Genomic DNA, 72,089 nt, shown 5'->3' with positions numbered 1-72,089 from the left:
ATTATGATATTATATTTAGTTATAATAATAATTATATTTATAAATATATTATTTTTAATAATAATTATAATCATATATAATAATAATGCACACACTTCCCAAATTTTCATTTCCCTTTAAAATTTCCCTGTAAAATTTCCCTCCAAAATTTTCAATATTGGTGGTTTCCCTCCCAATTGGAAAATTGGCACTTTTCAAATACCGAATTTCATATTGGGTATCCGATTTTTAATCAAATACCCAATTTGAAATTGGGCATCTGATTAGGCTTTTTATTTACAAAACCTATTTGGTCAACTCAAAAAACATGTTTGAGAATGGATTCACTGACACTCTAACTTCAAGTAGCCATTTGAAAATATTATTTTCATCAAAATTGAATGAAATGAAAAGGGTTCTTTCATAGCACTCTTAGGATTCCATCGATATAATTGCTGTCAAATTCTAAGTTTGATAAGTATTTATTAGTTAATTTTCAATGAAGATTATTATAAAGTGTTTATTGTCATACTTATTGAAAAATAGCTATAACTTTCAAATAGTATAACATTTTTGAAATCCAAAAGTTGCATCACATTCTATGCTTCACCTAATATAATGAAAAAAAATAAAAATAAAAATTTGGTAAAGTTCCAATTAGTTAAGCTGGTCAGAGATGGGAGTTATTTTATTGTGAAAATTTTTTAGTAGAAAATTAATATTTAATTATTTAATTGGAATAAAAATACCCAAAAATATGTGTCACATCCAGGCATGAGTCTACTTTTTATATCGATAATTATATCAAAAAATATTATCATTTGATTTTCATTAAGGTGGTCAGACATACACCTAATTTTTATTTTTTCCCTATAATTTTTGTAGTACTGCATTAAAATCCAAACTTTTGATGAATCAATTTTTTTTTTCTAGATAAGGCCTAGTAGTTTAGAAACTACATTCAATTTTCTAAAAATTATTTTCTTGCAAATTTTTGATATAAAGTCCAAATCCACTTGAAAATTATGTGTCAAGTTGACATAACCTTGATTTACTTGTTTTTCACTGCCATTTAAGGCCATAGTTTAGTTGACCATGATCCTGCACATACCCTTATATAACCTATTAAAATGTATAGGCTAAGCTTATAATTTAAAGGTTAAGGCTTAAATGCTGAGAATAATTATTTTTCATAAAGATTAATATTCATGTTGACAAACTAATTTTTGTTGCAAAATTTTTTCACCTTTTCTTTGGTACTAATTTTTATCTAGGTCATTTATGGATCTTGCTAATGATCCAAGGATACATGTTCTCATTACAAGGAGGACTAGAATCATGGTTTCTCTCGTAGCTACTATTTTCACCCTTGTAATATTCATTGCATTATCTACACAAGAAGCTATAAGGGAGATATGTAAGCATAGAAGAGATGAAATCTCATTTTATAAGAGTATTATTCATTTAAATGAGACTAATTTCCATGACACACTTTAGATGACTAGAATAACCTTCTTTTGTCTATCCACTATTCTTAGTGAAAAATAAATCATTGGACATTCTTGAAAAAACACTTTAGAAGAACAACTAGTGATATTCCTCCATACACTTGGGCATAATTTGAGGTAAGATTTCTCAAAAACTTTGTCACTTGGGAGAGATAGTTAGAGGATACTTCCACAAGGTCTTGAGGGCTATCTTAGAACTCCATGCTAACTATATGTTGCCCACTAACACAAACACTACTCCTCAAATTCTTGGGAAGGATCATTTTGATCCCTACTTCAAGGTACCTCTACTATTGGCACATATTTGTTATGTTGATTTTTATTCATAATAATAAATTTTTAAATGCAAATTTTTAATTTGTAGGATTCTATTGGAGCAATAGATGGGGCCCATATACCAATTACTATTGATGTCAATAACCAAGCTAAATATCGTGATAGAAAAGTCAATGTATCACTAAATTTTATGGGTTTGTGTTCCTTTGATTATATGTTCCAATACATTTTCACTAGTTGGGAAGGGTCTATAGTGGTTAGTCATGTTCTTACTTTTGTTTTGTTCAAATTAGATCCACTAGTAGTTCCCACTGATATGTGGAATCAACTTGTTAATGTCTGGTTCCTTTGATTTTGCAAGAGATGTGTGAAGATGATATCAATATAGTTTTGGTACATTTTTGTAGGTAAAATTTATTTAGTTTATGTGGTATATCCAAATGTACCTAGATTTATGGCCCCTTATCGGTGTACACACTACCAGATAAAGGAGTTTTGTAGACAACATATGATTAACTCTCCATGAGAGCTATTTAATCACTGACAATCCTCAATTTGGAATACAATAGAGTGTACATTTGGCATTTTGAAGCAATGCTTTCCTATCTTGAGGCATGCAACATTGCATCAAATAATGACACAGACTAAGATTGTCTGAGCATGTTGCATGTTGGATCTTAGACAACTTCATTATGATAGAAGACAACACTCCTTGTGAAGTTTAAATTAAAGAGGATGAGCATGATGGGATAAATGAACCCATACTTGAGACATATGGGATGACTTAGTGAGATAGAGATTATTGGGTAAACTTTCAAGATAAAATAGCTCAGAGGATGTGGGAAGACTATAGAGCATGGGCTTAGTTGTAGTTAGAACATTAAATTTTGTTGTAGAATATATATTGGAACATATTTTTTTAATATATATTGACACTTGTGTGGCATTGAATAAATAAATGATGTGTGAATTTTCATCATTTTTATGGTTGTTAAAGATGAATGAATGAATGAGCTTCTTTTCTCAACATGTTTGGTGATTGTTATGGGCACCATTCTCATGTTTCTTTATTGTGAAGGTCTAGTGTTTAATTAACTCTTCTTTTCTTATAATTTTATTCATATATATTTCATAGGTATAATTATACTTTCTTCACATCTACTATGAATGTGGTCTCAAAACTTAATATGTAGACTTTTCTGTGAAACTCTTTCTATCCTCTTAATTGAATCTAAAATGATCTCTCTTGTATAGTATTTTAAATATGACGCATATATCTGATTTCTATTTATAATTTCACATGTCTGATTATACTTCCTTATAATTTCATTTTTCATACACATTACTTAAGGTCAAATATTATATGTATACATTCACCACACATTTTTCTTGTCTCTTCTAATACCACTTGCTCTCCTTATAAATTAATTTGTATCTCTTCTTCATTCTTATATTTTTTTCTAAATCATATGTACCTCTTCAAAGGAAAGCTTACGCTAACCTATATTTTGAATAAGACAAAAATCTTTTCTACTGACTTGGCTTTTTATGCATTTTCATATTTGATGTAGTCTCTGTTTAATTTATGGATACATAATTTGGTTGTATGTAAATTGACTAGTCTTAGTGTGTATGATATTTTTTATATAACCATCTTCAATGGATACGTTGTTGTCTTGTGAGTAGTATCTTCAATGATATTTAGCTTTCATATTTGATGCAGTCTCTATTTAAATTTTGGATACATAATGTGGCTATATGTATATTGACTAGTGTGATTTTGTATGATGTTTATGCATTTGACCATCTTCAATGCATATTGTGGTCCCAAAAATTCTTATGTAGTCTTTTAAATCTGATGCATATATTTGATTTCTAATTAGAATTTCACAAGTCTAAAATTATACTTACTTATAATTTCTTTTTTCCATACACATTACTTATATTTTGTCATCCTGTCTTATCAAATTACTCTTCTTATACATTCATTCATATTTCTTGTACATTCTCATCGCTTTTTATAATTCATACACACCTGTTTAAGGGAAAGTTATAATTTGATATTGACCAGCAAGCTATAAAAAAAAATTTCTTTAGTCTGTAGGACTACATTCATGCTTGCTACTAAAGAAGTTATCTATATATGCCTCCTTTTATTATGTTCATTAGTATGGCTCAAGAAATGAAAGTCACCAATGCAACTTCTTCTACGAATAGGGTAGTATGGACTAGGGATATGGAGCACAAATTCCTTGATTTTCTTCAAGAGGAAGTCCATCTTGGTCAAAAAGGGGAAGGTGGTTTCAAAAAGGAAGCTTGGACTGGAATGGAGGTTCAATAATGAACTGAAGAAAATTTTGACCAATGATAATTTGAAGAATAAATTAATAGCATGGAAAGAGGGATTTAGAGTAATGAAAGATTTAATAAATACAAGTGCTTTTACTTGGAATGAACGTACACAGTGCATGGATTCCAAAGATAGTGTTTGGAATGAGTTGTTGAAGGTAAATTGGTATTTAATATTTATTTTGTTTAAGTATAACTTCATATTGTAAAGTCAATATTGAATGAAAAATAACCATTTCAATTATTTGCCAAATTGTAGAGGAAAGAATTAAAAAATGTAAAAGTGTATAAAAGATAGTCAAATGACATGGCAAAAGGTACTACAACTACCACAGCTCAAGAGATTGAAGAAGTACATATTATGGATGAGGCCCTCGATCTTGATGTTGGTGGGGATTTTAGTATACTAGTTGATGTTGATAGTCATTTGGATAAAGACTTTGTTCAATCTGACCAATCAAATGCAAGTGCTAGTCAAAGAATATCACCATCCTCATCAAGGAAGGGAAAGAGAAAGAAGGTGAGCATGGCCTGTTTGATGGATACCATTTTTGAAGCCATGAATAGGATCCAGAAGAACATGTTAAAGCTTTATATTGTCAAAGTGGATGAAGAGGATTATGAATTTGATGGAGAGAAAATATATGATGTCCTCAAAACCATTCCTAGGATTAGTGAAGATTCAATAATAAAGGTCTTTGATACTTTTTTGATTGAAACCAAAAGAGAAAAAGGATTCTTAAGAATGACTGAGGGAGAGAGAGTCAAATACATACAACTAAGTATGGAGGACTCTAGAGTTTTTGTTAAAATTATTTTGAACCATTTTGACCTTTATATTTGACTACTTCATAGCATGTCTTATGACAACCTCCATGATTTTCATCGGCTGCAAACTTATTTTTCTTTCATAATTTGTGATTGTATACATTTTTAATCAACTTTAAATATGACTATTTTTAAATATGGATGTATATTTTTTCTTTCTTTTAAGTGTGGTTGTCAATGCTTTAAATTTCTATGAATGAATCTTCCCAATACTGATTATGGTGTAATTTGAAACAATATGAAAATTTGGTAGTTGTCTCTTTAAATTCATCTCTACATTTAATCGCATGTAACATTTATTTAATGGATTCTATAGTAGACATGATATGAAAGAGTTCAATTTTTGAACCAAACAATTTATATCTCATTACATAAGAGGTTGTTGGCTTCGAGTATGAATGCATTTTTTCAATCAAAGCATTTAAAAGTTGATTATCTATAGTATTGAGTAATAGAAGACAATAGTAATGATGATTTTCTTTTTAATAAAATTTGTCAATGGAAATGAATCGATCTAACTAATGTGGAGTATGCTCTTGCATATCAATTTTGTTGTGCTAAAAAGGCACACATGGTTGTTATCAAATTTTTATTGTATTAAAAAATATTGAAAACTGGTGTACATTTTTAAAATAGTTACTTTTAAAGCATAAAAAAGTGAAGAAATCGGTTTTAAGGACCATTATTTTTCTTATAAATTATTTTTTAATGATTTAATACATTAATTTGATAACTATGTACATTTAATTACACAAAAAAAAATTAAATAAGGCTTTTAACAATGATTAATGAAGATTTTGTATAGCGATTTGTAAGGCTTTTAATTATGAATGTGTATTTTTGTATATCTAATGTACTTTTGATGTTGTGGAGTAGATCACTTTAATGAATGTACTAACATGTCGATGTGGTGTAGGCCCATGTTTATTAAAGACCCCAAACACACACAAAATTCCTAGGCGTAAATTTTGGTGTTGCCTCAACAAAAAAAGGGTTGTTGATAGAACTAATTTTCTTAAAACTTAGTGCTTTATTATTCATACTAGGAACTAATCAAGATTCTCTATTGTACGGATATGATGGGTGTCGATTCTTTGGTTAGGTGAGTAATGCATAATCAACAATTATAGTCTATGATGAAGGAAGAGATTACAAGTGTTGTAAGGCTCAGAAGGCTAAAATTTACTTTTTAAGATGTCTTCTTTGCCTTATTTGTTGGAAGCACATATGAAAATCTACAAAGATAGAAGTTCTATAAGGATTTATTTCTTTGTTTGTCCATAATTGGACTAGAACTAGATCATAATTGTTTAATATTCATACGTTTGAATGATTATTTTAAAAAATAACTTCGTTTGTTTTTACATAAATTGAGAGTGACTTATGGGAGATGTAATTTAAGATGATTTAATATGGAACCCTTTATCCTACCATCTGTTATGAAAATATGATACTTCAAAATATCATTTAAATATCATATTAACGACCTTCACTTATTTTTATTTTATATTCTTTTTTAATACATTAAAAAAAAATGTTTTTTTTTGTGTATTATATAGTAGCTAGAAAGACAGACCCTTTATCCTAACATCTCTTACAAAAATATGATACTTCAAAATATCATTTAAATATCATATTAATGACCTTCACTTATTTGTATTTTATATTTTTTTAATACATTAAAAAAATTATATGATTTTTTTTTTGCGTATTATATAGTAGCCAGAAAGATGGGGGGCTAACCCCAAAGTAAGAAAAGGCTAAAAAGTAAAGAGGAGGTTATCTCTCCATCATCTAATTGATACCAACTTTAAAATTTGAAAAAAATATAATATCCATAGCCAAATTAATAATACCATCAGTCCTAAAAACTTGCAAAAAGAAACAACTATAAAACAAAACAATAATGATCAAACAACTTCTTGTTATCAATCCCACCTATTGACATAAGAGTATAATGTAAACACCATAGGGTAACTAGTTCGTAATAACCACTATGATAAAAAGAAAAAGAAAAAACTAGACCCATGGCTACCTACACTTCTTTTCAAGATCCTCATTCTTCTTCTCCTCAAGTGTGTTCCTATTCACATCCTCCCCCTCCACCTTGATAGGTTTGTCTAGGGTCATCATCAACCAATCTTCCACCAAAAACCCATAAATGGATCATGTTGTCTTGCTCTCCTTGCCTAGGTCCTTCTCATCTTTATTCACCTACAAAATGTAAAGGGTGGTGGTTATGGAATTCAGGACTTTGGTGGAGAATTCCACCAAAGTGTCAAATTTTTGGTAGATACTAGTGTGATTGTCTGCTAGATCCGTCATCAACTACTCAAGCCTATCTGGTCTAGCCTTGCTATAGCTATGTCAGTGGCTATGCTTGCCTTTCCCCCCACCTTTAGGATTATCTTTCTTAGGGGAGGTGATGTCTTCCCCTCACTTCTAGTCGGGGTAGCTTTGACGGTGTAAGAAATGTGAGAGTGGATATTGGAGCTCTGAACAAGCTTTGTGTCTTGAGGTAGGACTTCTCTTCATTTTTTCAAGTTTAACATCACTATCTATAGATACACAACTAGAATCATGATTGGGGGGGGGGGGGGACTTGAATTTTCCCAACTGGAGGCATTTTTTAGTTCTTCTCACACTTTTCTTACTAGATTCTTAACATACATATTCAAATCAATGAGGCTAATTTTAACCTTGGGGTCAGGGTTTTTCTTGGTTTCTCTATGGTTGGGACCAGGGCTAGGGTCCAAACGGACTTTGGGGGTTGATCGAAAGTGACAAGTTTTGTGAAAGATAGTGTATATATAGTTTGTTAATGAACTCCTAATGCATGAGATAAAAGATTTTACCCTCTTTTTTCCTCCTAGCCTTATAGATACAATCTTCCATAGATTGCAACAAAAGAAATAGGAAGGAGATGTAATCTAGTTTTTTGAAGTGAGTAAGAATGGGGAAATGGCAACAATGGAGTACGTAGAACTGATCCTCAAGGGAAATGTATCTCATAATAGCATAGTAGATGACATCCTAGGGTTTAGGAAGGGATTTCCTTGAAAATCAACCTTGCATATGCATTGGTTCCTCCTTAAATTTGAACACTTTATGCATAGTCATTTTCTCATTTACCTGGCCTATATGTGCTAACTTTATTTCCTTCCATGATAAACTCTCCAACCTTCACAATGATTTCCTCAAAGATTTTGAAACCCATCCCATTAATAGTCACTTTCTTGTATTTCCACAAGTTAAAGAATTGCATTGAGACATTCTCATCATGTTTCATCATCCCTTCCATAAATGGTAATAGGCCACCCTCCTATAGATAAACCATTGCTTCTTTTCTATTATATATGCAAGCCTCCACTCCCAAAGGTTCAATATGATCACTAGTGCTCATGTCATCACTCGGTTCAACTAGCACCTCTTCAAAAAAAATTGACATAGCCTTGTTCTAGGTTTGGTAGTTACTAAATATTAAATAAAAAGCGTCCAAGATTAAAAGGAAAAGGTAATGAATAACCATCATAGGTCCACAAGGTTTCCCAAAAACTAAAAAACCACCCTCAGTGGCATGTGTTAGTAGTCTCTTTCTATTTGTAAATAGTTGTCATCAACTATAGTTGGAGTGGGAATTTAACTTGTCCTTTTTATCATCAATTCACATTTTTTTACATATTGATAGATCCACCCTTTGCATCCTTTTTCAGCAATACTCAAAGCACTTGAAAATCAAATCATTAATTTGAATAGTCATACAATCATGCCAAACAATCCCTTTATAAAGATACTTGTCCTCCTATCAATCCAAATAATTCAAGGCCTAACAACTATTGCGATGATTCATGTGGCTTTATTGTAATTACACTCCCTTTCCATCATAACTTGAGTTGATGATGGAAATTGTTTGATGTCTTCCCATTCAATTAACCATGTGACACTATATATATGATCCACATAGATCTCATGGAATTATTCCATCAACCTTCAAATTTCATCAATTATTACTTTAATCGACCAACTGCTTTGGCCTCTCACTTAGTAGCATCAATAATTAACATTGAGTCCCCCTCAATGGAAAGCTTGTTAAATCCATATGCTCTCATAATTCTAAAACCAAACAAAATCACCAAGGCTTATGCTTTATTGTTTGAGCCCCCTCCATAGTTTCCTGTATAGGAAACCACTAGATTTCCCATACTATTGTGAAAGGCACCTCCCGTCGCAGTGCTACACATCATGTCTAAACCATCAAAATTGAGTTTGATCTAGGACTCAGGGGGAGGGTACCACACTATCTTCTTTCTATCCATGGCCTTGTAATTGTCAAATTGGCCCACTATTGGGTCTAAATCCCAAGCAGAAGCCCATTTCATATCAAGTCTTCCCGTGGGGTTTACGAAGGGCTTCCACTACTAGATCCCACTACATTCGTTTAGAAGTACGATAATTTTTTGGGCCACCCCTAAACTAGTAGTAGCTTGTTGCCTAAAAATTCTATTGTTGTACTCCTTCCATATTTTCCATGAAACATATGGGCAAAGTATAGACCATAAGTTTTTGAGGTAAGTGTACACAGATAGATCATCCCAGTGAAAAAATTGCTACAACTCTCCATCAATACACCACTGGACTTCCCATAAGGCAAGGACTTCCATCCACACCTTTGTGGTAAAAGGGTAGTGGATAAGAATGTGTAGAATAGATTTAGCATCTTGGAGACATAAAATGTAGTAGTTAGCAAGTTGGCACCCTCTTATTTGCAAGTTATCCATAGTGAGGATAGACTCAGTCAAAGCCATCCACTAGAAGAAGTTTATATTTGGTAGGATCCAAGGGTGTTAGACCTTTCTCCAATCTACTTAGGCCACCTCTACCTAGAGACAACTAAGGTAAGCTAACTTCACAATGAAATCACCCGAGTGGGTAAGTTTCCAAACAAACAAGTCCTCCACTTAGGTGAGGGTAATCTTATATAATTTTGAAGGAGGTCTCACCAATCCAAGGTAAGGCCCAACTCTATAGGCTCTTAGTTCTATAATTTAATCCATTATCAATCTAGGGTGATAAAACTTTGAGTTAGAGAGTGATACAATATCGAACACATGTCACGTATAGGTAGGAACATAGTGTGCATGAGGGGGTTGTCTCGGAGTCATTGATAATCTCAAAATTCAATTGAGTTTCCATTCTTCATGATCTAGTGATAACCCATCTTCAATATTTTTCATGTGTTAACCACATTGGTCTAGATCTTGGAACCCTAGGGGTCAGTATGTGCCCAAGGAAATTGATGGAAAGAAGACCCTCCAATGTACTTAGCCATCACAATGTTACGCCAACTACTCTATAAATTCACTAATTTCCAACTAATTTTGGTTAGGAGGGCCTTATTCAAGTGTCCTCTTCTTCTTATATTCATTCATCCAAGTGCTTTAGGATGAAAAAATTTCACCTAGCATACCAAGCTCATTCTAGACTTCTCTTCAATGCTAGACCATAAAAAATTTATGTTAGATTTTCTCAAGAATATTGCTAAATCTACATGGGATTTTGAAGATAGAGAGGAAATACACTGGCATGTCGTAAAAGGAGGTTGAGAGAAGCTATAGTTTCCTCATGTTACTAAAAATTTCACCTTTCCATCCCACCAACTTTCTCAAGAAGCATTCAACCAAGCTATTCTAATACTAATCAGGGATTTATTTTATTGTGAGTGGAAGACACAGAGAAGTGTTTAGGAGAGATGCCTCCTTGCAACCAAGATTTTTCTCAAATTTGGAACAATGTTCAAGAAATAATTTTTTGTTTTCTGGTAATTTATGCATTGACCAAAGACAAACACATACTAATTCAAGGTGTCTTTCCATTCTCTAGCTTCATGGATAGAGGAGATGCCAAATAATAATTTATCATCCTTGTTGGTAAACAGATTTGTCACTATAGAATTATACGATTTGGCCCAATGGAGTATGTGGAAAATTGATGTCTCCAACAGTTGGATAGGCCGCTGATATCTAGCCTTCCTCTGTGTTCAGAGGGCCAGCTCCCTCATAAAATAAAAATATGTGATTTTTCAATAGAGATCAATAGAACTTAGGAAATAAAAAGGAAAACCATTGATAGCGAATGCACCACACGCCTTCAATGTTTTCATAAAAATGATGTAAACTATAAATGAGAGAAATCAAGGACTATGCTTGAGAACTTTCACCAACACAATGCTAATTCGATCATTCACGAATACTCACACCATACCATGAAAATAATCATAAATGAATCAACACCTCAACAATTCAAACCCTTTAGAAATTGAATGCCAAATGTACTTCCTTTATTTTTTTGCACCAAGAAAGTAAGAAATGACTAATTACAAGAACAACAATTGTACACACTTTCCAAAAATTGCTTTGTTATAAAAAAAATAAGTGTTCCTGGTTCCCCAAGTCCAAAAGTCCCTTATTACATTGATTTTCAATAATTTATAGCCAATCTAGATTAACCAATTTTTTGAGTTTGTAACTACTCAAAAAGTTAGAGTTTGGACTACTTGAAGATGTTTCATAACCAACTCTAACCTTTAAAGCTTAACTATAGTTAGAAATACCAAAACCCAGAGTTAACTCTAAAGTTGACCTTTTTACAAAATACATAAATAAAATTCTAAGACAACTTTAGACAAATATACTTCTAACTTTTAACTGTGACCACTGATATTCCCTAAACTCGTCCTTTGATCTGTAGGTGCTCTCAACAACTGAGTTAAGTTTGCCTTGTATGCTCTAAATGATTTGATGACTTGAGAAAAAGTTTTGTTTTTAATGATGATTAAACTTTGCATCTTCAGCTTACATAACTCATGTCTCTTTCTAATTTTATCCAATTCTGTGACACTACCTAGCAAGTTTTGAGTATAGGAGTTCAATGCTATTGAGAGACTGCTCAATTTCATCATAACACTAGCATTTGAACTTTGTTTACTACCAAGTTCAGTGCTGATTTTTATCTCTATGCATTCAAAAATGGAAGAAATGTCTAGATTTTGAGTGTGTTCACTAATAGGAATACCTTCTATGATCATCGGTATATCCCCCAAGGCCTTCTTTTTCAGTAACTTGCATGAGCTTAAGAATTGTTCTCCTTCACTCAATTGTTCATTCATACTATCATTCTTCCATCTGATGTTTTTCAACCATATATCAATTTTCTCTTCTTCTCCAGTGCTAATTAACTTTAGTGATTTATCTATATTGTTGTCCATGCCTTTAATCTCTACAAAATTGGCATCTATTTCTCTCTAGAATGTTTATTGTTCCTTCACAGTTGTCAGTTCTTTTTGAATGCTTTTTTGTATATGATCTGCTTTGGTAAATGCAACTTGAACATCTTGTAATAAGCTTGATGCCTATTCCTTCATGCTTTTTACCCACACTTTCACCATCTTACCATAAGTTTGGCATTATCCTATGTTTTGAATGGTTTCTTCATCAAACATCTTCTTCGGATCTTTTTTACTTTCTATGGATGAGCTAGGATCTGGAAAGGAGTCACCAGCCATCAATCAGATGCATGAAGAAAGGGCTCAGACTTGACACTTGAGTTGATTCTTAACTTGCTTATCTCTCCTTGATTGTTCTATTAGGACAATAGCTGACACTTGAAAATTTTGTTCTTTCCCTTCATGGGTAGTCTGGCCTTGATGAACTTTAGTGATGCTAAAATTAGTTTCATTTGCCTCATTTATGTCCTTCTCTGTGATTAGTTGTGCAATTTCAACAAATAAATTACCTAAAGTAGGGTTCACTACTAGTCTAGAATCTAGTTTAGTCTTCTTTATCTTTTTGCCTCTATGCATTAAGTAAGCTACAACATCTAGATTGGGTGCTTCCAATTGAATCATCATTTTCTTCTTTCTCTCTTAACTTTTTTGTAACCAAGATATTGAAATACTAGCACATGGGCTGATTACTGAAGGAACCTGTAAGACTGTAGATGATAAGTTCAAGTTATGCACATTTTCTAGAACTGGCTCCTCTTGGATTGCTTCTGTGCTTTCAGGAGACAATGAGCATGCAGGAGATGCTATGGATTGCATCATCTCATCTACAAATGATGGTAAAGTATTCATCTTAGGAGATTTATCTATCATTTGTTGATTTGGCTTTAAAGTCTTCTCCTTGGGTTTTGATCTCTTCTTCCTGGTGACCGCATTGAGTTCACATGTTGAAACTAGATCAACTAATTTATCTAGATCTTCACCATCGTATCCCCCTTGCGTGCTATGTAAAGAGCCCAAGGATGTAGGGATAGAAGATGGAATGGCTGAAATTGACATTCCTTCTTGAGAAATATTATTATTTACACTACTTCTTCCTATTGATTTAGTAGTTTTGACTTCTTTGACTTTATTCTTTAACCAAGTTTCAGTTCGTTGAATCACAAAGAAAGTCCTTTCCTTGAGGTCTTTCAATTCTGGTAGAGACCAATTAATATATGGCAATTCTAATAATTGTATCTACTCAAACAAGTAAGGATCAATCAAGTTTGACCCGTCTTCTATTATGCTTGTCACATCCCATCCCATTTTTTAATCAATCATTTGTTGTACTATAAATCTCATCAAATCCCTTTTTCTTACTTCAAAATAATTCTCATAGTTTGCCCAATAATCTTCCATTGTAGGGAAATGAAAATAGTTGGGTCCAAGTGCAAAGTTATTTTGAACATACCCACTGTCATCAAATGGAAAGTGACTGTATAAAGAGTATAAAGTTATGTTCACCATGGATCTCTCAATATTTTGAGCATTCAAAGAAGATAGACAATTGTAATGCCCAATGCCAATTGGGAAAGGGATTGATCTTTTGTTCCTGCACTTTTTGTTTACTTGACCAATTTGTCTGCAAACTTCTGAAAGTACCAACCTGTCATCTATGAAGCGAGGCAACATGAGAGGACAATCTTGAAAACCTCTGATGCAGATGTAAGTGAATTGAGGGTACTGTATGAAGAAGCTACCATAAATACTAATGAGATTGGTTGGTTTAGGAGAAATTTGATGCCCTATATCTCCTTGTAGCTCCTTGGAAGTGAGCATAGAAAAAGCATCATTCACCCTACAGAAGTGTGCATTGCTCTGTTTTAATTGCAACTGGGGGTAATAATTATAAATTTGTGTGTTTAATCTATACTCTCCATAAAGATTTAGACCGGGCCATGATTTCATACTAGCAATTGCGTACATTAGGTACGAAGACATGTTAAACCCTTGAGTTGCATTGAAGCCTATTAACTAATGATGGAGGGCATCGCCAATCATTTCTGCCCAATCTATAAATTGTTTTCCAGTAATGGTGGTATTAATATACAAAAATATCTGTCTGCTTTCCCACCACTCTATTGAGAAGAACTATCATATCAGAAATGTCTTCATTAAAGATATTCCTATGTAACATTATTGGCAACTATGACTATCCTCGTTTGGGTTGATCAAGCAAACTTCTAGCAATGACATTGAGACATATTTTCTTATTTTGATAGAAATAACCTTGGGCACCTTCTTGAGAAATTTCTATGAATTCCTCGCTTACTTGCAATCTGAACGTGATGGATATAGATACTGGATCTAGCCTCACCACAACATTACCTCTTGCAGTCTTGATATCTCTAGTATTTTGATCATATGCCTTGATACATTCTAAAACCAATTCCGCACATTGAACTGCGAGCGGATGTCCTTCTGCATGGGCTAGGCCACTCTCTAGCATTCGATGTGCCAGGGGTGATTTATCTTCTCTGCTCATCATTTTCCAAAAGTTTGCAACTTCTATATGACCCATATTTGTGTCAAATATTTTAGGAATCATGCTTTTTAGTATCGCAGGATTCTCTTTACCTTGAAATTTATACTTGGTAGTATCACCTATCAAGTACTATCCTGGTTGGAATGCATAGTCAATAATCACTTTGCTTTGTATCAAACTCAATGTTGTATTTTTGTCAAGCAATCATAAAACTTCATTAAAATCTTTTCTTCACTTGAAGAATCCAACTTTTACATGCAACAAAGGCATTTCATGAAAAAATTCTCCTGCTATGTGTATGATTTTGCTCCCTTTGTTTCAATGTTATTAATTGAAATAAAGTTAAAATTGATATAATGACAACCAGGCTTTATTGTAGCATAGATTAGTTTCTAAATTTCTTGAGGTGTACAACATTTCATCAAATGATTCATAAACCACATTAGAAGCTCTATTATTACTATTTCTATGACCTCCAATGAAACCTGAAATTAGAGATCAAATTGTCAAATAGTTCACATGCTTTGTTCTCTTCACATATTACTCCTTTTTATAGATGTTGTGAGTTATACAAAAATAGGCTATCAATAGTTTGGTAGTTCAAACACTTCATGTTGATTGTGCTAATCACTTTAAATCATGTCACTCAGCTAATGTCTTGCATATTTCAAAATCTATCCTTCAATATGCGGTAGCTTAGGAGTGTGCATTCGGGTTGCTCATTTTGTTGAACAGATTGTAGGCACCTTTTTAAGATATATGTTCCTTCCTGATGGCGGAGTTGCATGCTTTTTCTTGGTTTTTGAATTGTCTTTAAACATTTTGCTTACATGCTGGTCCAAGGTCTATTTTAACAGCTTAGGAATAGCTACTTCAAGGGGGAGTTTGATCAAGCCATCGAATGCCAATGTCTATATTATTCCACATTTCCTTGTGTACATTGTGGTAGGGAGGACAAACTATATCCACCATGTAGATGTTCTTTATTCACCATCCTTTGAAATAAATTGTTCTATTTTCCATAGCTTCATTGGTGGAGGGAAAGCTCAGGTTAATGTGAAGGTGGAGCTAAAGGTTGCAGACAGTGAAGGTAGAGCAGTCAGCCAGGGCTTGGCATGATGGCTGGTAAAAGAATGAAGGAATCTATATTTCCATTTGCTCATGTAACTTTAGTAATCTCCTTCCCTAATCTATCAAGCTCCTCTAGTGAAGAATTGGTTGTACTTTTGCAGAGGAAAATAATACCTTGTCGTAGAAACCATGTTACTAATATCAATGTTGAATGAAGTTGCACCCCTGTATGGTGCATGAATAAAGATGACCCTGCTAATTATATGACATGGCCTTCAAAAAATTTGCATGCTTGGTCTATGATTTTCAAAGCCATAGATCTTGATCTAAGTTGGATAGTTAATCAAAATGTATTTCTGAAGCAGCGTATCAGAATAGTTTAGCACTTTTGAAACCACAGATCATGTTGTATTTCTAGCTGATAGTTGCCTTCAAGTTGAAGTTTGGGTTAAGATTAGGTTAAAAAGTTGGAGTATGGGGAGAGAGAGTGTTTTAGTACATGGAGAGAGAAAACTTGAATGAGAAAACCCAAACCCAAACTTGTACTTCTCTCTAAAAGTTTTGGTACATGGAGAGAGAAAATGTTGAAGAGAGAGAGTGAAACTCAAACCCAAACCCAAACCTGTACTTCTCTCTAAAAGTTTGAGTATGTAGAGAGAGAAAAGAATATGGAGAGAGAAAATGTGAATGAGGGGAATAAAACTCAAACTCAAACCCTGAACTTCTCTCTACAAGTTTGAGTATGTGAAGAGAGAAAAGTACAGGGAGATAGAGAAAGTTTGGTTTTACTTGAGGACTAGTCCCTCTCTTTCTAATTAATTAATATAATTAAACCTCCCTGTTAAATGTTTGGGTAACAGCTGGCTCTATCTAGGGACAAGGACTATACAAGATGCTGAATGAACCCAGAGTTAAGAAATGACAATGCATTATCACAAGGGATATAGAGTCATCCCAAAAGGAGATAAATTCAAGAAAAGGGACTAAGCACAACAAAAATGGGAACACAAATAAATTGAAAAGAAAGGAGGGCACAACAAAAACTCCTAGCTAAGATATGTACAAGGTGGCATACTAGACACATTACTAATGATAATGCTTCAAATGTTGCCCATTGTAAGGCAAGGGAAATTGAGTACCACTGAGATATGATAAGATGAAAGAATTGTGTCCACATACCTCTTTAATCTGGAATGGGCCTCTCCATAAGGAGTCAAACTTTCCATGCAAACCTTTTGGCTCTCTACGCTTGTCCCAAACTAAGACTAGACCACCCTCTTGGAAGACCCTTTGTTTAGCTTTCTTATCAAATAACTTTTAAACTCAAGACTGATGTTCCTAAATTCTATCTACAACCACATCCTTCTCTTCTTCCAACTTGGTCAAATACAATATTCATTTTTCAAGAGCATCTTTGAATTAGTGATTCTCAATAGCATCTTGTAACATCAAGATAGATAATTATAGAGGAAGAGGAAGAGCTGGCTCAGTTCCATATAGGATCTCAAAGGGAGATAATCTTGTTGCTCTCTTTTTAGTAGTACGATCTGCCCAAAGTGCATCATACAAGTTCTTATTCCAAGACCTCTGATCAACATCTATCAATTTGCGCACAATAGTCATAATATTTTTATTGCTCGATTCTACTTGACCATTTCCTTGTGTGAAATAATTTGAGGAGTGAGAGAGAATGATTCCATATTGATAGCAAAAGGCTAATATTTCCTGAGAGGAGAAGTTTGTAGCATTATCGGTAACAATCTTGTTAGGAACTCCATACCTAGCCAAAATATTGTGTTTGATAAAACTACACACCCCTTATGAAGTTGTTTGTTTGACTGGGATGGCTTCTACCCACTTAGTAAAATAATTAGTTGCCATTAAAATGTGAGTATGTTCGGTAGTGGATGAAGGATGGATAGGACCGATGAAATCTAAACCCCAATGTTGAAAGGGTTCTTTAATCACTACAAGCTTTAAGGGCAATGCTGCTAATTGAACTCTTCCTTTGAAATAATGACAAGAATCACACTTTTTAACCCATTCTTCTGCATCCTTGAACATCCCAAGCCAATAAAAATAATTCCTTAAAATTTTCTAAGCCGTTACTGATGCTAAGTAATGACCTCCACATGCTTCATTATGAAACAATTGGAGAAACTCCTTTTTCTGTTCAGAATCTACACACCTCAAGAAGGTACCATCTATTCCTTTCTTGTACAAAGCGTCACCCTAGATAATGTACTTTTTGGATTTCAATTTTAAGGTCCTCTTCTCTTTGAGTGATAGATGGGTTGGGAATTCTCCATAAGTTAGAAAATAGGTGATATTGGAAAACCAATCATCGATATTACTAATGAATAAGACTAATGGAACTTCTTTCTTTGTCTCTTCTTTAGTTGAGGAAGATCCTTCCACAATAGCTTTACACAAAATTTTTCCCTTGACAAGCTTTGTAGGTTTTATATCGAGATCATATTCTTGTACTTTAGCTATCTAGGAGGCCCTTTTATTCACACTGATCTCCTGTTGTATCAGAATAGCCTTCACTGTTGAATCAAGAACAAACACCTTGGAGTGAGAGTTCAGGATGTAAAAATTGAATTGTTTCACTACTCTGACTAGATCATAGGCATTCTTCTCGATCAAAGAGTATTTAAATTCATGTTTCTTAAGAGGGATACTCATGAATTCTATTGGGGCCTTGGTATTGTCTTTTTCAGGTTGGGTAAGTATGGCAGATAAAGCGTTCTTAGATGCATAACAATACAAATGAAAATCTTTAGTAAAATCTAGATAAGAAAGGGTAGGAGCATTAGCAATCACAGATTTGATTTGTTTGAAAGAAGCCTTATCTTCCTTCGTCCACTTAAAATTTGTATTCCCTTTCATCATATCCACAATTGACTTTTTAATCTCTAAGAAGTCTGGTACGAACCTCCTTATGAAGTTTATTTGCCCAAAGAAAGTTCTGACTCTTGGTTTACTCATGGGAAGTGACAACTGTTGGATAGCTTTCAACCATTCAAGATCTATTCGAATACCCTCTTTAGAGACAATATGCCCCAATAGTTTTCCTTCTATCACTCCAAATATAGACTTCTTAGGATTCAGTGAGATGCCATGAGTTCGACATCAATGCAAGATAGCTTCTAGATGGTGCACATGATCTCTTCTATGTTTTGAAAACACTGTAAGATGGTCAAGGTACATCACAATAATTTTATTCTTGAGATCCAAAATTGAATGATCCATCGCCTATTGAAAGGTAGCCCCAGAATTTATCAAACCAAAAGGCATACAATTGTAGGCAAACATACCCCATGGAGTGGTAAAAGTTGTTTTATGTTGGTCTTCCGATGCAACACTGATATGGTTATAAAAAGAGAAGCCATCTAGCATTAACATGAGTTTTGAGCTAGATACTAACTATAGAATATGATCGATGACAGGGAGTCCATAATTATCCTTAAGTGACACCTGATTCAAATTGTGAAAATCTACACATATTCTTATCTTACCATTCTTCTTTCTAATAGGAACAATATTGGCTACCCATGTTGAATGATGAATGGGATAAATAATCTTTTCTTTAAGCATCTTATCAACTTCATTGAAAATAGCGTTAGCTACCATGGGATTGAATTGCCTTTTCTTTTGCTGAAAGGGAGTTGAACTAGATTTCAAAGGAATTTGATGTTTAAATTTCCCATTCATGAATTCCTTTAGATCTTCATAACCCCAAGCAAAAACATCTTGGTATGCTTTCAACAACTTTGTGAATTCTTCTTTCTCTTGTGATGTCAAATCTTTCCCTATTAGGACCATCTTTGGAATTTCTTCAGAACCAATATTTACTTTCTCATAACTCAAACAATTAGAAGATTTAGTGTATTAGACTTTTTCTTTCCTTTTATCTTCTTTATCAAAAAGACTTTCTAGGGTGACTAATCCTCTCGGGATAACATTACCTTCTAGTTGAATAACCTTAGGGTCATCTCCTAGTGTTCCATTATGATTACACGATCCTTCAAATTTTAGGTCTGAAAATGGAGGCCTTCCCTATAGAAATGCAATGATTTGCCCATCATCATCAAAAACTTGCCATTGTCAATCATTATCAGGCACACTAAGTCTATGAATCATCTCTACTATGTAAACATCTCTATTGAACTCAGGATGAGGAATAAGTAGAGATGCAGAGACTGCAAGACAATCTGCTTTAGAATTTTGTTCACGAGGGATAGCAGATAAAGAAAAAGCATCGAAATGCTCAATCTCATCCCACACTCTATTTCTATATGCTTTCAGTTTGGCATTCTTTGTTTGATATTGCCTCCACACCTGATTGACAACTAATTTTGCATCTCTTGATACCTTGAGTTGTTTGATTCCTTTTTATCTTGCATACTCGAGACCAAGTAGGAGAGCTTCATATTCTGTACTATTATTGGTGGTTTGAAAGGCCAACTTATAAGCTTTTTGGAGCTTCTCTACTTTTGGTGATATCAACACAATCCCAGCACCTGAACTAGAAGAAGAAGAACTTCCATCAAACTCCATTGACCATAATTCATTAGTTATATCAAGCATAAGAAGCTTAGCTACATCTTCTACAATATATGTCATCATATATGTCCCATGTCTAGTATCAACATACAATATTTCTGCCCTTGGATCGTTCGATTTCAAGACTATATATTGAGCTTTAGGTTCAGGATTGAGTTTAACCTTTTTATCTCGAATCAGGATGAGGGCATGAGACATGTCCATCTTGATCTCACTATTGAGGTCTTTGCAAAAACTTCTACTGAAAAGCATCTGTAACTAGTGGGAATATCAACAACCAGGATATTTGGTTTTAATTTCTTCTCAGGATGCGCTACAAGTGCTACTGGAGAATCTTTTAACTGGCCAACTAGCAGAACTTGTTTCGCCTCCATAGAATACATCTTTCTATGGTTTGTTTAATGAGATACCTAAGGCATGGGCCACCTTTGAAAGCATGACATTATCAGATGCACCCAAATCAATGATATAATTGCTTAACTTGCATCCTGCTATATAGAGGGAAACATAGAAGGGATCAGGTTTATCTGACAAAGAAGCTACAACAAATGATTCTTTCTCAGTCATGAGCCATTGCAAATTATCTTCTTCTCTTAGAGAAACTCCCACCTCATGGTTGATAGTGATCTTAGGTGAACCTTTTCCTTTACCAACACATTGGATCAACCTTTCTAATTGATGAGGATTTGCCTTAAGGTAGTCCAACTAAGAAATTTGTACTTTGGTCTTTTTACAATGATCAATAAAATCAAAAGAGTCTTCAACAATAGGAGAGGTTTTATACCTATCTGTTTCTTTTTCTTGTGAAGTCTCTTCTGGAGTATGTTTCTGAGTAAGAATGCACTTAGCAATCTCATTAGAAGCTTTATCCTTTGCTTCTTTTTCCCATTTCTCTTCTAATCTCTGTCTCCAATTTGGTGTAGCCACATTGCAAGAATGATTGTTGATATCTTTGGCTTTGTCATCATCAGATTCATATTCTAGACAATTTATAGAAGAGGTCCCAATAGTAGGTTCGGTTACATCTTAAAGAGCCACATATTCTTCTATTTTCTCTTTTGTCAAATGCATTTGCATGAATCTGGCCATCTCGAGATAGTTTGCACCATCATGATATGTTGTTAGTTGAAAATCACACATAGCAGTCTATTTACCAGATGATGAGGGATGTTCAATGGCTAATCTTGGTGTTGATTGGGGTAGCCATTTAGTTTGTATGTTTTGCTGATATGGCATATAATTCCTCCTTGGGATATCTTGATAAAGAGGTGGAGGATTGTGGGGTAGATGCTTCTTAATCTGTAACACATCATTAGCTAATTTCTGATATAAAGGATTAGTGGTAGTGACAGAAGCTTGTTGACCTTTTCCCTTTTGTAGATCATGACTTCATTTTCCTGAACTAAGTAAGTCGTCTTCCACCTCGATAGCCAAAGTTTGCACAGCCACTAGATTAGGAGGTCTTGCCCTTCGTAGTTGAAAGCTTACATCAAAAGGTTGAGAACTGATGAAGAAAGTCATTTGATTTTCTTCAGTGGGTCTTTTGTTGACAAGAATTTGATTCACCATCTGATTAAAATGAGCAATGAATTCTCGCATTGGATCATGAATTTCCTTCTTCATTTTAGTCAACTGGGAAAGGAGAAAATGTTCATCTTTTGTAGTTTTAAATCTCCTCTCAAAATCTTGAATCAAGGTTACCCATGAAGTTACTGATCCACCTGGAAACTGACCAAATCATTCAGTTGCGGCTTCTATGAGTGTTTCAACAAAAAGGCAGACAAAAACATCTTTCCATAAAGAATGCACTTATATGCTGATTAGTAGTGACTTTTTCATCACCAGAAAAATTAGGAAGGATTTTTTGAGAGCCAACGGGCATGTCATGTAATTGGCTCCCTAAAGCTAAAGGACTAATATCAGCTCCCCATGGGACTGGTGGCTGTGGTGCTTGATCTGCCATAGCTGGAAGAATAATGTTCAAGGGCTACAAATTTATAGCTAGAGGTACAACAGTACCTGGCAGAATCAAAGCTTGAAAGTCCATAGGAGAAATAGTAGCCTTGGTTGGTGAAGACGACCTACTAATAGACTTAACCTTCTTCTTCTTAGGATTAATTGGCTTGAAATCTAAATTTCGAAGGGCTCCAAAATCTTCGTCTACCAGACCCTTTTGTCTATCTACCTGGGTGTATGGTTTGTTAGCCAGCTTAATGGTTATGATTTATTTTCCCTTGAATTTGACCAAGATTCTGCCAGTTTCTTCTTGGCATAACTACTATTATTTCAATGACTACTATGTCTTGACAAATAGGAGCTCTTTGCAAGATTTCTCTGAACTCTTCTTCTTCTTCAAGAACTTGATTTACTTGATGATATTGTTGTGCACTTCATCTACACCTCCAGGATAGAGTGTTCAAGTCTGAGATAATATCCTCCTAGGTATCTTGAAAGCCAAGGTTTGGTTGGAGAACTGGAAAAATGTTCTCATGCGGTAGCACCATTGTGCTTCATTACAGGCAACTGTCAATCTTTCTTGTTCAGTCTTCCTAGTAGAGTTGCCAAAAAATATGTTGGTAAACAGATTTGTCACTATAGAATTATATGATTCGGTCCAATGGAGTATGTGGCAAATCGATGTCTCCAATAGTTGGATAGGCCCTTGATATCCAACCTTCCTCTACATTTAGAGGGGCAGCTCCCTCGTAAGATAAAAATATTTTATTTTCAATAGAGATGAATAGAACTTAGGAAATAAAAAGGAAAACCATTGATGGAGAATCCACCACACGCCTTCAATGTTTGCATAAAATTGATGTAAACTATTAATGAGAGCAATCAAGGACTACGCTTAAGAACTTTCACCAACACAATGCTAATTCAATCATTCACAAACACTCACATCATACCATGAAAATAATCATAAATGAATCAACACCTCAACAATTCAGATCCTTTAGAAAGAGAATGCCAAATGTACTTCCTTTATTTCTTTGCACCAAGAAAGTAAGAAGTGACGGATTACAAGAACAATTGTACACACTTTCCAATTTTTTTTTTATTATCAGAACAATAACTGTTCCTTGTTCACCAAGTCCAAAAGTCCCTTATTACATTGATTTTCAAGAATTTATAGCCAATATAGATTAACCAACTTTTTGGGTTCATAAATACTCAAAAAGTTAGAGTTTGGACTACTTGAAGATGGTTCGTAACCAACTCTAACCTTTAAAGCTTAACTACAGTTACAAAAACCAAAACCAAAGTTAACTCTAAAGTTGACCTTTTTAAAAAATACATAAATAAAATTCTAAGACAACTTTAGACAAATATACTTCTAACTTTTAACTATCACCACTGATATTCCCTAAACTTGTCCTTTGATCTGTAGGTGTTGTCAGCAACTGAGTTAAGTTTTCCTTGTACGCTCTAAATGGTTTGATGACTTGAGCCAAATTTTTGTTTTTAATGATGATTAAACTCTGCATCTTCACCTTACATAATTCATGTCTCTTTCTAATATCATCCAGTTCTATGACACAACCTAGCAAGTTTTGAGTACAGGAGTTTAATGCTACTGAGAGACTGCTCAATCTCGCCATAACACTATCATTTGACCTTTGTTTATTGCCAAGTTCGGTGCTGATTTTTGTCTCTATGCATTCCAAAATGGAAGAAATGTCCAGATTTTGAGTGTGTTCACTAATAGGAATACCTTCTATGATCATTGGTATATCTCCTAAGGCCTTCTTTTTTAGTAACTTGCATGAGCTCAAGAATTGTTCTCCTTCACTCAATTGTTCATTCATACTATCATTCTTCCATCCGATGTTTTTCCAACCATATATCAATTTTCTCTTCTTCTCCAGTACTGATTAACTTTAGTGATTTAACTATATTGTTGTCCATGCCTTTAATCTCTACAAAATTGGCATCAATTTCTCTCTAGAATGTTCATTGTTCCTTGAGAGTTGTTAGTTCTTTTTGAATGCTTTGTTGTATACGATCTTCTTTGGTAAATGTAACTTAAACATCTTTAAATAAGCGTGATGCCTACTCTTTCATGCTTTTTACCCACGCTTTCACCATCTTACCATAAGTTTGGAATTCTCCTATGTTTTGAATGGTTTCTTCAACAAACATCTTCTTTAGATCTTTTGTACTATTTGTGGATGAACTAGGACCTGGAAAGGAGTCACCAACCATCAATTGGATGCATGAAGAAAGGGCTTGGACTTGACACTTGAGTTGATTCTTAACTTGCTTATCTCTCCTTGATTGTTCTATTAGGACAGCAGCTAACACTTGAAAATTGTGTTCTTTCCCTTAATGAGTAGTCCGACCTAGATCCACTTTAGTGATGCTAAAATTAGATTCATTTGCCTCATTTATGTCCTTCTCTTTGTCTGGTTTTGCAATTTCAACAGATAAATTGCCTAAAGTAGGGTTTACTACCAGTCTGGAATCCATTTTAGTCTTCTTTATCTATGTACCTCTATGCATTAAGTCAGCCACAACATCTAGATTGAGTGCTTCCAATTGAATCATCCTTTTCTTCTTTCTCTCTAAACTTTTTTGTAACCAAGATGTTGAAATATTAGCAGATGGGCTGATTACTAAGGGAACCTCTAAGACTATAGATGATAAGTTCAAGTTATACACATTTTCTACAACTGGCTCCCCTTTGATTGCTTCTATCCTTTCAAGAGACAATGAGTGTGCAGGAGATGCTATGGATTGCATAATCTCATCTACAAATGATTGTGAAGTATTCATCTTAGGAGCTTCATCTATCTTTTTTTGAATTGTCTTTAAAGTCTTCTCCTTGGGTTTTGATCTCTTCTTCCCAGTGACCACATTGAGATCACCTGTTGAAACTAGATCAACTAATTTATCTGGATCTTCACCATCGTCTCTACCTTGCGTGCTATGTAAAGAGCCTGAGGATGTAGGGATAGAAGTTGGAATGGCTGAAATTGGCATTCCTTCTTGAGAAATATTATTATTTACACTACTTCTTCCTATTGATTTAGTAGTTGTGACTTATTTGACTTTATTCTTTAACCAAGTTTAAGTTCGTTGAATCATAAAGAAAGTCCTTTCCTTGAGGTCTTTCAATTCTAGAAAAGACCAATTAATATATGGCAATTCTAATAATTGTATCCGCTCAAAGAAGTAAGGATCAATCAAGTCTAACCCGTCTTCTGTTATGCCTATCACATCCCATCCCATTTTGTAATCAATCATTTGTTGTACTGTAAATCTCATCCAATCCCTTTTTCTTACTTCGAAATCATTCTCACAATTTTCCCAATTATCTTGCATTGTAGGGAAATGAAAATAACTAGGTCCAAGTGCCAAGTTATTTCTAACATACCCACTGTCATCAAAAGGAAAGCGAACCTAGAAAGACTATAAAGTTATGTTCACCATGGATCTCTCAATATTTTGAGCATCCGAAGAATATAGACAACTGTAATGCCCAATACCAATTGGGAAAGGAATTGATCTTTTTTTCCTGCACCTTTTGTTTACCTGACCAATTTGCCTGAAAACCTCTAAAAGTACCAACCTGTCATCTATAAAGCGAGGCAACATGAGAGGAGAATCTAGAAAACCTCCGATGAGAATGTAAGTGAATCAAGGGTACTGTATGAAGAAGCTACCATAAATACTAATGAGATTTGGTACTTCAGGAGAAATTTGATGCCCTATATCTCCTTGTAGCTTTGTGGCAGTGAGCATTGAAAAAGTATCATTCACCCTATGGAAGTGTGCATTGCTCTATTTTAATTGCAACTGGGGGTAATAATTATAAATCTGTGTGGTTAAGCTATACTCCCCATAAGGATTTAGACTGGGCCATGATTTCATACTAGCAATTGTGTACATTAGGTACGAAGACATTTAAAACCCTTGAGTTGCATTGAAGCCTGTTAACTGATGATGGAGGGCATTGCTAATCATTTCTCCCCAATCTATAAATTTTTTTCCAGTGGTGATGGTATTAATATTCAAAACCATCCAATCTTGAAAATCTTCAGTCGTCTGATTTCCCACCACTCTATTGAGAAGAACTATCATATCAAAAATGTCTTCATTAAAGATATTCCTACGTAACATTCTTGGCAACTATGACTATCCTGGTCTGGGTTGATTAAGCCAACTTCTAGCAATGACATTGAGACATGCTTTCTTATTTTTATGGAAATAACCTCGGGCACCTTCTTTAGAAATTTATGTGAATTCCTCCTTTATTGGCAATCTGAATGTGATGGATATAGATACTAGATCTAGCCTCATCACAACATTACCTCTTGAAGTCTTAATATCTGTATAATTTTGATCATATGCCTTGATACATTCTAAAACTAGTTCCACACATTGAACTATGAGCAGATGTCCTCTTGCATGGACTAGGCCACTCACCAGCATTCGATGTGCCAAGGGTGATTTATCTTCTCTGCTCATCATTTTCCAGAAGTCTGCAACTTCTATATGCCCCATCATTGTGTAAGATATTTTAGGAAGCATGCTTTTTAGTATCGCAAGATGCTCTTTATGTTGAAATTTATACCTCATAGTATCACCTATCAAGTACTATCCTGGCTGGAATGCAGAGTCAATAATCACTTTGCTTTGTATCAAACTCGATGTTGTATTTTATTCAGGCAATCATAAAACTTCATTAAAATCTTTTCTTCACTTGAAGAATCCAACTTTTACATGCAATAGAGGCATTTCATTGAACAATTCTCTTGCTATGTGTATGATTTTTCTCCCTTTGTTTCAATGTTATTAATTGAAACAAAGCTAAAATTGATATAATGACAACCAGGCTTTATTGTAGCATAGATTAGTTTGATTGAGTTTCTTTAGTAGTTTACCCATTCTAAAAAATTCACAAGAAACATTGATCACATCATACTTGACAATATCTCAAAATTACTGGAAGAAAGCTTTAGGAAACCCATTAGGACCAATAGCTTTGTACTAACTCATACTAAAAAAAACCATTCTGAATTCCTCCTCTTTGACTTTACTTGCCATGTCCTCATTCATTTGGTCATTTATTACTAGCTAAAATGACATCAAGATATCTCTTTGCAAGTTACTATTAACTTGGGCAGCCAGGGGGTTATACATTTCCTAGAAATAGGAATTGGCTTTTCCTTCTATCTTTTCCACTTTCGTAACTTCTTGATCATTATCATCTAGCAAAAAGTTAATGGTGCTTCTCTTTTTTCTTCTTAAGGTCAATCTATGGAAGAAAGTCATGTTTCTATCACCCTCCTCCAACTATTGAACCCTAGATCTTTCTTTCTAGAAGACTTCCTCCCAATTTAGGAGGGCCTTCTATTTGTCTCAGCACTCCCTCTACTCTTGTTGCTACTCAACATGAACATTTCCTTGTGTAAGATGATTTTTGAGAGATTCTAGCTTCATTTTAGTACCCTTCTTTTCTTTCGAAATGTTACCAAACGAGGATTTTATCCATTCTCTCACCTCTTTTATGATTCTATTGAATTTTCTAGCAATACTATACATGGTTGTACCTTCCAGCACCATGCAATACAATCCTTGAATTCTTTATGTTAGTGCCACATGATCTCATACCTGAGACACCTTTGTTTGGTTGGACTTTGTGTCTAAGAGAGAAACAACATAGAGTGATCCAATATGATCCTTAGATTCTCCTTTAAGGAGGTGTGTTCAAGAATGTCCCATCTAGATGAGATGGGGGCACTATCAAGCCTAACCTGAATCAAAATTTTCACCAGCCTATTGTTAGACCAAGTGAAGGCATACTTCATAGTAGTTAGGGCTAACATTCAAATGAAGTTTGTGAAGAAGTAAAAGCTATGGATTGTATGATCATAGATCAATTATGCATTATGGGATCTTAAGTTGTGAGGTTGTAATTCAAGGAAGTAGTTAGGTTAAATGGTTGTCAAATATTTGCATGCGGTCAAGGTCAACCCTGAGTTGTGGTGGCAACAATGTGAAATGGCTTGTTTGCTTGTTCATAGGGTTGAATGCAAAACTCTATTTTTAGGGTGCAAAGAAGTAATGAGTAGACACATGTCTTAGTGGGACTGATTCTTATTAGATCCTCATCACATCATCATAGGAGTTATGAGACAACTAATATGATATAGTTTTGAAGGAGTTGTTCATTGAATGAAAGTAGATCAATTGAATTGATACCACTGCATCAAAAAGCTTCAATGATTTAAGCTGTGATGGTGCAATAGTCAACAACTACACATCTTCACACATGGTTGAGGTTAACCTAGGGTCAACATGGAAAGGTTGTAGAATGCATTGTTCATATCATTGCTGAAAGTTAAGAGTGAACCTTGGTTAGAGCTAAAAATTTATGAATTCTTTTGTTCATGTCTTCACAAGATTACTTATGGAGTTAGTGATCTAGGTTGCAAGGGTGTGATAGCAGCCAGTCAAGAAGTTATCACCATTTTCCAATAGTTACTGGAAAGAATATGCAAGTAGTTTTGATAGTGTGATCAATAGTTAAAGGATGTCTTTGAAGCTTTACAGGTCAATATGGTCAATAAAGAACTATGAAATGGTTATGAGGGTCAGCCTAGCTGTATTTGCAAAATGGCAAGGTTAAAACATGTCTGATGTTTGGAAGTTTAGATGCAGAGACAAAGGAAAAAATTGATGACCTTGCATCATCATCCTATTAGAGGGTTTTTATGTCCAAACTGCTACAAATATTAAAGAGGCTAGCTTTATAATGTTTGCAAGGTCACAATGTTTAGAAGACTAAAGTTATAAAGAGATGCGAAGAATCAATTTGGTATAGAACAGGACATCATTATTTCACATGGTTAAACAATTAAAGAGGAAAATCAGTTGTGAAGTTGTGAACATAGGAACTTAATAGTTCAAAACAAAGATAAAAGTGACAGAATGTGGTAAAATTCTTAAAGGACATAGGGTCACATGGCAAAGTTAGATAATTGAATTTGGTTGACTTGATGACATAACTGACTTGGCATGGTTGCACACACAAAACAAACAACCCAGTAATGGTGATCAAATCCATTTGATCATCTAAAATGACTTTTTATTTTTCTCCATGCTTAGTAAATGTAGTTTTCATCATTCCATCACCTCAAGTTATCTATCTACCCAGCTAGAGTAGTTATGGCCATTGTTTATGTCTCTTTAGGGTTCAAATTGTATGCAAGATCTGATTTTCTACATGGAGGCATGCATTTGATTAGATTTCCTTTCTGATTTCTCCTCTACAATCTAACTCCACCTCGTTGGAATTTGAACTCAATGTAAACATCTGAGTTATGCTTGAACTCTATATAAGATAGCTATAAATATTTGTTAGGGGTTCTTCCCAATTCTGTCACATTTTCTTGTAGTAATCTTATGCTGTGTAACTATATTCCTTTCCTTCCATTAATAAAATAGCTCTCTTCTTTACGTCTTCCTACCATTCATTATTCATGCATGTATCTCTCCTTATTTTGAATTTTTTCTTTCTATTTTTTTAATATTTTTATGTTGAGTTCAAATTATTGATGATTTCTATATTGTCAAGATGTCTTTCCATTCAACACTTGATCAATTCTAAACCTAAATGCAAAATCTTTTAAGGTAAAGTAGAGTCAAGATCTACTTATTCAAGTGTCTCACTGATATTTTGTGCATATAAGGGAAAAGTTGTAACCATTTGAATTAGGTGCATCACCCCTTTTCCCTTTCACCATTTACTTTCTTGCATCTCCTTCTCCCTTTTCCTTCAAAGAAGTAGTTAGGTGCATCATTATTGTAAGAAAGCTTACCTTCTCTAGAGACTCAATCTTACAATTCAAGTCCCATAGCTTGGAAATTGTTTCCATGTTACACAAGGTCACTTAAGGGTCATACCTTAAGCAAGGGTGTAGAATTATGTATCAACAATAGCCTCATCCTAGACATCAAATCTACCATTTTGAGTAATGGGGCACAGACATTAAACAAATTATAGCTACCAGTTTGAGCGGTGAAGCTTGTGACAACAAAATGGGTGTTGACAAAGATAACCACACCCATCATCTTATGTAGATTCCACATCATAGTGATGCCACTAGAAGCTCCATCAATATAAAATAAGAAAATCTAGCACTTGGACAAATGTGATTAGCCACTCTAGAGAAAATATGCTCAGTCATTTTCTTTTCCTACAAAAGAATCATATTAGTATTAAGTTAAATGATCTTTTGTTTGATTTCAGACTACTTCATGGGGCTATTCAGCCCTCTCATATTCCAAGATATGATCTTCATCTCTAATGGTTATGGGTTTCCTTACAGGTTTTTTTGTCTCCCTTGTGCTATATCTATTTATGTTTCCTTCTTGAAGGATGTTCCTGATTAATGGTCTCCCAACACTTGTAGTTAATCCAACATTAACCTTATTTCCTCCCCTAGGATTTCTCTCCGGGACTATCCATTCACCATCATTGCTAAGAAACTCAAGGTTTGGGCCCTTAGATTTAGGGGAAAAACTTTACAAATACCTAGTAGGGAGACTACTAGGGTTCTATCTGTGAGTGGTGATCCAAACCCCAAGTTCATAGCTGGTTTGCAAGAGTTCGCAACTCTATCAGCCACCATTTCTTTGAAAAACATTCCTCCACCTGAATGCAGTAGTTCTAGGGTCTTTGTATCAACAATCTCCCCCTCTTCATGTATAATAGCATTCATTTTGTCAATTTTATTGCTTATGGTCCCCTCAAGGTGCCCATCATCATTCACTTTTATAGGGGTTATGACTTTCTCATCAATTTTACTAGGGGTTCCTTTTAGATTGTGAAGATTCTCGATGCAAATTTCAATCAAACTTATCAATTCCATATTTTTATGGGTGTTGGATGTAGGTGTCATTTTAGTTGTTTATGAGCTTTCAACTTCCTCCACACCTAGAGAGGAGACTTTTCTCTTGAGTTTCTCACTCTTCAAGCAATCCACAAAGACCAAATCTATTGTATTTTTGGCAAAAGGGAGTAGCATTCTCATAGATTAATGGTTGTGACCAAGTACCCCATTTAGAATTTAGATTCATCATGGTTGGTAAGGGTTTTTTAATGCTTGTATTCACACAACTCCTAGAAAAGTCCAATTTAGTCTTTCAGTGAGTCATAGAATCTATTTTAATAAACTATCCAAAGGACATACCAATTCGTATAAATAGACACTCATCCCAGAATTCCAATGGGAACCCAAGAAAATGTATCTAGACCATAGCATATATGTAAAGATCACTCTCTAGGTTAAATCCCAATTTCCATTTCACCAGAAAAAAGTGGTATATCCCAAAGTTCTAGGATCCCACCATGACTAAATCCTTGTCTTTTTAAGATATGGAACTAAATGGGAAGAGAATACTAGCCATCATGGAATAAAAACTAAACCCATTAGTTTCCACTTTTTCGAGCACCATTCTCTAACCATATTCACTACAGGTCAGAATGAGACAAATTTTCCAAAAAGGCATAGGATAAACCCTGATGAAATTGAATCCACCACATAACCAGGTAGTGAAATCAAAGGTCTAGTGGGTCATGAGGAAAACATAAGTTTTGCACCAGAGTCCATAGGAGTCTTCTATTGAAGTTGATGAAAGATCAACCCCACAGCTCCCAAGAATCGCCTACATGCAAACACTTGTTACAAAAGAGAGAAGTAAAGAGCTATGGAGGAAGGAATTACTAGATCCATAGATGAGACATCCTTAATGAGTAAAAAGATGGATTTGTATTATCAATAATGAAATTTTCTTAATTAATTATTTACAATGAGAGATCATCCTCATAAAGGAGATCAAAACCATAAAAGAATCTAACCTAGGTTGCATAATAATAATTAATAAAAGAATTAATTATTATATGCCTAAAGTTTAGCTTAAGCAATTAGAGTTAATTAGAAACTATCTAATTACTCTAACATCCCCTCTTAAGATAAACTTAGGGAGTAGCTAGAAACCTAGTAAGTACTACTAGAAGTAGAATTTGGTCTCAACAAACAAGGCCTGATGAGATACCTAAGCACAACCAAATCTCTGAAAAGAGGAGAAACAAAGAAAGCCACATGGAAAAAATCCTACTCCAAAAAGAGATGGAAATAATGTTGAAATGACTAGTGAAGGACTAAAGTAGCCTCCAAACTATGGAATGTCCTAGAGGATAGAAACAAAAGATGATCATGAAGAACACCACTAAATCATGTAGAAGATGCAAAGATCTATCAAAACTAATTTTTGATATGAAATGCTCCACTAAAATAGAATCTAACCAGGTAGAGAAGACTATCATCAACATTGAATCGGGAGGCATACAAAGGAAAACAATTGAACTTGAAGATACAAATGGTATGAAACACCAAAGCCTAAAGAGTCAATCAATTAAGCCAAGGAAGCATGAGAAACAATAGAAAAATTCCCCTAATGCAAACAAGGGTGAGGTGATAGGTAACTAGAAAAGTGGGCCAAAAGAACTGGATGTTAAGGAACCACGATCAAGATACACAAATAAGTACATATGTGTGTACTGAGGTGATCAATCTTAGACACATCATGTGACTAATGTCATGGAAGGGACACTCACTAGACAATGGAAGATGGAAAACAAAGGTAAAACATCAATACCCCATGACATTTTAATCAAAATAGTGTATGTACAATTAGGCACAAGATACGGTGAATCCCAAGAGTACAATAATGCGCATGATTGTCCGTAAATGACACTACTCAAATCAAAAGGAAAAAGAAGACAACACAACTATAATGAAATATAGATATAGTGTGGCACTTTATCTCAGTGTGTTTATAAGAATGCATGCAAATGATGTCTAAATAGACCATACGAGATGTAAGACTTAGTATAGTAGATAGTATAAGTCACAAAGAAATATCTAAAGCAAGAAAATCAATCCTTGAACTTGAAACAACTAAGATATCCACTAGAATGCAAAAATGCAAAATACTGAATAGAATGTGCCTAGAGTATAATATGGAAAAAAACCAACATCACTAAAAAGAGTTTGGAAAGGTCTTTCCAATGATATAAAGAATTCCCAAATCAGAGATCAAATGCTAAAAATATTCCTCCCAAAGTGCAAAACTATACCCCTCACTTTGATAGGAGAAAATCCTATCCAAAAAGCATCAAAATTTAAAACTAACTATACCACTATGACAGCCTTGAAATTGTCTTTTTGACAACATCTTGTTTGTAAAAAATGGAGTTCGTATGCTTGAGATATGAGCAAAAATGAAAGACATGTGCAAACAGAGCTCGAGGAGGTGATAGGAATGTTAATGCAATGCTTATGTGGCAATGATGTTAGACAATGAGGAGCCCAAATTTGACGGTTAAACAACCATCAAGCCAAAATAAAGATAGAAATATGACTTCTATTAGAAAAAATACTGATCATCAGAAATAAGATAGAAATGTCAAAAAACTATCACCAGTAGAAGAGCCAGTGCCAGATTAAAAACTGATGGCCAAGATGATACCACATGTTTAAGGGCACTGTTTATGCAATAATATATTTGCACCATAATAAAAAAAAAAATGTTGCTAACACACATTAGTGTGTTAGTGTATATGTTAGCTAATTGTATCCACATGTATTACTAATTAGCAAACACCCACAATTAGCTAACATATACATTGACACACTAATGTTTGTTAACAACATATTTTTTATTAAGTTACAAATATGTTGTTTTGTAGATAGTACCCATGTTTAAAGACAAACTACCTCAAGAGGGAGGTCGCTAGTGTCAAAAAAAAAGTCTCAGAAAGAATGCCACCAAAGGCAAGCAAAGTTCCTTCATATATCAAAGCTCAAATTTCTCAATCTCTGGACATACAAAGCTCTCAAGTGTTTGAAGAGGATCACTAAGGATCAAAACAATGAAAACATCATAAATTTCCATTGGGACAAGAAATACCCATGTAATCCTCTCAAGAAGCATTGCAAACCAATATGCAAGAAGCACGCCTATGAAAAGAAAGTACCCTATGTGAGGATAACAGGAACATTATAGAGAGAAAAACTCTATCCATTCATAGATTTGACTACTAATGTGATTTCATTGGCCAATAATAGAAACATGGCCTCCATATGAAAGATTGATAGTTGCCACACATGAGTTAATGCCTCACAAACCATAACCTAGTCCTTCAAATCAAGCCTTTCTAACAATATAGCAATATGAGCATCTATGGTATAACTGACACTTTGGTACCTGAATGACCTTTTAGAGAAATGGACAATATCTCTATACTAGAAATAGCCTATAATTATAGCTAAAACCTAAATAATAGAAAGAAAGAAGCCTTAAAAGCTACAACTGAAACACCCACCAAAAGTGTGTTGATAGTGGAGGAGGCCTGTTCTTAGCATGCATCGATGTATTTTCAAAGGAAATAAGGTCTCCCAAGACCATAAAAATGCATGCATTGTTCTAGAAATTCAAGCATAGGCATTGAAGGATAGTAGTTCAAGAAGATAATGAGACCATGCACTTGGAAGTAGCAAAAAAGTAAGGTACAACAAGGCAGTGACAAGGCTTTAGATCATGATTCTCTTGCTACTTTTGTGAGAGCTTGGACAACTCAAATCCATTCAAGATCACATCAAGTAGAAAGGTCATTGATGTGGCTAGCCAAGAAAGACCACAAGTAGGAGAGTCCTAGAAAGCCAAAAATTGCCTCCAATTATGAGATAAGAACTATCAACATTCAAAATGTGTGCCCACTTAAAACTGCCAATCCATGAGCTCCAAAAATAGTAGCTCCACCAAAAAGAAAGTTTGTTTCACCAAGAATGAACAAACATATGCAAGATCAGTAACCTACAGATAAAAAATCACTTGCAAACACCACATAACCACTCCCAACTATTACCATGTTGATGGCCTGGCTACCACATTAGTAACTTAAGCACCACATCACCCTAGTAAGGATATTGACTTTTCATTTAAGAAAAGTTGTGCTCTCAAAAAACTGGTGATCTGAAATTTAGAAAGCCAAATATGTGATACAAAAATGGTACTAATGAGGGTTGTAGATTGCTAGAAGCCCCATCAATAATACTTCCAAATAAAAATAATCATACTGATCACTAACACAAGGAAAAAAAAATTACCTTCTACATGCCAATGAAGTAACCAAAAAAACCACATGAAAGAGCCCATGATAGGAGTCCACATGGACAATGTATTGCTAAGACACAAGCAAAGAATTCACATCATATAAGAGACTGGCCAATTAGGAATTTGTTATATCAAAAAGGCCTAAATTTTAATACAATGATCAAAACTACTAGTGACTTTGAGAGAGGAATCCACCCAAAACTATTGAGCCCAAGGAAAATAAGAAATTGCTTGTGTGAAAGACAAAAAAAAATGGTAAAGCATTATATGAAGAACAAAGGGGAGATTCTCTACTCATAAAAAGTGGGCTCACAACTTCCAATTAAATCATTGAATGTCTCTTTCACCCCTAAAATCCACTCCTCCAATTTATTCGTTTAAATATAAACAAAAAAATTATTGCTCCAAAAAATAATCATAGTTTTCAATTTGTGTGCCTAGGTCAAAAAGACTTTAGTGGAAAAAGGTTTCATCTCAAATTTTAATAGTGTCCAAACTGGATGTATTTTATATAGAAATGGGGGTTTTTGAGCACTCTAAGCTGAACGGTGATGTCTTTTTTGCTCAAATACCCCAAAAATTAGTGACTTCCCAAATCCAATAAAAAAACCATTAAAAGCTTAGATCTGAGAGTTGATGCCAAATCTCTCAAGAAGAAAATAGGGGCATGAAGATCTGGAGTTCTACTACCATGTTAAATTTGATGAAAGATCAACCTCATAGCTCCCAAGAAGCACTTGAATGCAAATACTTATTATAGAAGAGAGAAGCAAAAAGCTATGGAGGTAGGAATTGTCAGATTTGTAGATGAGACATTCTTAATGAGAAAAATGATGGATTGCTGATATCAACAATGAAATTTTCTTAATTAATTATTTGCAATGTGAGATCGTCCTTATAAAGGAGATCAAAACCCTGAAATGTCTAACCTAGGTTGCATAGTAATAATTAATAAAATATTTAATTATTATATGCATAAATTTTAGCTTAAGCAACTAGAGTTAATTAGAAAATATCTAATTACTCTAAGATCTTGGATTCTACAAGAATCCTCAACTAGTTTGACTTTGGAGCCACTACTATGATAAAATGATTTAGTTTTGATATTTTATTCAAATTTATAATTATATAAATATTTAATTACAATATAATTTATAATTAAAATATAATCAAATTTAAGAAAATGCTATAAAATATTTATAATTTAAAATAGTAACTTTTGATTTTTTAAAAATAATAGGCATAAACTTTTTAAAATCACACTTATAATTTAGCTATAAATAATATCAAATATGATTTCAAAATAATTTGATTTAAATTTAAAATTAAAGTTATAATTTATAATATAATATGTCATTTGAATTTCAAAGGATTTATTATACTTTCATTGATAAAGTCAATTACAAAAAGAAAAAAAGGATGCTTAAAGTGAAAAATTAACAAAAAAAAAAAGTTAATTTTTATAAGTAAAAATTCTTTTTTATTTAAAAGATTACATAACTTTAAAAAATAATTAAAACTATAAAATTAAAATAAACTTATTCCAATTCTTATTTGCAACCAAACAAAAAATCTTTTATCTCATCTTCAAGGTCAACCAAATAGGTCTAAATGCTATTCTAGAACTAATTTTAAGAATGGATGAATTCTAGAAGAAAGCTTATAATAGTTTAATTCCACATTCCACAATTCTTGCAACCAAACAAGCCCTAAACTCTTAGGAAGAATATAGAGAATGATAGAGAATTTGCACAAGAAGGGTTGGACAAATGTTAGGATGGTAATTGAAAATCCATCTAAAAATCAGTTGGGGTGGAGACAAGCTTGAGAAAATTGTTTCACTCTAACTCTCGTTCATTTTAGTAGATTGAATTAGAGAGGAATTGCAAGCAACGAAAGGATTGAAGTTTCCTAATAATAGTTTAGAGTCCATTTGGCAGTGGGAATATGAGTGGAATAGGCATATGTAAATTCTTGAAATTTTAAACTTTCCATTTGGGTGCACCAAATCTGAATTGTGAATATGAATATGTATTTCAATTTTGGGCCAAAAATGAGCATTTCCAATTTAGGTGGAATTGTAATATGTATTCTTATTCCAGTTTTATTTATTTTACAAAATATAAACTTTTGGGTCCGTGAATTCCCCATCAAATTCTAAACCAAACAAGAATAAGAATATGTATTCATATTTTCTATTCTAGAATGACAGTTCTAGAATTATTTCGATATTCTTATTCTCATAGCCAAATAGACCCCTATTATCAACTGGTCCCTTGATAGTTCTTTGGTTTTTTGTATTTTTGTTGTTCTATTATAAAGATTTCCTTTGGAACTTTCCTTTCTAATCTCATTCCTACTCATATTCCAATTTTAGTATAGATCCAAGCCATACTTATTTAATCAAAACATTCCCTAACAAATCTAAATGATTATCTTACACATATATTGCACATTTCAATCTATATTATAGATGTATAGAAAGTCAAGCACATATATCAGGATAGAAATTGAACTAGAAGATAGCAAATAAGTAGGGAAATTTCAAGCACAGACCTCTATTTATTTAGGACATTTGTTTTATAAGATATACTAGGTATTAGTTAGGACATCTAGTTATGATTGATGATGTATGATTCAAGATTCCAATGGATACTTCATCCACATGCAAAATTTTGGAATGTCATGACTAAGATTAGGAAGACTTCCTTCGTTGGCACATTCACACTCAAATGATTTATGTAAATTGGCAAGAGTGATGGGAACATACTATAGAAAAATAAAATAAATCTAAGAGAAAGGAACAATGACAAAAATAATATTGGAAGAGAAAATAACATTTATTGATTTACTTGCAATGCAATTAACTCTCTCTCTCTATATAGAGACATTTAAATTTTCTAGAACCAAGAAAATCTCAGTTGACTTCATGTGTGGAGGAGGTAAAAGATGACAGAACTGCAAGTTTACTCAGTCACCAATTGATAGGCTAGAAGTTGTCCATAACAACTTGTTGTTTAGTTGTAACAAACATCGATAATTACTCATTGAAAGATGGAATTACTCCAACACCTTCCCTTAATTTCTACCACTAATGCACCTTTAGTGGGAGAAATTACAATAAGAAATTTAAATAAGATAGGTCTCAGCATTAAGCCTTTTGAGGTACCCATTTACAACATAATTTTTTTTTGGTTTCTCCTATCACAATCACTATCACTATGGAAAATTCATTCCTCTTGTTATTATCCTTTTGGGATTTCAATGGGTTTACCCTTAACATTTTGGGATTTCTCACAACTAGTGCAACCTCCCTACTTTAGGGTTTTCACCCAAACAAGTGATTTTGGCTTACCACAAAACCTTCAATGAACTTTTAGGTTTTTTACCGAAACAAGTGGTTTTGGCTTACCACAAATTGTTCAATAGACTTTTAAGTTTTTCACCTAAACAAATGGTTTTAGATTACCATAAACCCTTCAAGGACTTAGCAAAAAAAATCATTTCAATGATGAGAAAATACTTTCTTTAAGATTTTCTCTTTAATGAAGTCTTACTTTTCATGGATGACTTCTTAGATGATGATTCTGATTTGCACGAACCATTTGTAATCCTTCTTGAGAGTTCACATTCTGATAGCTTTTGATTATTCCTCACACTTGAATATTTATATCTAGACAAACCTTTAATCATACTTGTCATATTTTTCCAACTTGATCCATGACTCCATGCAACGTCCATTTTGAAGCATTTCTCTATAGAATTATTTTTACAGTCTTTGTTCCAACATGTCTTTTCACAATGACTCTTTAATCTACAAAGACTACATGGATGTAGATCCCAACACTTGTCTTTTGTGTGCCCTTTCCTATTACAATATGAACATTGCATATATTGTTTATATTGAACAAATTTGATTGAATCCATATAATTATATCTTTCATCTGCCATATATCCTAGTCCTTCATACTTTGGTCTCATGATTGGCTCAATAGGCTCTATGATTCCTTGTTCATGTTTTCCCAATCCTTTACCTTTGTAACCCATTTTCTTCATTATATTCTATCCAACATTCTTATTATCACAACTAATAGTATTTGATGCCACATTTTTATATTTTTTTTATCACAAACAACCTCAACAAAGTCACACTTTTCTAGTGATGAATTCAAATCATCTCTACTACATGAAACACCACATCCTAAATTTTTCTTTCACACATGCATCTCTTTCAACAATGGATTGATTTAGTTCATCCTCCAACAAGTCATTTTATTCTTTTACTTTCTTCATTTTCTCCTCTAATTCACCCTTTAGCAAGTAATTCTCTTCTTTCACTTTCTTCATTTCCTCCTCTAATTCATCTTTTCTTTTCTTAACATTATCCAGCAACTTCAATTTTTTATCTACCTCTCTATTTGCTTCTATATAGTCAGTAATTTGATTTTAAAAATTGCATCTTTCTATATTCATTTCATTTCTTAACTGTGATAGTTCTTCTTGCAAAAAATTCTTCTCACAAATTGAGTCTCCATTTTCTTTCTTCACTTTTATTAATTCTTCTTCTAAAATGTCTATCTCAGAAATTAAGTTTGCATTTTCCTTTAACATTCTTTTACCTAGCTTCCCCACTGTGATTAATCCACAAGTAACACTTTCTTTGAATTAACCTAGCATTTTTACCATATTTCACAATCACAATGACAATTTCAAATTTCCTTATTTATTCCTTTAAGAATTCAAATGTACCATTATTGGACATGATCACCATCTCAAAAATATCACACCAAACTCTATGACTTTTTCTCTACATTGATGAAATAGATAATTTTACCTCAAACAAATCTCATTCTTCTCTTACTATAGCAATAGACAATATACCAACAACCAACTTCTCTTCTCTTGAGTAATCTTTTACCAGGAACTTTTTGTTCTCCTTTAGGTAGCAACTTCAAAATACCAAATAATCTATTCCATTGCCCATCTTGGATTTCCAATCTCCCAGAGGTTTCTTTGATGCTCTTCAATCAGATTATAACCTGTAGTATAAAAAAATCACACAAGAATTTTTGGCACAGCCCAAGAGTCAATAATTCTCTGATACCATATAGAAACCTAGAATCAAAATAATGGTGATAGTAGATCACAAAATGATAACTTTCAATATTCATATAGATCTAGCTACACACAATGTGTTACAATTTCTCTCTATTTATAGAGAGCTCTCAATGCCTTAATACTAGCAGAGATCTCTAGATTGCTAACTAAAATAAATAGTAAACCTAACTATCTTCCATCCCTATGGCTAGAAGGAAGCTTAGAAAGAAGTTGTGTATCCAATTTTGTTGACAACACTGAGGTTATAATCAACCATTGGCTAGAGAATAGGGAATGTGCATAACAAATCTACTTAGTCAATAATACTCATTGAATAGAACACCAGTTCAGTTGCAGCAAGAGGTGGAGATATTCATTATTCCAACACCCTCCCTTAATTTCTACCACTAGAGACTGTATATGTGGGAGAAATTAGAGAAGAAATTCAAATAGAATAGGTCCCAGCATTGAGCCTTGTTAGGTACCCATTTTACAACATAAAAAATTAAGTTCCCCTACTCACTATCGATTTGTTCCTTGTGTCATTATGATGTGGGTTTTTAACTGATTGATCCATAACCATTTGGAATTTTCTCCAACTAATGTAATTGATTTTCTTTTTGGATTTCTCACCCAAACAAGTGGTTTTTGCCTACCACAAACCTTTTTTTTTTTTAATTAGGTTTTGCACCCAAACAAGTGGTTTTACCTTGCCACAAACTCTTCGAAAAATGCTTTAGGATCTTTCACCCAAACAAGTGATTTTCATTTACCACAAAATCTTCAAGAATTTTAGGGTTTTCACATAGATAAGTGGTTTTGGGTGACCACAAACCCTTCAAAACTTCACAAAACCATTGATCCAATGATGGGGAAAACCAACTCTAAACTTTTCTCATGCACAGTAATATTGACTCCATATGAAAAATAATCCATCTACTGAGTCGCATGGGTACCCAGTTGCTATGCTTGCTAGCTTTCTAGAAATATTTTTTAGATACATGGTTCATCAATATGTAAAAATTTTGAGGTGTCAGGCACAACTGATAATGCACCACTTACTACAACCATCACTATTTTGATCATCGCAAGTTCTCTTCATTCCAGACATTGACTTCAATGATCAACCTTTCTTGTCATTTGGCAGCAACATATCTTCTATGTCATATTTGAAACAACAACTTCATGAATCAACAAAAATCAAACATTGAAATGCTCAAATAAAATCACAGCCCAAAATATCTAATAGCTCTGATACCATGTAGAAATATATAAATAAATCTAAAAGCAAGGAACAATAGTAGAAAACATATTGGAAGAGAAAATAACTTTTATTAATTTATTTGCAATGCAATTACCTCTCTCTATATAGAGACATTTACATTTTCTAGAACCAAGAAAATCTCAACTGACTTCATGTGTTGAGGAGGTAAAAGATGATAGAACTGCAAGTTTACTCAGTCACCAATTAATGGGCTGGAAGTTGTCAATAACAGTTGCTCGTTTAGTTGTAAAAAACATCGATATTACTCATTCAAAGGTGGAATTATTCCAACACATACAAGTTGGCCGCATCCATTCCTCTGCAAAACACTCTTTCCTGCACCAAATGGAAGATATAATGTCATTCTCACATTTTCAAGCTCATTCTTGTTAAGAAATCTCTCCGGCCTGAACTCATGTAGCTATTTCCATAACTTCGGATCATTGGACACACTATGCAGATTGAAAAGCACCAATGACTTTGTAGGTATGGTGATGCCCATCAACTTACACTCCTTCTCCATCTGGTGAATAATCCCAAGTGGCACAATCGATTCTTTTCTTAGGGTTTCCTTCACCACACTCTGCAAGTATGGAAGTTGTTGTGACCGCCAATCACCATCACCCAAGTTTGGGACCCACTTTTCTTTTCAAATCATATCCCAACCGTAGATTCCCAAAAAATCACAGAGTGCAAGTCAACAGGACCCATGGAATGATCAAAATGGATAAAAATCCTCCATTCTGGAAAAAGCCTGACCTGCAAAGCGTTAAACATAGTTTTAAGGGAGTTATGGAATATTTTGAAAAAGATGAAATCCTTCACTCCAGAGAAATCTCGCATTCCATAAAAGCATTAAGCGCAATTTTAAGACAATGAAGGAAATATTTTGCAAAGGATAGAATCTTCCATTTGATAAAAAGCCAGCTCCCTAGAATTTTGGAGCATAGATTTAGGCTAGTAAGAAAATATTTTGATGAAGGATTTTATCCTTCATTCCACAAAAAGCTTGACTCCAAAAAATGTGGAGTGCAATCTCAAGATGGGAAGGAAATATTGCGCTAAGGATTAAATCCTTCATTCCACCAAAATCCCACTTTCCATGAAGTGTTAAGCGCAAGTCAGAAGGAGTCATGGAATGTTGGAAAAGGACAAAATCCACTAGTTTAGAAAAATCCCGACCCATTAAATCATGGAAAAGAATGTAAAGGCACTATTGGAACGTGAAGGATTTGAATGTTCTGAATTTCAAATGGATGAATGTGAGCTACACGAAGACCATGAATCTAGTCAAGTAAACTCCCAAGAATTAAACCCCAAGTTCAACGAATATCCCATTCTAAGAAAGATGTTTAAAATGTACGACAAAAGTCGCAAAGGAGAGGACACAAGAAAATTTTGGCAAGCAATAGAATTAATAGTTGAGGAGGATCTAATGGAAACAACTTTTAGGTTTGCCTTGGAAGTATCATTTCTAAATCTTCCAACTACAGCCCAAGATACATTCATAGATATTTATTCTTTTATTCTTGGGATGAGATTGGAATGAAATTTCTCGTATTGTGGTGATGGCAGAGTTTGAAACTCTAGAAGAACAACCTTGGGTGAAGTGGAATAGTAACAATCAAATAACAATTGTGGAGGTGCTCCTTGAATTGGGCCATTTAAGAGCAAAGGATGTTGTAATTACCAAAATAAATGAGCTACAAAATGCCATGTCTTCCTAGGAGTGAATGAGGCAGATCATAGGAATATGGTTAGACAATTTAATAGAAGCAAAGACAAAAGAATGAAATTCCTTGTGAAGTAAAAAAAAAAAAAATTGGGTTTAGAGAAAAGGTGATAAAACAATTTTCTTTCAAAAAGTTTTTTTGGATTTACATTAAAAAATTAAATATTAGTTTTACTAATATTTAATTTGATTTTTTGAATAATAATCCAAAAAATTAATAGTGGAGAAAAAGTTACAAATAAATTTGATTTTTTTAATTTAAATATGGAAATTAATTAAATATTGATTTTTAATTGATATTTAATTAATAATAATAATAATAAAATCAAAATGGGATAAGAAATACTAGCTTGATCATGAAGCTAAGAGCATCAAAATAGCAACTTTTTGAATCAAACAACAAAAAAGCGACAAGTGGCACAAAAGATGGAAACCTTGATGGCTAAGTAAAGAAACTGCCTGATTTTAGTCTACAGCTTTAAAGGCATCTTTCTTGAAGGATGATTTATATAATAAACCCTCTCATTCATTCAGGCTCACATAGAAATTTGAAGAGCAAGTCGAGAATAGGAGTGAGATTCAAGGAGTTCAAGGAAGCGAAATTTAGGAAAAAATTTTAAAATTGTAGAGGAGTTTTCTAGGAATTCACGACAGAGGATTTTGAATCCTATCAGAAAGAAATCCTTTTTGTAGTGAGTTTTGAAAATTGCATATTTCTCGCAGAAGTATTGAAAAGTAAATCTTGAAGGAGAAAGGAGAATGGTAGAGCCTAGGAGAATAGGAGAAACACGAGGACAACTAATAAAGAATGAAAGGAGAGGATTCTATCCTAAATCCAAAATTGTATCAAAGTGGGCAGAAATCGAAGATACAAGTCTTGGCGGCCTTGATTTGAAAGATTTTAACCGGAGAATGCTCGGATATAGTGACTATCACCTGACACACCTAGCCACTAGAATTGTGAGAAGTGGAATTTTCGTTGCACCTAGTTTCCCTCCTTCTTTTCAACATCCAGAGTTGATTTTGGAATGTACCAAACACTACAGTCCTAGAGATAGAACCATTAGGGATTCTGAATGAAATGTTCTGACAGATTTTTTCTTCAACATCCATTTTTGAAGCGTTTGGAATTCCTTCTCACCCAAGGATGGTCACAAAGACACAAGAGAAAGCACTGAGAATCTACACGTCTAGAATCAATTTCTGTGAAGAAATAATCAACTAAAGATGGTTGAAAAAGAATAGATCACATCATTCCAAGATCCCTAAGGAAATTGTATGGCTTGACTTGCAGAGGGAATATAGTGACATGGTCATGATGTTGAGTCGCATATTTGGCATGCCTTATTCTTATAGGTTTGAATCTTGGATGTGGTATTTTGTTGAGCAGCTGATGGAGGAAGGTGACAGAATAGATTGGGTTGGGATCATAAGTGATAATCTAAATGAATAGTTGATGAATCTAGAGCATACAAGGAAATTTTACATGAGCTCCTATGTCACCTACATGCTAGCATGGAGGACAAATTATTATGGACTACGATGCAAAGGACCAATTGGAACCAAAACCCAACACCTCAAAGTCCATGAATGTTACCTACAGTTGCATTTGTATTCAAAGGATGATTACATGAGGGTTAATGATGTATTTTCCATGTGCATAGTAAGAACACTACAAAAGAGGCCACATACAAGAATGTCAATGGGTGCAATGAAGTTGGTCGAGGAATATGGTGCCTGGTTCATTCAGTTTCCTACCCTTTCATACATCCAAGTTCAAGGATTTTCCACAGAGCCATACAAACTTCCTAGATATCCAACAGATACGATGGTCTTGTTAGAGCTTACTCGATAACTTACAGCCTATGAAAAGATTCAAAAAGGGAAGAAGAAGTTGGGATTGCAGTTTCCAATTTCCATAGGAGAAGGGAAAACTGAGATATGCCCATGTCTAAAAGCTACACAGAGATCATCATATGAGCTCCACTTCTTCTGCCTTCTGCTTTATCCAAAAATGAATGATTTTGATCCTTACAACAAGATCTCATCAGTAGGAGGATCAAAGTACCAACACAAGGTTCACCTTGAAAACTTTTGGGCAAATGCAGTAGACAAGAATGAGACTAGAAAAAGGTTGCATTCAAGATTACCATTGAGCATTATTAGAACATGCAATATATTCAAGGTTCCTTTTCAAATGGAGGAGGACCCAAATGTGATGCGAAAGGGATTCAATCCAGAAATAATAGCTCAACCATATGTTTGGAAGAAGAAAGAAATTATAGATCTCGAAGCTCTTTGTAAACCAGACTTAGATTTTACAAAGTGGCGGATCGAGCATAAGCTTGAAAAATTAGTTGCACAAGCTAATAGATTCACATATAGGTTGCTTGGCCACAAACCACTTAGGGATGAAAGATCAGGATAAATATCTGAAGGGACTGTTAAGGAAAGAGGAACTCCATCCGAAGATGTAGGAACCAAGAAAGGGAAAGAGTTACCTCGAGAAAAGTGTCCTAGGATTGAGGAAGTCATCTAGGAACCTCAAAATAAGAAGCAGAAACATGGAGATGCTCCCTCTTCTCCTAGTCAAACTCCAAGTGTCCAAGAGATAGAAACATTTCAAAGGCAGGATGTAGGGACAAGTATAAGGAGATTTGAGAAAGAAGAGAATTTGGATAGGCCAATTCATGATAGGCTGAGTATAAATGCCTATGAAAACTCCATGCAAGAAAGAAGGAGAGATCAAGATATTGCTACAGAAGAAAGTCTTGCTATGATCTTAGAGCGAGAAATGATTAAGGATGGAGATGGTCCACTAGAGTAAGACACTCCAAGAGTAGCAATACATCTTCCAAGTGCTGAGGCCATAGTTCCTGAAGTTACAATGGATAGTCCAGGAGGTGAAGAGGAGATTGACATTCGAGTAGTCCAAAGGAAACAACAATTGGTAATTCCGAGGGACCAAAGTATACCCATTCCAGAATGGTAGAGGCAACGAATTTAGTTGTGTCAACAAAGGGAGGTTGATCCAGCAATTGAATTACAAGAAATTTTGGACCGATCAAACCGATTAGAAGAACAAGAGAAAGCAAGAAGATATACTAAATTCATCAGAGGAGAATCAGGATACAGAATCTTGCAGATTGCAACTCCCACAATTGACAAAGGAAAAAATCAGATTGCTCCAGATGAATATCATGTTACAGAAGTAAATCTTGGTCAGGCCTCCCAAGAGAAAATATTGGAAGAATTTGATGACTCCACATAGGCCTTGAAGGATAGGCTGAAGAAAGTAGAAGAAGGGTATGAAAAGAAAAAAAGAGAAATTTGGGCCTTATGTCAGTACATCAATAACTTGCCTCATCCAGTAAGAGAGGAAGGCCCATCATTTGTTTCTCCAACAAGTGTTTCCAGTGAAGTGGTAGGTGATATTGACAGAATCAAGCGGATTGCTCAGGGTGCAAAGATTTGGATCGAAGGAATTCATGAGGTAGCCTTCAAACTTGCAGAAGAATTAGTACAAGTGCACAATGGGGCATTGGCTGCAATCTCTAGGATCCAGTGCATGGAGGAATCATGGGTGGATGTGCATATTTACCAAGAAAAGGTTATTGGCAACATTTAGAATCTGATGGAGACTCTAAAGCAAGAATTGATTGATGGTCGAGTTATCAGCAAGGGAGATGTCTATGATTTTATTCGATGGTACAGTGCAGTGATCATGGCTAAGGAAATGTTTGAGAGCTTTACCAAGGAATCTAGTCGATGGAAGAAGATTGTTGATAACATCAAGCAAGGAATATCAAGTGCAGTTGCATCCTTGTTATCACAGAGATTGGTGGAAGAAAAAATGACAATTGATAATCTAAAAGTCAAGTTAGAGGAATTCTTTCAACTAAATGTATATGGAAGAGATGATTTTGAGAACTTCTCCATCTTCTCAAATACAATGCACACTACTAAGGACTTACTACCAGATTGGGATGAAAGTTTGGGAAAAGAAGAAAGAGCAATTGCAGTTCAAGAATTCAAGCAAGAATCTACACCAAGCATCAGTATAGAGGAGTTGGAAACAGTGTTAGATCGATTTCAATCCTTCAGGCAAAAAAATCAAGGATAGATGCATTAAATGCATAGTGGGTGTGCTTAGGGATCATTTATTACACCCCACTCCTTCCTAAACCAGCATGCATAGTGGGCATTTATTACCCACTACAGTAGTGGATTCCTTGTGGCATTAATGTAGATTCCTTTCCTTTGCCCTAACCCTAATTAGGGTTGATGTGGCACGATCTTGGCCATCAGTTATTGTGATCATTTGAACCACCCGTTGTTATCGAGGACCTATATAAAGGCCTCATTTCTAATTTGTAAACGAAATTTTTTTATGAGATTGTTGTTATGAGCTGCTGAGATAATAACGTTTTCATTGGAGTTTGGTGAATACTTGATGTGTCTTTGTGCTTGTTTGTTCTCCTAAATTTCTTCAATTAGATTAATTTTAGCATAGTCAATGTGTGGTGATTACAATGAAGAATATGATGGTGTATTGATGAATTCCTTTGGTTCATACTTTTGACATCTTAGTGATTCTAACTCGTTGTGTAAAGTTAGCCTGAATCTCTTTCATGCATATGCTCAACTTCTATCATTCGTATACATTGCTCTTTATGATGGTGTATGTCGTGATATGAAAATATCTAGCATAACCCTTGAAGATTGCACCGATTCACGCATAGTTGTAGTATAACTTGGCGAAGCGGAATTCGATAAATTGAGAAATTTGTCCACTAGAATAGTATTTGTTGTTATCACTACCCTTAGGATTAGAATAGAATTCCTGAACCCTATCCTATTGAATTTCTGCATATTCTGTGAAAACTCCCCAAAAAAAAAAACACTTCATTGGAAAACCTTAAGATAGCTCCCGCATCTAGTATGGCTTGAAATTATTCTAAATAAGCACATAAGGCCCCTTGTGATCATCAACAAATCACATCAACCACCGATCTTATCCATAGTCAAGATCTGGCATTAAATGAACCTTGAAGTCATTGTATGATCTTCTAGCAATCTTAGCATACACAAAACTTTATTCAAAAGAGGATAAGATATTTCGGCATTTTGTTCTACTATTTGGTGAGTCATAAAACACACATCAACAGAAGCTTCTTCAAATCTGAGAAGAACCTCCTTATAGCAATATCGTGAGAATGCTCGAAATAACAAGACGCTAACCAATTGGGAATGGGCTTAGAAATAGCGAAAAGGGAAGCTTGATTATCAAATGTGCGAGAAAGAGCATCTGCCACAATATTCTCCTTACCCTTCTTGTAGGTGATCTCATAATCATACCCCATGAGTTTGCTGACCCATTTCTGTTGTGTAGGAGAGGATACCCGTTGTTCCAGGAAGTATTTCAGACTTTGGTGATCGGTTCTGATGCAAAAATGACTCCCTAAGAGGTATGGCCGCCACTTCTGTACAGCATGCAAAATAGCCATCATTTCTTTTTCATAAGTAGAGAGGGCTAGATTCTTACCAGAGAGGGCTTTGCTAGTGAACGCAATAGGATGGTCCTCTTGCAGGAGAACAGCACCCAATCCATTGCCGCAAGCATCACTCTCAATAGTGAAGGGTTTGGAAAAATCTGGCATCGCGAGAACAGGTGTACTGCACATAGCTTGTTTCAGTTGTTCAAATGCAGTCTCAGCAACAAAGGTCCAGGAGAAGGCATCCTTTTTTAACAGAGCTGTCAATGGTGCTGCAATTTTCCCGTAATCTTTGACAAACTTGCGGTAGTAGCCAGTCAACCCCAAAAAACCCCGAAGGCTCTTGAGAGTTTTAGGATGCGGCCAAGTTTTCATGGCATCTATTTTTGTAGGATCCACCCGCACTCCATGGTGTGCAACAATATGCCCGAGATACTCCACTTCCTCCTGGCCAAACACACATTTAGATAGTTTTGCACAGAGTTGATGATCAGAGAGAAGTTGCAAGACAAGCTCCAGATGATGGAGATGCTCAGCCCAAGTTTTGCTATATATGAGGATATCATCAAAAAAGACCAGAATGAATTTCCGGAGGTATGGTCGAAATATGTTATTCATCACTGCCTGAAATGTTGAAGGAGCATTCGTGAGGCCAAAGGGCATGACTAAAAATTCATAGTGACCATCATGTGTGCGGAAGGCAGTTTTAGGTATATCCTCCTCATTAACCCGAATTTGATGATACCCAGAACGAAGATCTAACTTGGAGAAAAAATGAGCCCCATGAAGTTCATCAAGAAGTTCATCAACAACTGGAATGGGAAACTTGTCCTTTATAGTGAGATGATTAAGTGCTTGGAAATCAATGCAGAGTCGCCATGACCCATCTTTTTTGCGAACAAGCAGAACTGGAGAAGAAAAGGAACTGGTACTAGGGCGAATAATACCTTGCTTCAGTAAGTCACGGACAAGTATCTCGATTTCGGTCTTCTGATGAAATGGGTAGCGGTAGGGCCTGATGTTGGGCGGAACACTGCCAGGAAGGAGCTGAATACGGTGGTCCTCTGGACGAGAAGGAGGTAATCCCACAGGTTCAGCAAATATACCAGAATACTTGTCCAAAATGTGTTGGAGATCGGTAGGAGTGCTAGAGACTGCTGATGGCTGCATCTGAATGGAATGGAGCTGAGCGATGACACCATGTGAATTCTTCTTAAGAAGTTTTTCCATACGGTGTGAACTGATGATGCTGAGAGACCCTGGTTGTAAGCCTTTCAAAATGTGCTGGTGCCCCTCGGCTGAAAACTGCATCCAAAGTTCAGCAAAATCCCAGAGAATGGGGCCAAGAGTGCGTAACCATTGGGCACCCAAAACCACATCACAGCCACCTAAGGGTAAGGCAAACATGTCAGAGCGCATGTTATAATCTCCAATAGAGAGACGCACATTGCGACATTTCCCTTTACAAGGTAAAGTGCCCCCATTGGCAATCATGACTTCAAAGCTAGAGCAGGGATGGATAAAGCAATCAGCCTGTTTGGCTATGCGTGGATCAATGAAGTTATGAGTGCTACCAGAATCAATGAGTATAGTAAGAGGGATCTTCTTGAAGAAACCCTGGACCCGCATGGTTTGTGGAGTAGTGACTCCTGCCAAAGCATGGACAGATATCTCTGGTGGAGCTTCTGGGGAAGGAGGTTCAGGCTGGTGAGGCTCAACCTCAGCATCCACTGTTTCCTGAGCATCTACATATTCTTCCAGTTCCGGTGGAGAATCCACATCCAAGAGATAGAGCTTTTGCTGAACACATCTATGGCCCCGAGACCATTTCTCATCACAATTATAACAAAGCCCTTTGTCTCGCCTAACTCGCATCTCTGTTTCAGACAAGTGCTTGATCGGAGTAGTTCTGGGAGCTGGTATGACTGGAGGGTTGTGAGAACCTGTATTTCTGAATGGAACAAAATTAGATCTGGAGCGTTGTAGAGCACTAATCTTGTCTTCCGCTAACTTAGCCAACCCAAGGGCTTCCATCATTGTAGTAGGTCGAAACATTTTGACTTCTGAGCGAAGTGCATCCTTCAGACCACTGACAAAACAACTACGGAAGAATTCATCAGACAAGCCCTCTGTGTGATTAGCTAATTTTTCAAACTCTGTCTGGTATTCTCTTACAGTGCCTGTTTGACGCAGTTTAGTGAGTGCTCCTGTGAAATCATCAAAGGAACTAGGGCCAAAGCGCTCCAAAATGAGGGTGCACAATTCGCTCCACGTTGGGCCTACATTAGCCTTGATGTACCAACGGAACCATTGAAGAGCTTCATGTTCCAAATGAAAAGATGCAAGGGAGACTTTGTGGTTATCCAAAGTATTATGCAAGCTGAAATACTGCTCTGCCCTATAGATCCATCCAGTCGGATCAGAACCATCGAAGCGTGGAAAATCAAGCTTTGGTCCACGGAAATTGCCAGAAGAGGACCCAGTATCTCCTGAATGGTTTCGGCTCATGGCTGACTGCTGAAAGTTAAGACCCAGAATTTTGTCATCCAGATCTTGAAGTCTGGTTTTGAGGGATGCAATTTCCTCTTCCATGATTTTTGCTCTTGTACGCGTAACAACCATAAAACAAGGTTTTTTTTTTTTTTTTTTTTTTTTTTTTTTTTGAAATGGGTAGAAGATGAGAAACAAAAACTTTTTTAGTTACGGCAAACTTGGATTTGGGTAAAACTCATATAGGAAATGGGTGTTCGACGGGTGGTGGGAGACTATCTGGGGACAAGGGAAAAAGAAAAATGAGGGTTTCAAGGGTAGGGAGGGGAAATGAGGCGAACAGTCCAAGAGGGATAAGGGAGCAAAATGAGGAATTGAATCTTGTGGCTCAGTTTGGTGGCGATTGGATGAGAGGTGAAAAAGATAGGGCAAACCCTAAAATTAGATAAATGAGGGTTTTAGGGCTTTGATATGTAAAATTTGGGGTTGGGTCGCCAAGGAAGGAAGTATGCGAAATGATATTGCAGACGTTCTACGGAAGTATGAGCAGAAACAGAAAGCAAACAAGGAAGCTACGACTAAAAAACAGAAAAAATTTTACTCTTTTTTTTTTTTTTTTTTTTTTTTTTTTTCTGAACAGTCGACTTAAAAAAATTCACTCACAGACAGAACAACTGAAAAGAGTTATTGCAATAACAAGAGATATTAGAAGTGAGAGGAACCTGAAGGCCACGACAGAAAAAAAATTTGATGTAATTTCCACCCAGCGAGCCCAAGAGAGTGCTCTGATACCAGATGAGAAGAACCTCCTTATAGCAATATCGTGAGAATGCTCGAAATAACAGAATACAAAGTGATAGCAGAACTCAAAATAAATCTACTGATCGCAGGCCACTTCGAGGGGGTAACCTCCTTTGAGCAAGCTCAATACAATAAATTCGTCCGTACCCATCAAGGGCCTCAACCTATTCTTATATACTGGGTACGATCTAGAAAAGTAATACTACCTATGCATGTGGGATGATAAAATAAACTCACGGGACGACTTACAAAGCATATGCGTCCAACAACTCTACTCTAACAAAATAAACAGAAGGAACACACAGGTTCCTAACAAAATCCTCTAACATGAACAATCCACCTTTTCCTTTTCCCACCGCTTGGCTTATTTCTTGATATGCCCTCTCGTGGACGTGAGGATTTGATATGAGATAAGCCAGAGCCCATTCTATGGTCGTAGATGTGCTGTCTACTGCGAGAGAAAAAAGCTCGAACAGATTGAAAGCTATTTCTTCATCAGATAACTTAGTCTTGTCTTGGGCCAATTCTTCCTTCCCTTTCAGCGAACAATATAAGAAACTGTTGGGAGCACTTCGCTTTAAGTATTCCCTATAACTTTGATCGAATCGGAGGAGAGGCAACAGCAGAAGCAGAATATCATCTCGCATAGACTTCAATTTCCTCTCTGTTCTAATTGATGAAGGTACAAAGATGCGCGCAGGAGGAAACAAATCAATAAACATATCTCGTCTATTAGCAAGGCGTATATCTTTAGCTATGCAATCATCGTCCTTAAAGTCCAAGCCAAAGCATGTGGGGGCAATATAATTCATTGCCATCATTTTGAATGCATGAAGGTTCCTCATAACACCATTCTTCTCTTTCATCTCCATTTCTAATTTGGCGATGAGTTTGCTCATACTTGCCTGGTGAGAAGAGCTCTGGAGTGCAACATGGGCGGGGCTGAGAACATTGTTGTGGAGAATTCTTCTGAGCTTAATCCAGTGCTCGTTGTAGGGAGAATTAATCATAGTCCTAAAAGAGGCAGTAGCATATTTTCTTGAGTAGATTGGAGGTCGAGCAGAGAAATTGGAGGCCTGATTAACCAGGGTCTCCCAGATTGGAGCTTGGCCAGTGAGGACTATAATTGGCGATGGGCCCATCCAAACTGTCATGACAGGACCATATGTTTTGCCCAATTGTGTCATGGTGGAAAGAAGGTTTCCACCCTTGTTTAGCTGATGTATGTTGCCCAATAATGGCAGCCTTGGTTGAGATGGAGGCCATTACTTCTCCTTAGTTGATGGCAACAGAAATGCTAGAGCAATAAATGTGGAGATGAGGAAAGCTGCGAAAAGGGAAATAATGGTCACTTGTAGAGTGGAAGAATGAAGGAAATGCAATGTTCGAGGATAATTAAGAAAAGCCAGCATTTCCTCCATCACAAATGAATGGATTAACTTCTTAGAGAGCTGCTATATTTGTTGCTGCTTTTCTTACATATATCGCACATGTCATTCAAGTATTGTATCATATTTCAAGTGCACCCTAGGAACCGTCTTGAACAAAGTATATTTTCTGGATCGAGTAAAATGATTTTGTTTCTTTCACCTTTAAGTTTTGCCTAGAGTATCGATCTTTAGATGGAATAATAGACGTATTAAAATAAATGAATTATACAAAGAATCATTGACTTTTGACTGCGAACACGACAAACTAGCATGCCACGGAACTGATTGTTTTTCCCTTAAATATTTAATTTGGAATAAATCATTTATAATGCTTCTTTTAATCTCCCTTAAATCTCTTTTAGCTTTTACTGAATAATTTCATCCTGTACAAAATCTTTCAATAACCCTGCACAGAGTCAAACATATTATATTAGTCTTATATCAAAAAAACCATAACTAAAACATTAATCTTAAGGAAATATTTGAAGAAAACATTACATTAAGTTTTTTATATAATAATCTTTTGAGAAAATCAATAATATATTTTTTAGATCATAGTATTCTCAATAAAATACTAACCTCTAATACAAATTTTCATTTTCATTGTAACTTGCCCCTTTTAATATGAATATTTATTTTCAGATTATTCAAGGAACAAATGTTATGGAGATATAAGGACTTATGAAATACAACATTAATACACTTGTCCTTAATATATCTTACAATTGTATTTAACAACATTAAACATTTTTCTCATAATATCAAAATAAACAATGTCTTCATTAATCCTTCCTTTTCAAATATTCACAATACTATGAAAAGTATAACATTGATTTAAGAAAAGGCATAATATAAAATAGTTTCACTTACCATATACTTCCCATATACTTTATGTTTTCGAGTTTACACACCTTGCATTTACTTTTTTGGAAGACTCCACGTATGGAGCTGTCTATCCTGATGCAAAAAGCTACATAGATGGGCATTTAAAAATAGATGACCGTACTGAATAATATACTATGTTATGCATCATCCCATTTCAAATATGGTGCGTGCCAGCTGATGACTGCACTAACGGAGTTAACGGGGATGTTCCTAAAATATAATATTTTTTAAAATACTTTTCCCGAGCTACCGCTACCACCGATTATGCCAATTCTTCTGATTTAATCTTTTTTATAATTTTCATATTACCAGTATTTTAATAGTATTTTAATTTAATTTTATATATAAATAATAATTTTATATACATAATATATATATATATATATATATATATATATATGTATATATATGTATATATATGTATAAATATATATGTATATATATGTATAAATATATATGTATATATATGTAATATGTATATATGTATATATATATGTATATATGTATATATATATATATATGTATGTATGTATTTAGTTTTTACATATACAATTTAATCTATTAATTGTATTTATAAAAATAAAATATAATTAGAATGGATATTATAACTTTTATTATAAATTAATATTATAAATAAAAGTAATTAGATTCTTGTATATTTGGGAATATTATAATATAAATATTTTTCTTAATAATTCTTTTGAAATTAATCTAATATATCATAAATAAACATTTAAATAGATTTTTATATTTATAGTTATTATCTATATAAATATTATATTATTTATATATGACTATATCATATAATTTTGATATTGCTATCAGATTTAACTATGTAATTTTTGAGTGCAAGTCATTGATCCAAAAACTACAAATCATTTTTTTTAAAATAAAAATAAATATACCATTAAATAAATATATATATATATATATATATATATCAAGATAAAAATAAAAGTATATAATGTGAATGAAAGTAAATATTCAAATAATGTTAAATTAAAATAAACTAACTCTTAAAAAATATAAATGAGTTTTCTAGTTACATCATATAATTCAACAAATATATTTTATAAATATTATAATAATGATATATAAACTATTAGTGTTATTATTAAAATTTAAATTAAATTATTGAGTGTAATTTCTAGAATTAAAAAATATAACTAAAATATAATAATGGTTAAATAATTCATAATTAGAATGATCATTGAATAGATCAAAAGGTTTAAGATTGGTTTAAATTTGTGTAAAATATTTATTATTGTAATAATCATCTAATGATTAGATCAAAATTTGAATCATTATTTGACACATTAAAATAATATGGGTAAGTACACTATAGTATAGATTTAGGTTATTCCATAGGAATATATGGACCCAAACAAAAGTTATTCTTCATTTTGTGTTTTTGTAAGATAGAGTTTCAATGGACTGAGAGAGTTTCTATTTATGGCATGGAGCTAACCCCTCCCTAGTGAAGGGATTAGGAATGTTTAAAATTATTAAGAGAGTATTCTAGATGAAATATTAAGAGGTAATTACAAAGATGATATTTACTCCAAGAATAATATGGATATAAAAGTCAATACCTTACATCATGATAGAGCTAAATTTGTGTATCTTGGAAGACATAAGATATAGTTCACCTTGGTAATTTGTATTTACAACCAACCCTTATCGAGTTGCACATACCTCTTTTACCTAAAGAGGAAGGTTGTGATATTAAACTTTTATTATGAGTTAATATCAAATGAGTAGAAAAAAGTACATATTACCAACCAAGAAATAAGTTTGGGTATGATGAAAAATATGTCTTGGAGTATAATAAATAACTTCATATTTATAATGAAATCACATCAAGGTATGCGTAATTCATTTCCTTGAAGAAAAATGTTGTGATATCAAACATTTAATTTTACATATCCTACTGATTTGGGGTTTTCTCTTCTTTGGCACTTTTGATTAATGCTGGGAATATTAGAAAAGCACATGTATATACCTAAAACCCTATAAACATAATCCCTAAAATCTAAGTCATCTCTCTCTCTCTCTCTCTCTCTCTCACACACACACACACACACACACACACACACACACACACACACATGCATACTTCTCCACATCATCCTATTTCTCTCTCTATATATACCTTTGTCCCTTTCATTCTAATATATCTATCTTTGCAACCTTCACTAGTCATATAAGAAAGAAAATAAGAGATGATGGTAAGGAGTCTATAAGATACCACCTATAGAAGTTGGAATTACATGTCCCCAAGTAGTTGATCCTCCTCCATTTTTTTAACTCAAGATAACATCAAATAAGAATAAAAAGTACATCTCACCAACCATAATATAATTTTGTGTAGGTTGTACAATACAATGTACGTAGTTCAACCTAGTACTTTATATTTATAGTAAATTATCATTGAGGTGTGGATACCTATCTAAAGAAAAATGATTTCATATCCAATCTTCTATATGAGGTGAAACCATATGAGCAAGTGCTACATCTTACCAACCACTGTATTTTGAAACATACTATTTTTCAAATCACATCTCTCTCTCTCTCTCTCTCTCTCTCTCTCTCTCTCTCTCTCTCTCTCTCTCTCTCTCTCTCTCTCTCTCTCTCTCTCTCTCCACTTAGATCACATTTTCCCCTTCTTACCCCCATTTTTGTGTACATGTGTGTGTGACAAGATCAAGCTACAATTGGAGGGGGGGAGAGAGAGAAAATAAAATAGTAGAGAAATGGGGAGATAGTGAGAGGAGGAAGAGAAAGAGTAGAAATCATATATGGAAGAGAGGGAAAGAGTGATAGAGGGGTAAAATATTTAGGTTTTAAGGGTAACTGTTATAGGTTTTGGTTTTAAGCATTATAGATTATGGATTAAGTTTTAGGGTTTAGAGAGAGAGAGAGAGAGAGAGAGAGAGAGAGAGAGAGAGAGAGAGAGAGAGAGAGAGAGAGAGAGAGAGAGAGATCTATGATGTATCAATTTGAGTCATCCTTTAGTAGATGTATATATTTACTTGTATCACATTAATAACTTTTTGATTCATTATTATTATCTATGTAACATGTGTAGTGGAGGTTGTATTATTGTGTATATTGTGATGTATTAATATATCTTATTTGTTGTATCTCTGTTTACATTGTTGATGAATTCTAAAGTTAAGATTAGGGTTAGGGATGGGATTATGATTAGGGTTTATTATTATGGTTCAAAGTTTTGTTAGGGTTAATCTAATCTACGTGTATACTCAAAGAATCTCTTTCTATAGGATGTCTCTACAAATTTATTAGATCTACTATTTCCAAATCATAAACCCATGGATATAATTATACTCTTGAAATCTTGAAGGGTTGGATACTTGAATGCTCATGCATGGTTGATGAAGATCTAATTCCTTGATAAACCACTCCAGTAATGAAGAAATAAGATAGATCTTTATCTATTTCTCTCTCTATTTGTATATATCTATCTCTAATTATTTATGTTTTCATATCCCTCTACCCATCCCTCCCTAAAAATTCTCTCTATATCCTTATCTAATTACCTCACACTTCCTTCTCACACTTACTTGGCCTTACTATATTTGATATCATCCACTCTTTTAGGATAATATAGTATATACTAGATTATCTTCTCTCTAATTCCTAGGATATCATATAGGCCTCTATCATAACTGGGTCTAGAATTTAGGGTTTATGGTTTGTGGGGGGGGGGAGGGAGGGAGAGAGAGAGAGAGAGAGAGAGAGAGAGAGAGAGAGAGAGAGAGAGAGAGAGAGAGAGAGAGAGGGGGGGGGGGGGGGGGGGAGGGAGACAGAGAGAGACAGAGACAGAGAGAGAGAGATCTACCTACCTCTCTCTTTACACCTAGAACCCTAAGACTAAGACCCTAAACCTTATAACTATAATCCCTAAAATAGAAGTCTTTCCCCATTTTTTCCTATTATTTATTCCTCTTTTTCTTTCTTCCTCTTCCATATCTCTCTCTCTCTCCCTTTTCCACTTTATCCCTATTTTCCTAACCTCCCTAGCTCCCCATCTCTCTTTACATTTTGATCTTCTTGAAATGGTTGAGCCTACTATTACATATCTAAGATACAACTTCCTTCAAGTTAAAACTCTCCAATATATGACCAAATATAGCTATATTTTGGAACTATTTAACAATTTGGTTTTCTTCTTAAATAGAAATGATATTTAAGTTCCTTTATTAGAGTTGGTTATGAGAGCACCCAACCATTTCACTTTCCATTTCTCTCACCTCCCTATATCTCCTTATATATCTATATCTATCTCTTTATATCTTACTAGAAACTCCCAAAGACACATCTATTTCACTGTCTAGATACATATATGTATCAACATAGGGAAAATCCTCAACGTTGTGCACCCTAACTTTGGTACCCTAAACCATATAAAAAGAGGAAGAGATGGAGATATATAGGTTAGGAGATACAAAAGAGGATGAGAATGGTAAGGGGAATGGGGGCGAATATCTAGAGAGAGGGAGAAATAGAGAGGTTAGAAACCTAAAGGGAGGAGGTTGGTGGTGGGGGCGGGGAGGGGAGGGGGGGGGGGGGGGGGGGAGAGGGGGTGGGTTACTTAGTTTTAAGGGTTTAAGGTATACGGTTTAGACCTACCTCTTTTCTAGGGAACATTTCTTGTTGTGGCACCTATGTCTCTTAATGAGTTCTTACTAGTTTCTTTGTTATTAAACAAGAAAAGTTTGATCCCATTAAAATTCCAAGCAACAAGGATCTCAGTACTTCAAATTACAACATAAAAGTTTTAAGGGTTACTAATAAAATTTTCAAAGAATATTTTCATAATAAAGTCAATAACCATCCTATGACTTTCAAATAAAAAGGCGTATTGGATTTGTGTTACCATTAAGAATTATTTATATGCATTTTCAAATTAGAGAATTGTTTATATGCCCTAAACCTTGTGAAATTAACATTGAACCCTAAACCCTATCAAGAAAGGGCGAGGGAGATATAAAGAGGTGATTTGAGAAAGAACAGGATGATAGGGGTAAGGGTTTTGGGTAAGGAGATCTAGAGAAAGGAAGATAAATAAAGAGGGGGTAGATAGATAGGGAGTTCTATGTGCATCTATCCCCCTCTACCACTCTCTCCCTATTTTCATTCTCTCCCTCTCCTTTATCCCTCCCTCCCTATTCTATACCACTCTCTCCATCTCTTCCTCTATCCAACCACTTTACTTTATCTCTCAACCAATTGTACCATTGATTTGGCATAGAGAATTAAGAGAGAGAGGGGGAGAGTTGGGGGAGTAACTAGTGTGAAGGAGCTATAGAGGGAGAGATTAATAATGGAGGAGTAAAGCTAGGGATGGAAGAGATGTATTAACAAAGTGTATTACAAGATACCCCCCATAATCCTAACACATACTCGCCCTTTCCTCCAAGATCCCTCTACACATGTTATCAAAGTGTATTACATCTCCCTCCAATCAGATTTCTCCCATCTCTAGGTTTCTCTATATAAGATATAGAAATTGCTTTCTTCAAAGAATGAGGAAATGTTGGTATGCAAAGAACAAGAAATGGAATTAAGTGTAGAATAAGTGAACTTTCCTATGGAGTTTAACTTTTAATACCAATGCAAAACAAAAGATTAGGAAGAAAGAGAAACTTGTAGAGAAGAATGAAAAGGTTACAAAGATGACTAGATAGTTCTAAATTTTGTGGGTTCCTTCTTAAAGAGAAAGAATTTGATGTCCAACCTTTAATTTTTGGTGGAATTGAGGTAAGAGTATGAGAGAGTAAAAGAGAGAGGTATGAAGGTGGAGGGGAGAACTTGACATTGGGTGGGGCCTATCTCTTTTCACCTCCCTCACTCTCTCTCCTTTTCATTCTATCTTTCTTCCCCACCTCTCTTCTGTGTCTCACTCTCTATTTATATATGTCTATTTCTACTTATTTATGCTTTCCTGTTTTTCTATATCTCTCATGATGAGTTCCTATTGGTTTATTTATTATTAAAAAGGAAAATTTTTAATCTATTTCTAATGTCTTGATCTATTTTCAAGAGTTCTTTCTCTTGTATTAAATGACAATATTTAACAATTTTGTCTACTTCTTCAATAGAAATTATAGCTAGGGAACCTTTCTTAGAGTTGGTTATGAGATATGGTTAGAAAGATGGGTATGTCATTCCCTCCATACTACTCTCCCCCTATTTCTATTCGCTACCTATTTACCATCCCTCTCTCCCTCATCCTCATCCCTCTCTCCCTCTCATCCTTTCTCCCTCCCTCCATCTCTCTCTCTCTCTTCCTCATCCCAATCACTCCCTCCTTCCCTTATCTCCCTTTTTCACACCCTTCTCCCCTCTCTTGCTCTTTCCCTCTCTAAACCATCCCTAAACCTTAAATAATTGATTTGTTTTCCCTCCTCTCTCTCTAACACTTACTTTCTACTAATTTCTTTTCTAGTATTAGCTCCCTCTCTCCCACTCCTAATTATTTCTCCCTCTCCTATCATCCCACTCTATATATTATTTAGGATTATGGTTTATGGTACAAGGTCTAAGTACACAAGTTTGACTCTCTCTCTCTCTCTCTCTCTCTCTCTCTCTCTCTCTCTCTCTCTCTCTCTCTCTCTCTCTCTCTCTCTCTATGTGCCATTCTTTTTACCTCACTCATTCTCTCAATTTTCCTTTGGAATATTCAAATTTGAAGAGTACTTCTGAGAGGTGGGTATGGGTGAATCAAAAGTACCACACCTTTTTAACCTCTTTTTTTTAATCCTTTAAACATATAACTAAAAAAACAAATTGCATGCATGTAAACATATAAAAGAACATAAAATCAATCACATGCAATAACACATAACACCAAAATTGATAACCTAGAAACCCTCCATGAATAAGAAGGTAAAACTGGGGTGGGGATGTCACCCACAAAAATCACTGCAGCAATCAATGTTCAATCACTTTTGATGGTCTACCCTGTGAAAGGCCTGCCCTGTTAAAGGCTTTACACTGTGTTAATAATGACCTGGTTAAAGGATTTACAAATACTTGCATGAAGTGCCACCCTGTTAAAGGATTTACAATAGGTTGTTAAACCCAACTAATTTAATAGGACTTTCATGACCTTCTCCAAAGGTTCTCCTACCTAGCTATTAAACTAACCTATCAACATAGGATTTCAACCTCTAATACAATTGTGAGAGAGTATTAGAACATTTGACTTGATTGACTGCAATCTCAAATTGCTAGATTCAAGTACTAGATATGCTCTTCTCATTCTGATCTTTGCTTGATCTGATCTCTAAATGCATCCCCTGCTCTATTCTGATCAACTAGATGTATATTTGCAGTCCATTTCACTAAGTCCTTGACACCTTTGCTAATTGCTCTATTTTGCAATTTGATAACTCCATCAATAACCTTCTCAACTCTTGTCTTATCAATCTCAACAACTTCTTCAACTCTTTCAATATGGTGTTTTGGTCTCCTTATCAAGATATTGTGGACTTAGGGTTTGCTATGCATTCACAAACTTGAAATTCCCAGTCAAATCCTTTGTTTTCACCTATTGGTTGCATGTTGTCTCTAATGTTTTGATTGGATGCATGTTGATTTCATAGGTAATTGCAAGGATTCGATCTTATCTTCTTATCCTTTCATGAGTCATGAAAAAACTATTTTACATCTTAGTTTTTGATGGCACATACTCTTATGCTGATCCTGAGTTACTCAGCACATATTATATTCCTAATGCTCAACAGACACTGTTTCGTGATTGCTCTACATCTAGTACATTTTTGGTTCGCTCGACACCTATTATATCCTAGTTTGCTTGGCAGCTATTATATCTTGTATTGCTTAGCACATTAATGTTCCTGGATCACTGATGGGGACACAACCCAAGAATAGAATGGACACAACAGAAAAGGGAAATTATATTAACTGAGAAAATAGGCTAGTACAAATAGTACAGAGAAAATAAACTTCAAAACAAGCCCTAAGGACTTACAATAGCATAAATCTAGAGAATATTTCTCCTTTTAGCACCCCCTCTCAAACTCCACTCCGAACTGCCTTTTACAATGCCAGAAATCTCCTTAAATAGACCCTGGAGGGTTAAGGACTAGGAGTACATTCTAGAAAGTGCTAGTAGGCATCCACCGACGAAATAGAAGGTTCTGGAAGCTGCGTTAGAAGTCGGTGCAAATCTAGAAGAATCCAGAAATGGTAACCGAACTTCTGGGAGGCATAACTTTTGAACCGTAGCTCCGATTGACAAACCGCTTACATTTTCAGAAAGCTCTCAAAGCGCTCTATAGCCCTATGGACAAGCTTTTCTCGTTCCCCATTTTTTGACCCTTTTCAAGGTCATTTAATGCCCCAAACCTGACCTTGAAGCATTCTTAGGAGGTCTCCAAAACCTGAAAAACTGCCATAACTTTCAAACTGTGGGGCCTATTGATCTGATTCTTTTTTTGGAATGCTCTAAATCATGACTACATTCATTTGGCCAATTCACACCTTCTAGTTTACCGAAATGATGGCCCAAATACATGCTCCTATTTTTTTGGGATTTTCAAATGCACTGGTAGTTGAACTATGAGAGTTGGAACCTTTATTTGAGCCAAATGGGTATCCAAAAATGTAAAGACATGAAACAGAAACTAAGTCTAAGTACATTTTTTTGGGTGACACAGGATTGCCCTTATACCTCTGGATGCTCCTGCATCAATCACTCAGGATCTGAACAATTCTGGATCACTCGCCATACATTGTGTACTTGGTATATATAGTGAAAATGGTTAAGTGTGTTGTCACTCAATTGTCAAGACTATTCTTTTGACCAACGATCTCCCCCTTTGACATGAGTGTCAAAAACACTTAACTAAGCATTTATGAACTTAACCTTATTGAGTACATTCTTTATTTGCTTGGCATTCATGCAAAATTTCAAAAATATTGTCTACAAAAATATACCTAATGACTCCCCCTGAGTTGATTATGCCTTGTCCAATCTTGAAACTAAAATTCTATGCTTAAGTGCCTAATCCTCTCTATCCTTTGTCCCATTTCTACATTCTGAGCCTGTATATTGTATCTGATATTTGAAGTTCAAAATTTTGCATCTCCCCCTTTCTCCTTACTACTTGACTTCCCCTTTTTGGCTATTTACAAACTTTCCACTCTATTCTCAAAATGAATGAAAGAATGTAATAAAAAATGAGAAAATTTTTCAAAAATTTGGTATTCTCCCATATTTCTATATACAGATCTCCTTATTTCTTCCCCTATACATATTTCTCCCCCTTTTTGAAACTGATGTCAAAGGGTTCTATAGAGTAATACCATGTTTAGCCAAAAATGTGCTATTTTCCTCTAGGAGTATCTTTAGATCTACATCCCAATTTGCTAGTGCAATGTCCAATGACTTATGTTGGATGGCAATCTCTGCTGCTAGACGTACAAGTCCATTTAAGGTAGAAAGATTTGAATTTTTCTTGAGGACTATTTTTTCATACATTTGCTCCTTATGGAGTATCTCCAAGTGAGGGGTTATAGAGGACTAGATTTGCATCAACTTAGCTTTTGTACTAGCCTTGTTTGTTGTTAATACATCTAGTTCTCTTTGAGTGTGAAGCATTTGAGCAAAATGCTTCTCACTTTGAGCTAGATTGGTGGGGAGTTGCATACTATAAATCTTTAGATTTCTTTCCAAGCTCATTATTCTCTGGCTAGTCTCCTATGTGAAATTGGAAAAATCACACAACTTGTTGTACAGAGAGAATATATTCCCAAGTACAATCTTTACTCTTTCCAATTTCTTAGCCGTCTGAAATTGAGATAGTGCTATATCACTAGATATCTTCTTATTAACTTTACCTTGGAACTTCCTCTCTGACCATTCCATTAATTTGGGATTTGTATCATGATCTTCATTTGTCACCTGGTCAACTATGTTAGATAGTTGCTCTACTATTGGCCTTGACTCATCAAGTGTATGCAAGTTGAAGGCATCCATAAAGATGTCCTTTATCTCATTTAGTGCTTATCTATATTTATATTCTTTTCTCAATAGCTCTTGTCTCCTTCTACCCAATGCACTTTGTATCTCATTAATCTTTTCCTCAGTGAGGGTGCTTGATTCATAGTAGGGTATTTTAATTTCTTCATCTAGCTCAAGAATTCCATAATGAAGTGTCTTGGCTACCCTTGTTGAGCTTGAGCCTAGTGTTCTAACTTGCAATGCTAGCACGTCAGTGCTTAGGTTCTGAAGAGTTTGAGTGGGAGTACATGTTTGGGTAGTTGGACCAAAGTTTGTATTGTAGATTCCTCCTCATCTCTTGTCTCTTCCTTCTCTTCTGTTTGTCTCACTTTTTCACTATCAATTACTTGGGATGTACCTACTGACTGTACTGATTTTTCTTTGTCTTCCCCTACCAATGTACTCAACACTTGAAGTGCATCTGTGACTACTTCTGGTGGAGATGGTGGAGGAAGGAATAGGAGTCTAGTAGTTTGAGTGGTCGAAGGTGGTTCTTGTGTTTTCACCTTGACTTCCTTTGATTTTACTACTGACTTTTGCAACTCATCAACACTGAACAGTATAGGACTTGTGCATAGTCTAGCTACTTGGGTTGATTGGTCAAGGATCTTTGTGAGATCCTCTGTAGTAAATGGATTGATGTTTTGACAAGAAGTGTCTATAACATCCTTTATTTTTATACTCTCAGTAGGTTTCATAATAGCATGAGGAGGGCTATGAGGTGATAGTTGTGTGTCTTTCACACTTTGTTCTTGATGCTCATCTATACCCTTTTCTTCCTCTTTCTGCTCTTTATTCTCCTCTTCATCTTTCTTTTCTTCTTCCACTTTCTTCTCTTCCTCAGCCTTCTCTTCTTCCTTCTTTTCTATTGTTTTTATTTCTTTTATCTTAGCACTTGCATCTGCCTTATATTCCTCATCAAAAACATCATCAATTTTCTTATAAACTATTTTCCACAACTGTGTGGATTTGCTCATGACATTTTCAATTTTATTCTGCAAAATACTAAATGCCCTATGCTTTGGAGTAAATCTACTATTGTGCCTCTTGACTACATTAGTTATTTGACCCTTAGTCAAATCAGGCAACAATCTAGCTAAAGTAGACTCCCTTATTTCCTTTTCCATTTGCAAGCAAAAATGTCATTTATCTTCTACTATTTTATACAACTCTTTGAGCATTAAGACATCTAGCTCTAGAGGTGTGTGATTGTACTTTGCCATCATTGTATACATAGATTCCTCTATTTTATTTTTCTCTTCCTTTGTGAGCTCATCGAAATCTAAATTCTTCAAATGTTTTAAGTCTCCATCCCTAATTTTTGCACATAATTTATCAATTGAAGACTTAGGTGGACGACTTACCACTTTGAATTGATTGTTATCATCTAACTCTATCTTTTCTTTGTCCAAGTCAGTTGAACTACATATTTTCTTCTCTTCCTTGGTTCCTCATCAATCTTCTTAGTGGCTTTCTTCTTCTTTTCTATCTCTTCTTTAGCCTTTTGAGTAGTGGCTCTGGTTGTAGGCTTCTCTGATGGAGGTTTTGTCATTTTCTTTGCCTTGGGTTGAGGAGTAGGTTGAGCTTTAGCCTTTCTTTTAGTGACATTGGTTTTGATAGGTGCTTCCTCAGCTTCTTCTTCCTCTACACCTTCTTCCTTGTCTTCACCTAGGCCTTCTGTCAGTTGTAGAGGCTCTTGTTTAGGCTCATCCTCTTCATTTTCACTCTCATCCTCTTCTTCATCTGCTTCCTCTTCCTCTGTTGTGCCTATTGCTTCAACACCAAATCTCTTCTTGATCTTCTTGATCAATTTGTCCTTCTTCTTCACTGCAATGCCTATTTTAAGGTCCATGACCATTCTAGATTTAACAAAATCATAAGTTCCAAAATGTTTTGTTTCCTTGTTAGTATCTTCTATAAGTAGTGTTGTTATTGCTGCTGAGGCTTGATCAAAATCAAGCTCATAATCTAGTGGCCTAAGTCATCTCACTCTAGGTATGACTGCTTGTATATAAGTGTAATCAATATCCACAAGAAAAAAAATGTCCTTGACATGCTACTCAACTAGTGAGACTGGTATCCTCATCCTCTATTTCATGGACTTCTTGAAGTCCTCAAAGTAACTTGTCATCTGAGCATCAAAATTGTCTCCCATTTGATCAATGAGGTCATTGATTTGTGTGACAATTATCTTGTTAGGATCCCATCTAACCTTTCCAACTAATGGAAATTCCTTCATAACATAGAAAAATATGTAGACCAAAAGTGATTTGAATTTGCATTGGGATCCTTTTGATTTCCTTATGGCTCCCAAATTTTCATTAATTTGTTGTAGCATGAGCTCTGCTAGATCATATGTGTGGTCTTTCTTCACAAGTTTATATGCAACATCCATGACTATGAATGGCACGCTATTCAATCTACTTGATTGATAGAATTTGTGAGATATGACTCTAAAAATGAAATCAAGTAGTGGATAAGTAGAATGAGTGTTCTTCTCTATGGCCTCCTTTTTATCACTTCTCAAGGTCTTGGGCTGATCTAGGGTTGGGAAACCAGTAACCCTACGGACAATTTTCTTCATAACCTTTGCTGGCCCTATTTCTAACTAGAATGACCCATCATGAATTTGACTCAACACTATATTAATCCATTCAGTCTTAAACACAGTGGGTAAAACTAAGGCTTTAGTTAAACCCTTCTTTTTAACTATTTGAAACTTGTCCTTCAATATACCTTTGTCACACAGCTTATCAAAGGCATTGAAAATTTCTAAGTCACCTATGGCTCCAATCTTACAGTTATAACATTTTTTGATGTCTTGGACCATTACAACTTTGTCCAGAATGACTGACAAAGCACCAGTAGGGTCATTTTTATAGGCGAAACTCTAACTATTTGAATTCATTACTAACAAGTTGAATTTCATGACTTTCCTTTCCCTTAGTGTTTTTTGACCCATATGCCATTGTTTACTAAAATAGGGTTTAAAATTAAATAAACTTTCAAGTTTTGCGTAGCATGACACTTCAGTGAAATACCTGTTGATCGATGAACTAGAGTTGAATCATGGTTCAAATTGCTGCAAATTGCTACTAAATCACTGTGTGATCGCCTATTCGCTCTGCTCAACTTCACTCTTTGTTCAAATGGCTTAAAAATGAATGATTTTACCCTTTATTAGGTTCAAAAATCTAGCATTTATAGCATTTGTGCTTACAATTTTACACTCAAATTCTAAAGATTTTATTAGCTCTGCTTCCACTAAAGTTCATCTACTCAGCAACTACTATCTAATTTCACTTGTCATCAACTGAACTATTCAATTGTTTGGCAATCACTAACATCTCTTACTCGGCATCCACTAGTCTGTTCAACTCAACATGTACTGAATTTTTACTCAGCAACCAAAGGTAGCTTGGCATCATCTTCTAACTTTTAACTTGGCATCTTTTCTCATGCATATTTCTTCTTTGTAGTACTTCTATGTTTTCTTGGGCTAATGTATGATACATCTTTATATGTATCAGCCCCATATATCTATCTTGTGCTTAATTTGATGACGTGTGATCACTTGACCTCTTGGATGAAGTAATCTCTCCATTTGATGTGATGCATTCACCTTTCTTCTTCCATGTCTTTTTCATTTGTCCTCTTATTTTTTCAACATCAATCTTCTCTTTTCCTTTGTTGACTTTAGTCTTTGGTTCTTTTGACTTTGTAGGATAGTTTCTGCTGATATGACTAGTCTTCAAACAACTAAAACATGTAGTTTGGTTTAGCCACCTACTGTAACTTCCCTTGAAATGTGTCCTTATGAAATTTTTAGGAATGTGTCCATACTCTTGAAAATGGTGACAACTATACCTGGTATTGTAATCCCAATTGTAGTGATGTGCATGATTGATTCCTTTTATAAGTTGATTACGTGTCCACATAGGCTTTGATTTGCATTCAAATGCTCTATGTCCATACCTTTTTCAATTGTAGTAGTGACCTTCAAATCTTAGTGTCCTCATGGTCTTGGTTTTGCAGTCTTGTGTTGAATGTCCTTGCTTTTTGCACTTGTGACAAAAGTTTGAATTGGTAGGATTTTCATGCTGATGACTATTCTTGCTTCTACACACATTAGAGGTATGTCCTTTTTTACCACATAAATGAAAAGTAGGTTTAGTGTTCTTACCTTTGTTGCTTCTTTTTTCTACAATCTTGGATGATTCTCCTTGTTTAGTGTTGATGTAGCCAAGTCTTGAAGTATCATTACTAGCCCTTGGTGATTTCAGAAATTGCTCAAAGTACTTGATGGCCTCATTGGGTTTGTTGTAACTTTTTGCTATTTCCTTTTCTCTCTTCAATTCATTCTACAATTGTTCATTCTACATCTTCAAGGTGGAGATCTTAATGTCCTTCATGTTCAGCTCATGATGAGCATTCATCATCTGGCTTAAGGTGTCTAGCTACACATTTGAGATCTTTTCAAATTCAATTGTCTTCTCTTCCAGCCTATTGGTGAGATTTCTCTTGTCATCTTCTATCATGGCCTTGTCTTCAATAGCTCTTTTCTTTTGTTCAATAACTTCACAAAGCATTATAGCTTGTGATTCTTGTTCAAGGTTGAGTAATCTAATTTCTTCAGCTTGTGCTCTATTTTTCTCCATTAATTCTACTATTGCTGATCAAATTCCTTGGAATTTCTATTGGAAAACACTTGTGTGGTGTCAATCTCCTTCTAGTGTATGTCATTTTCAGCTATGGCTATCTCCTTCCTTCTTTTCAAGGATTTTCTCAGTTCCTCCCTAGTTTCCTCTACTTTGTGTAGAGCTAGTTGCACATCAATCACTTGATTGTCAATGATCTTACCAAGTTTGAAGACTTTCGTCTTTTGACCTTTTTCTCCAAGCTGTTAGGCTTCTCCTTGTGAGAACTTGTGCTCTAATACCAATTGTTGGAATATTCAAATGGGAAGAATACTTCAGAAGGACATGGGGGGGTTGTGAATTAGAAGTACCACACCTTTTTAAACTTTTTTTTAAATTCGTTTAACATATAACTGAAAAAAAAAATTGCATGCATCTAAACATATAAAAGAACATAAAATCAATCACATGTAATAACACATAACACTAGAATTGATAACCCAGAAACCCTCCATGAATAAGAAGGTAAAACTAGGGTGGGGATGATACCCATAAAAATCACTGCAACAATCAATTTTCAACCACTTCTGATGGTCTGCCCTGTGAAAGGCTTGCTCTATTGAAGGCTTTACACTATGTCAATAGTGACCTAGTTAGAGGATTTACAAAAACTTACATGAAGTGCCACCTTGTTAAAGGATTTATAGTAGGTTGTTAAACCCACCTAATTTAATAGGACTTTCATGACCTTCTCCAAAGGTTCTCCTACCTAGCTGTTAAGCTAACCTATCAATGTAGGATTTCAATGTCTAATACAATTGTGAGAGAGTATTAGAACATTTGACCTAATTGAATGCAATCTCAAATTGCTGAATTCGGGTACTAGATCTGCTCTTCTCATTTTGATCTCTACTTGATTTGATCTTTGAATGTATCCCCTACTCTATTCTAATCAACTAGATATATATTTGCAGTCCATTTCACCAAGTCCTTGACACCTTTTCTGATTGCTCTATTCTGCAATTTGATAACTCCATCAATAACCTTCTCAACTCTTGTCTTAGCAATCTCAAAAACTTCTTCAAATCTTTCAATATGGTGTCATGGTTTCCTTATAAAGATATTGTGGACTTAGGGTTTGCTACGCATTCATGAACTTGAAATTCCTAATCAAATCCTTTGTTTTCACCTATTGGTTGCATGTTGTCTCTAATTTTCTGATTGGCTACATGTTGATTTGATAGGTAATTGCAAGGATTAGATCTTATCATCTTATCCTTTTGTGAGTCATGCAAAAACTATTTTACATCTTAGTTTGTGATAGCACAAACTCTTATGCTAATCTTGAGTCACTCTACACATATTGTATTCTTGATGCTCAACACATACTGTTTCTGGATTGCTTGACATCTACAACATTTCTGGTTTTCTCGACACCTATTCTATTTTGGTTTTCTTGACACCTATTATATCTTGTATTGCTTGACACATGAATGTTCCTGGATCACTCAACATTTGAACAATTCTGGATCACTTTGACATACATTGTGTACTCGTCATATATAGTGAAAATGGTTAAGTTTGTTGAGACTCAATTGTCAAGACTATTCTTTTGAACAACATCTTCCCCATCTCAAACACCCCTTTATCACCATCTACCTCCATTTATCATCTCCATATCCTCATTTTCCCTCTCTGCCTTCCTTTCCTCTATGCTCTATTTCCCTTCTCTCACTTCCCTTTCTCTCACTCTCTATCTCTCATCTCTCTACACAAATCCCTTCACACCCTTAAGCTTATAGATATGTTCCTACCCTAACTATGTTTATCTCCCACACTACATCTCTCTATCTATTTCTCCCCACCTCCTTATAGCTCTTTCTTTGTCTATCTCTATCTATCTATCTCTCTATTACCAACACTACATATTCCTATCTCTTATTATCTATATTCTCCCAAAACCTTTCTCAATCTATTCATTTCCCTTTCCTAATAGATTTATCTACATTTGTATCTCATTATATGTCTTTATCTCTAGATTCAATTTTTAATTTGACATTACAACATGGTTAATATGATAGAAAGGATTGCATTCATACAAATGGATGATAAAATGAAGCAAGGGGGACAAAGAGAGGCTTGTAGGTGGAGGGAAGAAATAGAGAGTCATATGGACCTCTCTATTTTAATCTCCCTTACTCTCTCCCTCTCCAGCTCCCTCTCCCCTTGTCCCACTCTCTCCCTCTTCATCCCCTCTACCTATCTATCTCTCTATTTTGTAATCTCCAAAATATAAAACCTAATTCCAAACCCCTAGTTAATCATAATCCCTAAGTTTTAAATCCATTATCCCTTTTTCCCTTTCCTTACTTTCTTTTATGCCCTCTCTCTCTCTCTCTAAACCTTGAACAAAATAGTCATAGGTCCTAAACTTTAAATCATTTCTCTCTTTTCCCTTGGCCACCAAGAGTCAATCATCCTCCATTATAGAATGAAGTATGTGACATATGATGAGGATGATAATGGAATATTTTTAGTAAAGGTCAATATTCTTAAAACCAAAACCTTATAACTATAAAACATAAACCCTAAATCATTTACCCCTACGTAGAGACTATTTTCCTTCATC

General features: G+C 34.8%; 1 protein-coding gene across 1 annotated transcript; it reads right to left on the bottom strand.

Annotated features, from left to right (window-relative positions):
* Window positions 1–40,543: 40,543 nt before the first annotated feature.
* On the bottom strand, window positions 40,544–66,681 carry LOC149549523 ((S)-stylopine synthase 1-like). The gene is made up of 5 exons (XM_089794330.1): window positions 66,492–66,681; window positions 54,254–54,290; window positions 52,795–53,699; window positions 42,447–42,581; window positions 40,544–40,614 (listed from the first exon to the last, which is right to left on the bottom strand). Exons 1-5 carry the CDS (start codon window positions 66,679–66,681, stop codon window positions 40,544–40,546), a joined length of 1,338 nt encoding a protein of 445 aa, XP_089650456.1.
* Window positions 66,682–72,089: the final 5,408 nt, after the last annotated feature.

This window comes from Cupressus sempervirens, chromosome 7, assembly GCF_028749045.1.
Source record: "Cupressus sempervirens isolate cs-2001-9-10 chromosome 7, ASM2874904v1, whole genome shotgun sequence".
Classification (NCBI taxonomy): domain Eukaryota; kingdom Viridiplantae; phylum Streptophyta; class Pinopsida; order Cupressales; family Cupressaceae; genus Cupressus; species Cupressus sempervirens.
This window is presented reverse-complemented; position numbering and strand designations above follow the sequence as displayed.

Excerpts from the sequence above, each read along its gene's own strand:
- LOC149549523 (XM_089794330.1), bottom strand. The coding sequence starts at position 66,681 with ATGGTCATGGACCTTAAAATAGGCATTGCAGTGAAGAAGAAGGACAAA. Across the intron at positions 53,700-54,253 it reads GTACAGGATGAAATTATTCA|GCTGCCATTATTGGGCAACA; the intron begins GTAAAAGCTAAA and ends ATCTCAACCAAG. Across the intron at positions 40,615-42,446 it reads TCACCAGATGGAGAAGGAGT|GTTATAATCTGATTGAAGAG; the intron begins GTAAGTTGATGG and ends TTTATACTACAG.